This window comes from Lactuca virosa, chromosome 8, assembly GCF_052849685.1.
Source record: "Lactuca virosa cultivar CGN04683 chromosome 8, Lactuca_virosa_CGN04683_v6, whole genome shotgun sequence".
NCBI lineage: Eukaryota > Viridiplantae > Streptophyta > Magnoliopsida > Asterales > Asteraceae > Lactuca > Lactuca virosa.
The window spans coordinates 5,099,494-5,171,582 of record NC_136433.1 but is presented as its reverse complement, the minus strand read 5'-3'; the positions used below and the strand labels follow the sequence as shown (position 1 = coordinate 5,171,582).

Sequence of the window (72,089 nt, the reverse complement as noted above, 5' to 3'; positions counted from 1 at the left end):
GGGATGCCGTTATCCAATTGCAAAATATTTGAAGGTAGGTAAATGACGATTTACCAATTTCCATCACGAAAAACGGAAAAGAATTTTAGGTTTTAAGTGAATTGAAATTCCTAGATCCTTTGAGATTCATTGAAACTTTCAATGGCATGTTTAAATCTCGATTATGCCCTTCAAGTTTGTGACTGGGATGCCGAGGATAACAAACAAGGTGTGAATAACCATGCAAATTAGCTTGGTACACCAAATGTTACAACCACCTAATCAATATGTCGGTTAACCATACACGCTCCATTGATCTATGATTAACATCAAGCTACCCTTTTCCACACACTATCAGTCCAGATTAGTGTGTCGGTTAACCACACAGGCTCCACTAACGACTTAACAAGGTGCAAAGTGCAATTTCATGGGTTAGCACCATATTCACATTTTCCTAAGTAACTAAGATTTGGGAATTTATAATGTGTTTAGTTACTTTATATTTATCATTATACTTTTAATGAAGGGAGAATTAGAGTCCTATCCTACCCGTTCGGCTAACGACCCTTCACTAGTCAAGGAAGCGGTGGGTGAGAGTGGACACCCATTAAGCTGCCATTTTATAGGCAGTAACCTTATACCCCCTTATAGACCGGCTTTGTGAATGAAGCCTACTAACGGTAAGACTGACTTTGTTCTTATACATACATACATACATATATATATATATATATATATATATATATATATATATATATATATTAAACCTATAATATTATAATAGTATAAGGGTAGAATTTTAAACTTTAAAATTCTAGGGTTTGAAATTAAATGTTTCAAAAGTTAGACTTTGCATTTACAAATTCCAAAACTTGAGGGCAAGTTTTGAACTATTCAAAAACTTTTGGAATTCATAACATAGGAGTTTAATATAAGCTTTAATGAAAAGACGCTTGAAAATCCATAACTTGAGGACAAGTTATGGAGTTCATAAAATCATTTATGGAAAAAGACTCTTCAACACCATAACCTATGAGTTTAATGAATTCTTTAAAAAAACTTTTCATTTTCCATAACTTGAGGACAAATTATGGAGTACATTAAAGGCCATAAAGATCATCAAATAAACTAACAAGTATGTCAAATAATGTCCATGACCTAGATTAAACTCATATGAACAAGATAATTCATATCAAACAAATTTCATGTAATTAGCATAATCATATAAACTAATACAAAACATGAAACTTTGACAATTATCTTCTAAATTGGATAAGCATGATCATTACCACATCAAAAACAGGTTTATAAGTCCAAAAACAGTTTAGGGTAATGATCCTAGTCCAATTCCAGCCTTAAAAGTCGAAAAACTGCACTCTGGAGCACCAACTCGTCGAGTGCAAGAACAAACTCGGCGAGTTGGTAAGAATTGTGCTTGGACTCGGCGAGTCCCCCAGTGGACTCGGCGAGTCCACTGTCCAGAATAGCATAAAATCGATTTTTCAAGCTTAAACAACAAGTAGCATCAAGTATAATTGAAAACAAGCCTAGGCTCTGATACCAATGAAAGGTTTTGAGCATTCTAACACTCCTAAGGTGTGCATGCAACCCTAGAAACCTTGGATCTATGTTTTCTCTATTATACAAGCAAACTTTCATTTTTCCAAGGTTTCATCCTAACTAGCATATCATGAAGTATATGTAATACAAAAACTAGTAGAATGACATACCATTTCTTGTAGCTTGATTCCTTAAGCCTTTAAGAGCCTAGTGCCCCAAGTGTTGCACCTCAAATGAAACCACACAACACCACCAATAATGGAGGAACTTGAAAGGAGGTTATTTGCACTCATAAAATCGGCTTGCCCTCTTGTAAGCTTACTTAGGTCCGATATCATGACCTAGAGAGGTTCTTATATAGTGTGGCTTAATTAAGGTTACACCATGCAAACCCTAATGTGCATGACCTTCCATATTCCTCATGCTCCATGGGTTTAAACCTCCATGGATAATCCATGGGTCACCACATGGGTTTAGCCCAACACAAAGAACTATGGATCATAAGCCCACATTATAAGAATGAATGATTTACACAATCAATCCCCATATATTTAATTAGTCTCTTTTGATCACAAAATTAATTCCAAATTAATTCTTGATCAATACTAATTAAATAATATGATTTCATATTAATATATCAGAACTTATAATATATTAATAAACCATAAATAACCTCTTCTCAATTATCCATCCTTCAGATTGTTCCGGTGCCATGCAACCCAAATGGACCATGCTACTATCGGGTCAAGTACATACCAATTATAGTTATGGACTTAGACACTAATCCAACAGTAGTGGGTTGAGGCGGTCCTGATTTGTGCTGTAGGCCAAGATACCCAGTGCAGGCCGGCTGTAAGTCGTAGGCATGGAGGCTCGGGAAGAACGGTTGGGTTGAGGCGGTATGCCAACAAACCCTGGGTATTCCATCTTGATGGTTGATTGGACCCGTTGCATGTTGACATTCCAGTCCAAGGACTGATTGGGCATGTGTATTCCAATCGGGAGGTTGGGTCCTTATGCATGCTTGTATGTTTATCATATGGGGTATTTTGGGGGAAACTCACTAAGCTTTACGCGTACCCAGTTGTTTATTGTTTCAGGTATCATCAGTGGCGAGGCCTGTGAACATCAAGGCCAGGTGTCTCCATCCGAAGCGAGGCCTGTGAACATCAAGGGACGGTTGGGATCGCGCCACGTCATCGATCTAGCAACAGCTTCGCAATTTTTCCTTTCCGACTTCTAAAAATCATAACTTTCGCATACGAGCTCCGTTTTCGACGCCCTTTATATCCACGCGTAGACGGGAACGTACTCTACAACTTTCGTTTAGACTTCGTCGGCTAATTTTGACTTTATTTTAAATTTTATATTTTTAACCGGCCGGGACAGGATTGGTCCGTTAAAAATCCATAACTTCTTCATCTGACGTCCGTTTTCGTCTGTCTTTTTATCGTTACGCTACTATTAATGAGATCTTCGATTCTCGTTTAGGTTGTGTCGGCTAAAATCCGCTCGATCTAATATTCGAACTTCGGGCTGTACACTGCTAAGCCGAAACTTCGAAAAATCATAACTTCCTCCTACGAAGTCAGATTTGGGCGTTCTTTTTATGGACGCTCTCGGTTTAACGTATTCTACAACTTTTGTTTAGGTCGCTAAGGCTAAAATTCGCTCTATCGTAAATTCACTATTTACGCTTCCCGGTGCCGTGCCGATTCTGTCGCGAAACTTCGACGGGTCATAACTTCTTCGTTATAACCCGGATTTCGGCGTTCTTTATATGTACGGAACCCTTGAGACATATTCTACAACTTGGTTAAGATTATTTATTCTAAATAATCTTTTGTCGAAAAGTCGTTTTCGACCCCTATTATCTCCAGATTGACTAGCCCGGATCTACGGGCGTTACAATTATCTCCCCCTTAGGATGATTACGCCTCAGAATCATCAACGAAACAGGGCTCACATGATGACTCCATACGTTATCTCTTCATCCTAATTAATAACCGTAACTTTCATATTTCTTCGAACGAGTATCTAACTCTAAGACTTCCTGACTGCAGGCGGTGCCCGATCTTGGACTTGCTCCCTTTCTCACGTTATACTCCAAATTATGACCTTCAAGTCACAATCTCGATCCACACTGGACACGAACTGAAGATAAGTTTTTTATTACTACAATGGACCGATGTGTCATATTCTAATGACCTATCATCGTATGTTGCAACGCTTAGACTCAGGTCTCTTAGAGTCAAATTCTGGAACAGACTATACCTTCCTTCATGTTCTAATCTCATCTTAAAAGGTAGCAGTTATAGCTACAAACAACCGTCACGATACTTCTATTGATCGCTTTGATTAATTCTTCCAGCTTAAGTCAGGTGCTACATCGAACTTAGTTCTCGAAACCACGTAACATACTCGTCGTAGTCGGACTCAATTTGGTATGACCACTAGGGTCGGAATAACAATCATCTTCTTATTCATTATCGAAACGATGGTAACGACATACTTGAATAAAACGAAATGAATTACTAGCTCCTTGGTAACCTTGTGACTTTCCCTGATCCAAGCGTGAGTCCTGTGCTTCCGGTAGTATATGCATCTACTACCTTTCACACCTACTCATACTCGTCCCAAGTATTGTCTCGCAGTCCCCAAGTCACCATACAAGAAAATCACATAACAGTTTAACACACCAGATAACAAAACGAAGGCTTTATTATTTCTTGAAACTATTACATAGGTGTTCAAGTTCACCCTAGACTATGCCTCTAATAGGCTACATCATATGATTCTATCCCTTTGGTTACTTCTTAACTTGATCTTCGGGTATGATTTCCTCATCCTTGATTCCTCGCATGGTTTTCTGCTTCGTCAAGGATCATGTGAAATGCCCTTGGCCTTGGTGGCGTGTTTGGCCTTGCTGCCTCGTTTTTCTTTGGGCAATCTCTAGAAATATGCCCTTCTTTGTTACATCCGTAGCACATTTTCTTGTTGGACGTGCAGTTGTTGGCGTAATGTCCTGTCTTTCCACATTTGTAGCAAGTCATCTCCTCACTACACTTTCCGAAGTGTTTCTTCTTACACTTCTCGCACCACTTAGCTTCACCTTCTCCTCCAAATTTTGAGATTTTGCTTCCTTTGTTGGTCTTTGAAGATCCCTCATGCTTCCTTTTCTCGCCAACTTCGACCTTGTTGGCGGCTCTACTCTTGATCATCTCTTCTACAGACTTAGCAGCCTAGATAGCTGCCTCCAGAGTATGTGCCTGACGTACCGGCACCGCATACTCCCATGGGAGTCCCTTGGCATACTTGTCGATTTTCGTTAATTCATCCGGCACAAGACGCAAGGCAAACTCCATCTTTTCTGTGAAGTTGTTGGTACACTCATCAATTGACATGCTTCCCTTCTTCAGGGTCAGGAACTGGTTCTCTAGCTCGAGCAGGTTTTGGGCTGAGCAGTACTTGCGTTTGAATTGCACCAAAAACTTTGCCCATGTCAGTTGCAGGGGCTGATTGGGGCTCAAAGTCTTTCCCAGGGTGTTCCACCAACGAACCGCGCCTCCTCGGAACTGACGCACTGCAAATGTGGTTTGTAGCTTGCCTTTGCAACCACATGTCATGAAGGCTAATTCCATTTCCGAGATCCAATCCATAACTCCGATCGGATCTTCCTTCCCAGTGAAAGTAGATGGCTTGCAAGTTAGAAAATCTTTGTACTTGCATCCATTCCTCTCGACTCCATCATCTTGGTTGTTCCTTCTAATTATCGGTGGATCAGCTTGACCAACGGTCCTGCTGTAGTTTCCTTCCTCAGACTGCCTATCGTTCAATTCAGGCTCTTCAACAGACATCGTAGGTTCATCCCTCTCTTGTAGCAGTAACCACCTTGTTTCCTCCATTTGGCGATCCAACATCATCTGGATCATCGCTTGTACTCCGGCCATTGTGATTGGTTCGGAGCGGCTACCACCACGGGTATTTGCTCAACCACTGGTGGTTGATTCCTGTTCCCATTCGCATTCCCAACTCCACTGCGGGTTCTTGCCATCTTGATCTATAAACCGAATACGGTGAATTTAGATCCTTATTTAGGATAGACGTTTAAATCATCCTTATCTCTCCGAAATGTTTACATGCTAGTTCTAATATCGTAATCGTACGTTTAGAATCCTAAACACATAAGGTTTCCAGATCCGGTCGGCAACAGACCATAGATCTGAACAAATCACAGCGTATAAGGCATAAATCATTTAGCACATAAAGCATATTAGGCATTTTCCTAAATAAGCTAGTGCTTGTGTCTATTCAGGTGTATTACCTAAATTTATTCCTCACGATCATCACTTAGCATTCTAAGTTTAAGTCTAGAAATAAATCCATATTCCTAGTTCGCTTAAACTAATGCTCTGATACCAACTGTGACATCCCCATTTTCACGGCCAGAAAAGACCGATTTTGTTTATGCTTTATAAAAATCAGAGTACCTCTTTTAATAAAAATGTTGCGGAATTTGTTCCCAGAAAAACATGATAAATACGTTATCAAAGCATTTCTGAAGAAATGTATTTTTATTCATTCTAAAACATTGGGATGTCATCGTCAATACAGAAACATAAGCATAAACAGAACTTACATTCATTATCACTAGTGATTTATATCTCCTTAACCTCTCAGTGTAATGTAACTTCATATCGACACCTATGATTCAAATAAACTGAGTGGGTCAGGTTGGGAAACCTGGTGAGTACATAGGGTTTTCAGCCCACAATAATATAATAATTATGTTTAAACAATTAAACAATCAACCCAATTACCCATCCCCATTATCTTCTTTATTCTACCCCAAGAATCAACTATTCCTCGTTCATTTATTCCTAAGGATTATCCTAAGGAATCGGCATGAAATGCATCATTTCCAGAGTCTACTCAATTGGCACTACGTCGCATAGTCATCAGGTTTTAGGCACTAAGTCTCATACTCGCCATGGGTTTATACAACAGGCACTAAGTCGCATAGTCGCTAGGGTTTATACAACAGGCACTAAGTCGCATAGTCGCCTAGGTTTATACAACAGGCACTAAGTCGCATAGTCGCCAGGGTTTAGGCACTAAGTCTCATAGTCGCCAGGGTTTGTTTATCGACAGTATCCTTTCCGAGAATCCACTCGCAATACATGTCAATGGGTTTTTAGAGTACACCTGGTGAATACACAGTTCAAAATACCTACAGGTTGCGAGCCTGCTAGTGTCCACTGGACTGTCTAGAATAGTTCGTGGTTGTCATCCATACTCTGCTGAATGACGGGGCCAACACATGGGTAAAAGGCTTCTCTCATGGTTTACCTCTCACCCTAATCTCATGGTCTATATCACTTCTCATCATTATATTTTTGTCACACAGCAACTATTTCATCTACCCATGTTTTACCCAACACATTTTGTAGATATAAAATACATATACAGTTTAAATCATTTAAAACATGTATAAAAATCTTTCACCCAGCACAGACGGCAAGTATACAGACAATATGCACACATAGCATGTAATTTATATTAAATACTTCATATCTATGTGTAAGATGAAAGGAACTATGCACTCACCTGATTAGGTGGTGACTCGGTACTTGAACAGCACTTCGTTATCTCAAAACAATTTTTTCCTTGACCAAAACCTAGTATCAATACCACTAGAGTTTAGTTTTAACGTTAACCGCGACTAATTAATAGTCTAGCTATTATTATTAGTATATAAGCGTTAAATAACACTCAATATAACTCATAATAATGGCCCAAATAATTATTTTAAGGACCTAATAACATTACTATAATTATTTAAAAGCAATATTAAAAACTGCGTAGGCGTAGCTCACTTACAGCGGGTTTTCTTAAAAACCGGGCTTTGCTCAGAGCAGCGTTTCCGAACCGAAAGACCCTTTTTCTCAGGACTCCGGGAGCCTCGGGGCTTCCATTGGGTGCTAGGGGTTTTTCCTAGGGTTTAGGGGTGGTTTGGGGTCTTAGAGAGAGAAAGAAATTAGAGAGAGAATGAAGAAATGAGTGAGAAATCCGGAAAGGCTCGCATGGTATTTATAGGGCCGGAGCTGCTGGGAACGCGATGCTCTCCTCGGACCTGCAATGGGCGCTCCTCGGACGCATGGCGTTCAGTCAAGCTACGCGGGGCGTAGCTTTGGTTAAGGTGGACAGATGGCGAAGCCTCGGTGGTGCGACGTGGGGCTTCCGAGACCAAGCGAATCCGAACGCGGGGCGTTCCTTCTACGTGATGCGTAGCGAGGCCAGGTGTCTCCATCCGAAGCGAGGCATGTGAACATCAAGGGACGGTTGGGATCGCGCCACGTCATCGATCTAGCGACAGCTTCGCAATTTTTCCTTTCCAACTTCTAAAAATCATAACTTTCGCATACGAGCTCCGTTTTCGACGCTCTTTATATCCACGCGTAGACGGGAACGTACTCTACAACTTTCGTTTAGACTTCGTCGACTAATTTTAACTTTATTTTAAATTTTATATTTTTAACAGGCCGGGACAGGATTGGTCCGTTAAAAATCCATAACTTCTTCATCTGACGTCCGTTTTCGTCTGTCTTTTTATCGTTACGCTACTATTAATGAGATCTTCGATTCTCGTTTAGGTTGTGTCGGCTAAAATCCGCTCGATCTAATATTCGAACTTCGGGCTGTACACTGCTAAGCCGAAACTTCGAAAAATCATAACTTCCTCCTACGAAGTCAGATTTGGGCGTTCTTTTTATGGACGCTCTCGGTTTAACGTATTCTACGACTTTCGATTAGGTCGCTAAGGCTAAAAGTCGCTCTATCGTAAATTCACTATTTACGCTTCCCGGTGCCGTGCCGGTTCCGTCGCGAAACTTCGACGGGTCATAACTTCTTCGTTATAACCCGGATTTCGGCGTTCTTTATATGTACGGAACCCTTGAGACATATTCTACAACTTGGTTAAGATTATTTATTCTAAATAATCTTTTGTCGAAAAGTCGTTTTCGACCCCTATTATCTCCAGATTGACTAGCCCGGATCTATGGGCGTTACAATTATCTCCCCCTTAGGATGATTACGTCCCGGAATCATCAGCGAAACAGGGCTCACATGATGACTCCATACGTTATCTCTTCATCCTAAGTAATAACCGTAACTTTCATATTTCTTCGAACGAGTATCTAACTCTAAGACTTCCTGACTGCAGGCGGTTCCCGATCTTGGACTTGCTCCCTATCTCACGTTATACTCCAAATTATGACCTTCAAGTCACAATCTCGATCCACACTGGACACGAACTTAAGATAAGTTTTTTTATTACTACAATGGACCGATGTGTCATATTCTAATGACCTATCATCGTATGTTGCAACACTTAGACTCAGGTCTCTTAGAGTCAAATTCCGGAACAGACTATACCTTCCTTCATGTTCTAATCTCATCTTAAAAGGTAGCATTTCTAGCTACAAACAACCGTCGCGATACTTCTATTGATCGCTTTGATTAATTCTTCCAGCTTAAGTCAGGTGCTACATCGAACTTAGTTCTCGAAACCACGTAACATACTCGTCGTAGTCGGACTCAATTTGGTATGACCACTAGGGTCGGAATAACAATCATCTTCTTATTCATTATCGAAACGATGGTAACGACATACTTGAATAAAACGAAATGAATTACTAGCTCCTTGGTAACCTTGTGACTTTCCCTGATCCAAGCGTGAGTCCTGTGCTTCCGGTAGTATATGCATCTACTACCTTTCACACCTACTCATACTCGTCCCAAGTATTGTCTCGCAGTCCCCAAGTCACCATACAAGAAAATCACATAACAGTTTAACACACCAGATAACAAAACGAAGGCTTTATTATTTCTTGAAACTATTACATAGGTGTTCAAGTTCACCCTAGACTATGCCTCTAATAGGCTACATCATATGATTCTATCCCTTTGGTTACTTCTTAACTTGATCTTCGGGTATGATTTCCTCATCCTTGATTCCTCGCATGGTTTTCTGCTTCGTCAAGGATCATGTGAAATGCCCTTGGCCTTGGTGGCGTGTTTGGCCTTGCTGCCTCGTTTTTCTTTGGGCAATCTCTAGAAATATGCCCTTCTTTGTTACATCCGTAGCACACCTTCTTGTTGGACGTGCAGTTGTTGGCGTAATGTCCTGTCTTTCCACATTTGTAGCAAGTCATCTCCTCACTACACTTTCCGAAGTGTTTCTTCTTACACTTCTCGCACCACTTAGCTTCACCTTCTCCTCCAAATTTTGAGATTTTGCTTCCTTTGTTGGTCTTTGAAGATCCCTCATGCTTCATTTTCTCGCCAACTTCGACCTTGTTGGCGGCTCTACTCTTGATCATCTCTTCTACAGACTTAGCAGCCTAGATAGCTGCCTCCAGAGTATGTGCCTGACGTACCGGCACCGCATACTCCCATGGGAGTCCCTTGGCATACTTGTCGATTTTCGTTAATTCATCTGGCACAAGACGCAAGGCAAACTCCATCTTTTCTGTGAAGTTGCTGGGAACACGCTGCGCTCCTCGGACCTGCGATGGGCGCTCCTTGGACGCATGGCGTTCAGTCAAGCTACGCGGGGCGTAGCTTTGGATAAGGTGGACAGATGGCGAAGCCTCTGTGGTGCGACGTGGGGCTTCCGAGACCAAGCGAATCCGAACGCGGGGCGTTCCTTCTACGCGCTGCGTAGAGAGGCCAGGTGTCTCCATCCGAAGCGAGGCATGTGAACATCAAGGGACGGTTGGGATCGCGCCACGTCATCGATCTAGCAACAGCTTCGCAATTTTTCCTTTCCGACTTCTAAAAATCATAACTTTCGTATACAAGCTCCGTTTTTGACACTCTTTATATCCGCGCGTAGACGGGAACGTACTCTACAACTTTCATTTAGACTCCGTCGGCTAATTTTGACTTTATTTTAAATTTTATATTTTTAACAGATCGGGACAGGATTGGTCCGGTAAAAATCCATAACTTCTTCATCCGACGTCCGTTTTCGTCTGTATTTTTATCGTTACACTACTATTAACGAGATCTTCGATTCTCGTTTAGGTTGTGTCGGCTAAAAACCGCTCGATCTAATATTCGAACTTCGGGTTGTACACTGCTAAGCCGAAACTTCGAAAAATCATAACTTCCTCCTACGAAGTCAGATTTGGGCGTTCTTTTTATGGACGCTCTCGGTTTAACGTATTCTACGACTTTCATTTAGGTCGCTAAGGCTAAAAGTCGCTCTATCGTAAATTCACTATTTACGCTTCCCGGTGTCGTGCCGGTTCCGTCGCGAAACTTCGACGGGTCATAACTTCTTCGTTATAACCCGGATTTCGGCGTTCTTTATATGTACGGAACCCTTGAGACATATTCTACAACTTGGTTAAGATTATTTATTCTAAATAATCTTTTGTCGAAAAGTCGTTTTCGACCCCTATTATCTCCAGATTGACTAGCCCGGATCTACGGGCGTTACATAACACACTAAATATACATTTAAAACCAAACCTGTAACTCAAATCCAAAACCAAAATAAAACCTAAAAATGATGATGAATCCTAAAACAAAACCAGATTCAGGTGAAACCCCTACCCTTTCGTATGGTGTTCTAGTTTTTGCATTTGAAACCACATGAATCAAAATGTTTGAATCCTAATTGATGATGAATCCTAGAAATGGACTAATGGACTGTGGTCTGGAAGACAAAGATCAAAGTTCTTTGAAAATGAAGAAGATCGATGATGAGATATCAATGTTTGAAACCCAAAAATCCAGTCTAGAGACCGACAATATTGGTGATAAACCGAATCGATTTTTGTTCTATGTGAGAGAATGGGAAATCCAGTGGGTTCGAACTAAATAAAGGAAGTTGATGTTCACCGGAAGACGATGTCTGCAAACGAAGCTGGTTTGATGGCATTTATTGTCGGAGGTGGTGATGTAAGTACCATCAGTGAGATGAGATATGAGGGGGAGAGAAAGAGTGGTTAGTTTTCGCCATCAACATGCACTATCCCTGCTTTCACATCCCTCGATCTCCAAAAAAACCCAATTGATCTTCAGAAACCCTAGAACCCATCTTCACTGTTGCCATAGTTTTTTCCCATAAACACGAACAAAAAAAGGAGGTGCAGATACCTTAGTTCCTGTCGCCAACCGCCATGGTTGTGCTTTCTACAATTTCCGACATACAAGAAGGAGAAACTGAGGTGTGAAAACTCTAGATCCCTTACCAGGTTGTGCGTTCGTTTGAGAAGGACAGGAAAATGAGGGAGGTGGAGGGTGGGCTTTGAGGGGAGGGGATGAGGAAGTGGACCCACATATATAATTAATATTTTGTTCATATTTAATTAATACTTTTTTAAATATCTAATAATTTAAACAAGAGTAAAAGAAATCAGTAAGGGTAAATCAGTCTTTTTAGAACGGATACGGACCAAGCGTGCAATAAAAATATAAAGTAGGGACGGTCCGAGTTAAAAAAAGTTGTTAGGGAACAAACACGCAAATTACCCTAAACCACTGGGACCACCGTGTAATTTACCCATTTTAATATTCTAAAAATTCGATTTTAATATTACAGTATAACATTCTATTAGAATATTCCATGTATATTTTGAAAAAAAGGGTAACAATTTTAATTTTCTTATTTTTTTGGATAATATAAACGACGAAAATAATATTTAAAAAAATTCAAAAAGTTTCATTTATTTTGCATTTTAAAAATATTTTTTTATTTCAAAAATGAATGATTAGGATTGCGTACTCATGTCTCACAAAATATTATGGTCTTATATGAACCTAACTATATATATATATATATATATATATATATATATATATATATATATATATATATATATATATATAGAAAAGTTCAATAGAGAATCATTATTAATCAAGGAACGAATGAACCAATCCAAAGCGTCGAAATTTAAAGCGATCAACGACAAAATCTTTTTTATATGAATTAACTCGTATAGTACACTGATCTTACAACTAATTTTTGAATAAATAATAAACTTGTTGGATTTTTGTATTGCGGTGATATTTAGTGTTGTGGTAAATTATGAATAACTTATCATTGAAGTCGACACTTTATAACGATCAAAATGTGTAACTATTTTTTGAAATCACACAATATTTATGATATCAGATTTAATGAAAAATTACTTATGATTTATTAAATTCTTGTATAATCAAACGTATGTGGAACTTCATATTTCAACTTGCATGTTGTAACGCCCGCAGATCCGGGCTAGTTAATTTAGAGACAACGAACATCAAAAATGAGTTTTTGATGGAAGATTATTTAGAAGGAATAGTCTTAATAAAAGTTGTAGCATATGTTACAAGGATTCCGTACATATAAAGAACGCCGAAATCCGAGTTATAACGAAGAAGTTATGGCCCGTCGAAGTTTTACGGCAAAACCGGCACGACACGGCGCGACATAAATAGTGAATTTACGATAGAAGACTTTTTGGCCTTAGTGATCTAAACAAAAGTCGTAGTATATGTTAAACCAAGAGCGTGCATAAAAAGAACGCCCAAATCTGACTTCGTATGAGGAAGTTATAGTTTTTCTAAGATTTGGCATAGCAGTGCACAGCCCGGAATTCGAATTTTAGATCGAGCGGTTTTTGGCCAACGCGACCTATATGAGAATTGAAGATCTCATTAATAGGAACTCAACGACAAAAAGACAGACGAAAACGGGGTCCGTATGTAAAAGTTATGAATTTTACGCGGACATTTAACAATGTAATCACCTCCTACTGTTAAATTTAAGATCGGTCGAGAATTAGCCGACGGAGTAAAAAGGAAAGTTGTAGATTTTATTTTTATCTACGCGTGGATATAAATAATGTAAAATACGGAGCTCGTATGCGAAAGTTATGGACGGAGCTTAGTCTCTACTTTTCGAGCGCGACGAATTCGATACAGTTTTGTAAATCCGAGATAGAATGAGAATTAGCCAACGGGCTCTAAATGAAAGTTGTAGTACTCGTAAATACCAATGCATGGATATAAATAACTTCGGAAACGGAGCTCGTATGCGAAAGATATGGACGAAGCTTAGTCGCTACTCTTCGTGCGCGATAAATACGATACAGTTTTTGTAAATCTGAGATAGAAGGAGAATTAGCCGACGAGGTCTAAATGAAAGTTGTAGTGCTCGTAAATACCAACTCGTGGATATAAAGAACGTAGAAAATGGAGCTTGTACGCGGAAGATACGGACGAAACTTAGGGGCTACTTTACTATAAAACTCCTATAAATAAGAGATGAACTCTTCATAATTTTTTCACACCATAAGTCTTTCTTTCTCTCTCTAACTTCTCTCTAGTCTCCCTAAACCCCTCCCAAGTCTATGGAACCTCCTTAGCACGAGAAGGAAGCCCCGGAGCGCCCGACGGCTTCGAGAAGAAAAGCTTTCGGCTCGGAAACGCTGCTCCAGCGAAGCGCGATTTTTTAATAAAAACCCGTTGTAAGTGAGCTACACCTACACTATTTTTAATATAGCTTTTAATTAATTATAGTAATGTTATTAGGACATTAGAATAATTATTTGGGCTATTATTATGGGTTATATAAGTGTCGTCGTAATATCTTTTTAACCACTCGCGGTACGGGGAATCTGGTTTGGAGGGCCGCTTGGGTTGCTGGATTCAGAAGTGTTATATGCCGAAATGATCCTGCCCTCCGGTGTTTCATGTTTGGCCCCTGTTTGTACATAGTGGTTGAGAAATATTGTTTCGTGTTTATATAATAGTAATAATAGCAAGACTATCAATTAGTCTCGGTGAATATTAGACTAAACCCTAGTGGTAATGATACTAGGTTTCGTCGAGGGAAATTGTTTTAAGACAACGAAGTGTTGTCCGAGTACCGAGTCACCACCGTATCAGGTGAGTGCATAGTTACTTTCATCTTACACATAGATATGAAGTATTTTATATAAATTACGTGCTATGTGTGCATATTATATGTATACTTGCTATCTATGCTGGAGGAACGATTTTATACAAGTTTTATATGATTTAAATTGTATATGTATTTATATCTACATAATATGTTGGGTAAAACATGGGTAGATGAAATATGAGTTGGATGATGAGTTGAGAGGTGATATAGACCATGAGGTAAGGGTGAGAGGTGGACGATGTGAGAAGCCTTTTTCCCAAATGATGTCCCCGTCATCTAGCAGAGTATGGATGCCAACCACGGACTATTCTAGACAGTCCAGTGGAACACTAGCAGGCTCGCAACCTGTAGGTGGTTTGAACGATGTGTTCACCCGATGTACTCTAAACCATGGTGATCATGCAAACTTGGTGCCTAAACCTTGGCGATCATGCAGACTTGGTGCCAAAACCCTGGCGACTATGCGGACTTAGTGCCTGTTGTATAAACCCTGGCGACTATGCAGACTTAGTGCCTAAACCCTGGAGACTATACGGACTTAGTGCCTGTTGTATAAACCTTGGAGACTATGCAGACTTAGTGCCTAAACCCCCGGTGACGATGGACTTCGTGCCGATTCCTTAGGATGATCCTTAGGAATGAATGAACGAAGAATAGTTTATTCTTAGGGTAGATCCTTAAGAGTAAAGAAGATAATGGGGATGGGTAATTGGGTTGATTGTTTGATGTTTAAACATAATAATTATATTATTGTGGGTTAAAAACCCTATGTACTCACCAGGTTTCCCAACCTGACCCACTCCAGCTTATTTCTATCATAGATGTCGATATGAAGTTACATTACACTGAGAGATTTAAAAGAGATGTAGATCACTAGTGTAAATGAATGTAAGTTCTGTTTATGCTTATGTTTCTGTATTGACGATGACATCCCAAATGTTTTAAAAATGAATAAAAATACATTTCTTTGGAAATGCTTTGATAACGTATTTATCATGTTTTACTGAGAACAAATTTCGCAACATTTTATTAAAAGAAGTACTCTGATTTTTATAAAGCATAAACAAAATCGGTCTTTTCTGGCCGTGAAAATGGGGATGTCACACATGTAACACCCATATCCTCATGTATGAATTATAATATTTAATTTTGCCATTTTTGCAAATTGGTTGCCATACGTTGGGCATATGATAGCCTCCTACGTTGGGCGTAGGTAAAAGAGTCCATGCAAGGGTTTAATGTTCTACGTTGGGCATAGAGATGTCTACGATGGGCATAGAGCGTAGCATCTAAACCCTAATTGAGGGGTTGTGAGCCCTATTTAAAGGCTCTAACTCCTTGAGGGCCTCCCCATGCTCAACCTCCACCCTAATATTCAGTGGCCTTGAAACCCTAGCCATCTTGTGAGAGTTTTGAAGCCTTAGTGTGTTTTTGTGTGCATTCTTGAAGAAGGAGTCCAATGGAGAAGCATTTGTGAGCTTCAAGCTTTGTAGATCCAGACTTTGCACTTCATCATCCACCTCCAGGAGGTATACAGCTTGCTTCTTGATGTTCCTTTATCATAGATCTAGTTAGCTCATGAGTTTTTATGCTTTTTGTTCCACGACCTTGGACTTAATGAGTATGAGCTACTCCATACCTTATAAGTATCATTTCCAGTCGTTTATGAGCTTGTAGTGTCATGAAAATGGGAGTTTGGTCACTCCCATCCATCCATGCATGAGCTCTTGAGCATTAGAGTGTTTTATGGACTTATGGTTTGGTCTTGTGCTCTTTTAGCCATGCAAATGTATAAATTCAGAGACTTTATCCCTTAGGACGTTCATTAGGTCAAGATCTGAGAATTGGATGGTTAGTCCTTGAGTATTAACAAGTTAATATGAAGTTAGTAAATTAGCGTATTTACGTTGGGTGTAGCTTGATAATTCCCCGTTTTCCATAAGAGGCTCTACGTTGGGCGTAGAGCATGGTGTTACACTAGGTGTAGCACCAGAATGTCAACTTTTGGTGTCAAATGGATATTAGGTCAAGTGGAGTGGGTTATAATCTTGGAAGGGTAAAATGGTCTTTTACCCTAAGTAGAGCAATTATGAACCAAGACCCTCGAGTGCGGATTATTACCTTAATTTATGTTTAGGGTCTTATTGTGTATATGATTAGTGTGGGGAGTTCTAGTATCGACAACTCGAGTGTGAGATTTGTCTGTCTTCAGATTGAGGTGAGTCTTCTCGCTATACTGTGTAGGATGATAGTTGTCTTTGTGACTCTTGCATGTGTATGTTGGGATGAGCCAATTTATTTGTATGTTGGGCTGGTCCCATTTATTATATTTTGGGTTGGTCCTATTTATATGTATTTTGGGATGGGCCCATTTGCATGATTGGGTTGGGCCCATTTATATATATATATATATATATATATATATATATATATATATATATATATATATATGTTGGGATGAGCCCATTTACATGATTGGGTTGGGCCTATTTGTATGTATGTTGGGTTGGGCCCATTTTCATGTTTTGGATGAGCCCATTTGTGTGGTATATGGTATTTTGGGGAACTCACTAAACTTTGTGCTTACACTTTTGTGGTTTAACATTTTTAGGTACTTCTATTCTAAAGGGAAGGGCCTGACTTAACTGCACAACATTCCCTCGATGATTTTCCGTATTGATGGCTTTTGTAATACTATGATATTTGAGATACATTTATATTATGTTTGATTTTGGAGCAAATGATGTATGAATTTGATGGCTCGAAAAAATATATATCAGTATTTTGGGATGTTACATTGCATCCCACGCTATGTTACAAAAGAATTTGTTTATGTACAATAGGTATGAGATAATTACAAAATGATTATGTTCAATTATACGTAAGAGTGCAGTTATGGTTTGTATAAACGAATATCTAAAAAATGAATTCTTACATGTTTTTACGACCCTACATACGTATACATGTATTTATAACAATATAAATAAAAATTGATTTTTAAATAAAAAATATGTCATGTCTGATATATGTTGAGGTAAAATATGTAGATAAAAACGAGACAGTTTCAATAATATATTTGAATCTATATTGAATTACCGCGAGTATTACGTAATAATTATTATGATTGAAAATCAAATTGAGCAAGTTTAAATTTTATAAAATTAAAAACAATGATAAATTAAATTAAATCTATATTATTCACACGATACTAAAAACATCCATAATGTATATAAGAAGTTGTAAAATAAATTACGTATAAATATAATCCACTACATAATGATAGAAAGCTCGAAGAAAGCATCCAAGTTTATTGATGGCCAGGAGGTTTTCCGCAAATAGCATTTAAGAGCTTTTACTTTTAGTTTTTTACAAAACGTTTTATTTAAACAAAACATTTCGTTCGTCAGTATGAACTTTTAGCTTTTAGGTTAAATAAAACGCTCTAAATCTAAAAGTCATTTAATGTAGTATTTAAACAAAAAAAAACTTTTGAGCTTTTAGAATCAATTTCTATAAATACTCTCAAATATATATATATATATATATATATATATATATATATATATATATATATATATATATATATATAGATATATATATATATATATATATATATATATATATATATATATATATATAGAGAGAGAGAGAGAGAGAGAAAGAGAGGAGGGTTCAATTGAGAAAAAAAAAGGTTGAAAATTGGGGAATCATTCTCAGCCACTCATTTATTTTTTTCGCAAAAGCCTCCGTCGTACCAGCTGAAATGAGAAATGAATAGACATGTGTTTTCCAACAAAACATATTTCCTTAAACTATGCAATCATTACCTTAATATATACAAAAGCATAGTTTTTTTCATTTTTTTAATTTTTAAGAAACTATTTTTATCGAAAAATGATTTTAAATATACCAAAATTCATGATTTTTTATTCTCTACAAATAGACATCCATATTGATATAGTTTTAAGATAAAATAAATTTTTTTTTAATATTTTCAGCTATCGTTATTCATAAGTAAATAAAAATGCATCAGGTTTTATTACAGTACATTCGTTATTCACTTATGAATAAAAAGTATGATTAATTTTTTTTTACAATTTAAGTATCATTCATATATGAATATAACATAATAAACATAGTATATTCATATTTAAATATTAGACGATGCATTTACTTGTGAATATTAACATAGTATATTCACTTGTGAATATTAGATAGTATATTCACTTATGAATATTAAATGATATTTTCATATGTGAATATTACATAGTATTACATTGTATATCACATGTGAATATTACATAGTATATTCACTTGTGAATATTAGATGATATATTCACTTATGAATATTACACATTATATTCACATATGAATATTACAAGGTATATTCACTTCTGAATATATTTACTTATGAATATTAGAAGGTATTTTCACAAATATATATAATTTTTATATGTTATTCACATATGAATAACATACAGACTTGCATATTTGTTTTGTGTTTTTAATAATTATATACTGATTTAGGTGAGAAAAAATATTCATATGTGAATATAACGTGATAATTTAGTTTATGCATTTCATCAAACAGTTGGATTGCATACAAGTTAACTATTTTAAAAATGTTAAAAACATGATACTTCCAATTCAAGTTATCAATTCCAAATCATCATATACTTCCGATTTCGACTTCAGATGCGACATCCTATGTCTGATCGATTTCTCATTTTGATTTTGATTTCCGAAAATCCGATTGGGAACCTGTGAGTACCGATTCCGAGTCCTTCAATGTCGACTGTGACTGTGAGTCCAGAACTCCGATTCCAATTTCATGAACAACAAAGAAATTCTGATTCCAACTGAGTTTGTTTGCGAATCAGGGAAATTCCAGTTCCAAATCCGTTCATAACTTTAACAAATGCTTGCAAGTTACGAACATTCGGAGTATTCAACAAAGAAATCGATGAAATTTATGAATTTGAGTTGCGAATCTGTCTTGAACGGCGAACCTCCAGCCACGAATATTGATGATTGATTAACACTGGATGACATTGATGATGGTTTAGTTGAAGAAATCTGGATGATTGTTGAAGGTTAGAGGAGAAATTTTGATGATGAACGAACTGTTATCGAATTCTCTATAGTTACGTATTTGAGATTGAAGGTTATTAACATATTTACAAGTTTGCCACCGTGTCTTTTTATGTTTAGATGAAATGAGTGGCTGAGAATGATTCCCCTATTCTCAACTTTTTTTATTTTCTCAATTGAACTTACCTATATATATATATATATATATATATATATATATATATATATATATATATATATATATATATATATATATATATATATATATATATATATATATATATATATGGTCCGTTCCGGTGATTACTCTTTATTGGTGAGACCTCGTGAGAACACTTTTAAAAAATTGAAAATAAATAAATAAAATCAAGCATAATACTATATTGGAGAGAAAAAAATTAAAAAACCAATTTGGATCATTAAAATTAAATCATGGATCATAAAAAGTGAATCATGGATTATAAAAATGATCCATAATTCAATTTTAATGATCCAAAACTTTTTTCCAATTTTTTTTCTCTCCAATATAGTATTATGCTTGATTTTATTATTTGTATTTTATTTTTATTTTTTAAGGTGTACTTACGAATCCTCACCGAAAAAAAATCTTCACATGATCATCTCTCTCTCTCTCTCTCTCTATATATATATATATATATATATATATATATATATATATATTAAATGGTATAACAATTTGTCATATTTTTGTAATTTTACATATTTTAAAAAGTTTATATATATATATATATATATATATATATATATATATATATATATATATATTAAATGGTATAACAATTTGTCATATTTTTGTAATTTTACATATTTTAAAAAGTTATATATATATATATATATATATATATATATATATATATATATATATATATATATATATATATATATATTAAATGGTATAACAATTTGTCATATTTTTGTAATTTTACATAAGCTTCTAATTATTTTATCAAATGGTATAACAAATAAAAAACAAAGTTAACTTGTAAGAAGCACGGTGTACTTGTAAGAAGCATGAACGGGTCCACTATAATTTGATAACTTAATGGAGAAGTGTTTCATGCGAGCGAACATGGCTAAAGCCTACATGGCATGAAACTGTCCGTGGTGAATGGTGAAGGTTCCGTTTGTATCAAAATGAGTTCACATTGTGGTAAATACACCGACATGTATGTGCCTTGGTCATGAGAGAGGGTTAATTTATAATATTAAAATGAGTATAATACTGGACGAAAGTTTGTAGGTAATACAATTTTATATATATATATATATATATATATATATATATATATATATATATTAGTATAGATTTTATTAAAAATAATTATTTTATTGATATTAATTTTGAAATATAACATTGTATCGTTTTTAATTATACGATAATATAGATATTTATTAAAAACATATAATGTTAATCTTGTCTACCCATAGATTACACGTTAAAAAAATTGAATATAATTTTAGATTTATTTTTATTTTTACTTATTAATATGATTGATTAATTTTGATCGACCTATATTAGAAGGGAGTTGATATTTCCACTTATCAATTTGATGTTTCCACTTAAAATAAAAATGTTTTTACATTTTTACCCTTAATTGAAATTTCTAAAAATACGAAGAGATTTGAATGGGTGTTTATATCACTTACCATACACATTTAAACATACACATTTGAGTGTGTTTTTTTTTCGCTCTTTTTATCACTTACCAAATTAATTTGTTTCTATTTTTTCTCCTTATTTATCCCTTACAAAATTAGTTAGTTTATTTATTTATTTATCAAACAAACCCACGTAAGTGATAACTTTTATTCAATCAATCCATTTAAACATTTTCAAAACTTAACAAAGATTAATTTGTTTCATTATTCATCTATCAAGACCGCTAACTAACTGATATATATCATAATAATATGTACTAAAAATTAATTTGTTTCAAATCAATGCATATCATAATAAAATGTTCAAACTAATATATAACAAATCATAATAAAATGTTGCCCAACGAAAATAATTAAATCATAATAATATTAAAAAAAAAGGTTGACGATAAAAAAACATTCATCCTACACAAATTAAATATCATCACTTATAAAAGTTCGATATGTATTTAAATAAAATAAATTACTCTTAGACACTTTATTATTCATTTGTAAGACACAACTGAATGAATGATTGTGCATTTGTCATGATTTCATAAGTTCTAATCTTGAAGGGTATTGTGTGGTGGATTTTTTTATTTTTTTATTTTATAGGTATACCCTTTGGTTGATGTATCATTGGCTCAAGGAAGGTATTATGTGGTTAATAGTTTAGTAATCCTTCATCTACCAGTGTCCATATGCTGTCAATAGTAGAGTATGGTGAATGTTTTTTTTTTTAATACTCAATTCTTTTTAAAATTATTATGATTAGAAAATTTTGTTAGACAACATTTTAGTAGGTAACATATTATTGTGATTTTATATATACTAATTTAAACATTTTATCGTGATATGCATTGGTATGGAACAAATAAATATTTGTTATATATTATTGTGATATTTCTAGATAAATAAGAAAACGGATTAAGATTTATCAGATTTTATAATTAAATGATAAATAAGAAAAACAAAGTCAAGTTTCAAAATATAAATTAGTGGGCTAGTTTGATTAATAAATAAAAACACGAATTAGTTTTTTTAGGTGATATATAATGGAGAAAAAGGAAACATTGTGTTTTCATGGATAAGAAACGGCAAACCCATTTATATCTTTTTATGTTTTTTTTTTTAATTTTAAGTAAGGGCAAAGATGTCGAAGCAAAAAAATTTAAGTGAAAGAATCAAATAAACATGTGGAAATATCACTTCCCATATTAGAACCACACGTTCTCAATGATATCCACTCATAGGTTGGTTGTGCTTGTGCGTTAATAAAACTAAATATCATATTTAGTTTAGTATTATTCCATCGTTATGGTTATCTATTTTAAAAATAACTTATATTTACCTCAAAATTGATAGAAGTTCAAAAATTCATATTTGTTAGAAAAAATAATTTTCGAATATGTATTTTGTCTATAAAATAAAATCAGAAAAATCAGAAAAGAAGTTCCAACATGTGAATTTTTCATTTAGGTTTTTTGTAAAAATTATGGTTATTTTATAATTTTCATTGGCCAAAAATAATCATTGTATAAAACGTTTTCATTTCTCTACAATTTATTACCAATACTGTGAATAAATAGTTGAAAGAAAAAACCGGAAAGAAAATTTTTACGACGTGTCAAGTAAGCTGTGCTGCTGGATTAAAAACTGTTAACTGGAAATGACTTATTTAGCCTCATTGTTGTTTTATGCGAAGTTGGCGGGTTTTTGGATTCATGCCTGATTTAGTACGGACAACGTGCCTTGAATACCGCGCCCACCGTACACGTATAAGCCTATAAGATTTCCGCGTCCAACACTTGTACTTCTGAAAATTGTCAATTTCACCCCTCACTGTTTTAGAAATTAATATTTTGGGCAACTTTTCAAAATTATGTATCCATTTCACGTCCCTCCATTATTGTAACCCATGTGTCATTATATTTCTCATTACATTCAACAATAAATATTATTTTCTTATTTTTAGTTTATGATTTGGACAAGTGTAATTGGACAAAATAGGTTTTTTTTTTTATCAAATTTATAAATTGTAAATGGCTAAAATAATTAATAAAGTTTTGTGAAAAATAATTATGAATAGTAAACTTGATTTTGATATTTCATGGTAAACGTTTTTTTTTTTTTTACGGCAAATCTAACATACTCCTAAACTACATCTTAAATCCACTTATGTCCACGACGGGACTTGAACCCTCAACCTCAAGGAGGGAAGGCAACACCGGATACCGTTGGGCTAGAAGCCCTTTGGTATGGTAAACATATCTAATTCATAAAAAAGCTTTTTAATTCCAAAAAGTTTATCGACAGTCATTGGGCATTTGGGCTCGAGTCCAATGGTAAGTGGGTCATATCAACAATTTTGGTATGGATACCACACGTAATTTATAGATACTAACAAATGTTCGTATAATTTTTCATAACGATTTTTCAGCATGTTGTTGCTAATAGACAATCATTCATCTTATTGCATAGATGGTTCTTTATCCAACTTCATTGCTGAAAATGTGCACTCCACGACGAATGTAGCAAAAGGCAAAATCAATGCTAATTTGAGTAGAAGATATATACTTGTTTGTGTCGATTATCATCTTTGCCAATATGTTTCCAAATCCATAAATGTGTGTCCATCTAAATTTTTGACCAATAAACAAGGTCTCAACTCGGGTCCAAAGTAAAGAGAAAAAGTAGGGTAGAAGCTTGTTTTCTTATATTTTGTTCCCATAACTATCAAATGTCAAAAACATGGGTCTTCCCATTATTTTTACGCAATGGGATCACAAATCACAACAATATACTTTTGTATCACTAAAGTACAACCATCACCAAGACTAGAAATCTATATTTCTTCAGCATTACATTGTTCATGCCTCAAGCTTTGCCACAAATCTCATACTCTTGAACCCATAAACTGCTGTACAAACCAAAAAAAAAAACAATACAATTTTAAAGGACTTAACAAGAATATATGACTCTATTATATATTGATGTTTCTTTTTAATTTAATGCCAAAACAACGACCTATTACCAAAAGTAGGAAAATGAGGTTTTCCTCATCAAGTCATATAACTTTTTATAAATTTATGATGTTAGGTGAGTAGTACAACACCATATGCGATGTGGTACTATTCATTAACACCCGAATTTGGTGTTAAAGTAAATTCCTTTGTACAAATCGGTCCTTCAAGTTTGAATATTTGCATTTTTAGTTTATGATTTATCCAGACAAGAAACACAAGGAGGGAGTTAATGGTAAATTCACCTTGACTCCTGGTGGGGTGTTTCCGGGTTTAGCTGTGGTGGTGCTCCCAAAAAGGGTAATACCATTACCAGAAGAATTGAACTTGTTCTTCTTTTCTGCAGGTTTTAGGATTTGGAAAGAGCACATTAAAGTCTCATCAACACTCATCATAGCCCCTGCATTGTCAAATTCCCCACAATAATTTGGTGCAGAAAACACAGTTACAAGTTGTCTGTTAGCAAAAAACTCGTACCCATCTTCCACCACCTGAAAAAACCAATCTAAATTACACCACAAATATCTCTTGAAAAGCTACATTACATAAAATAAAAGGTTTAAATGCCTATTTATGTAACAACAATGTTTCAAACTTTTAACCAATTTATGCAAACAATGTTTAACCTTTTCACCAATTTATGTAACAATTGTTTCGGATATACCAATTTATTCAGTAACTTTTACCAAACTTTGATACAATTGAACGATGTTCCAACTTTTACCAATTTATGCAACAACTTTTTTAACTTTTACCAATTTCTGCAACCATTTTCACCTTTTTATCAATTTATATAACAATCTTTCAATCTTTTACCCATTTATGCAACAATGCGTCACCTTTTTACCAGTTTATGCAACAGCATTTCACCTTTACCAACGTACGCAACATTGTTCCAACTTTTTACCAACTTATACAACAATATTTCACCTTTATACCAATTTATGCAACAACGTTTCACCACAATTTTTTGCATAAAAAGAACATGATTAGCCCTTAACCCTAAACAAGAATATAATTATAAATACTCATCATACCTGGTGAGCACGACAAACAAGATCAAGATCATGTTTCTCTAAAAACTCGGTGACAATATCAGCACCAAAAGTATACGAAACTCCACGATCATTCATACCCCAACCCTTAACATCAACACAAGGATCCGACCACAAAAGATCACATAACAAACCACTATCAGGTATATCAGTAGGCCTTCTTAAGTTTCTTATTTGATCCAGATTATTTAAGTCAGGTGAAAGGCCACCATGCATACACAAGATCTTTTCATCAATCAGAGCAGCCACAGGCAAGCAATTGAAGCAATCTGAAAAGGTCTTCCATAATTTCACATTGAATCTTCTTTTGCATTCATCATAGAATCCGTATATACGGTTTATTGAAGCACATTCATGGTTACCACGTAAGAGGAAGAAATTATTTGGGTATTTTATTTTGTACGCGAGGAGAAGGCATATTGTTTCTAGGCTTTGTTTGCCTCGGTCAACGTAATCACCAAGGAACAAGTAATTGGCTTCAGGAGGTAATCCGCCATACTCAAAAAGACGTAGAAGATCTGAATATTGACCATGGACATCACCTAATAACCATTGAAGAAGTAAAAGAATCTAAAATCAGAGACTTCGTATTTTACACCCATCAAGAACTTGTAAGAGTTGACCAGATTCGGAATTAGTCCAGCTCTAACATCAATCAGAAAGCAACACAAATTTAACATTTTTTGTTGTTGTTGTTGTACAATCGATAGAGCAGTAGTTCTAATCGATTGTTTATGGGCATCTAAAATACAAAAATGAACTTCAAAAACTCATTTGATTGTGTAATCAAATGGATAAATAGATGACAAAATAATGTAATTGACCACCAGAAAACAAAACCTTAGAACTCACACGATGTTAACAAAAGGATTTGAAGTAAATCGGGAATCCCATAAAAATAAAATAGGAAATCGATCAAATACAGAAACCTAAAAGGGAAAATGAAACAGATTATAATAATAATAATAATAAAAGAACAACAAGAAGAAGAAGAAATACCACAAATCTTTATGGGCGCTTCGATTTCCAGCAAATTAGGCTGTTGCAAGAAAATCTCTTTGGAAGCAACACAAAGTTGCTTGATTTCTGGCTCAGTGAGTTGCACCTGTTTACCAGGTTTGCCTCTAACTTGAAGCAGCCTCTGAATTATATCATCGAGAACAGCCTGCTCCATATGGATAATCAGAGAAGGGAAGATGGGTTTTGGATGGAAGATTGAAAGAGAATCTTAAAGACCTAACGGGAGAGTAACAAGAGAGCAAAAGAGGAAATTATGGTTAGTACAAACACAGAAGGTCAATGAGCGGGGGGTTGGAGCGACCTGGAAGGGTGTGGACGTAGTAGACGTTGTGGTTGTGGCCCCAATCTCGCTTTGAATGGCGTGTCTTATGTGTGTGCGCACGGTGACTTTGCGTGGCAATATGTGTATAATAAATTAACTAGCTTATTATTTTTATTTTTTTTAACCGGCAAATAATTTTATAAAAGAAAAAGCATCAACTCCTAGCAAGGTGCTAGGAAGGAGAGAGTACAAGACATGAAAGAAAGTAAATTACATAATGGTAAAAGGACTAACACACCAATCTATCCAACTAATGTTGCATCGGTCTCTCCTATGCTTAATCTATGTAAACACAATGGATTTCACCGAATCTGCTAGTTTGGGTGGCGATGTTCTTAATTTTTTAAAGATCCAATCGCACCTAGCTTTCCAAATACTCCATGCAGTCCCATAACATATGCTAGTTAGGGTTTTTCTTTTCTTTGAACATGTACCCCATTGTGCTACATATTTCACCATTTCCTCAGCATTCTGAAATTGGAGATGAGGAATGTTGCACCAATGACATACATATTCCCATACCTTTGATGCCATTGGGCACCGAAATAACACGTGTGTTGTATCCTCCTCTTCCAACTCGCAGTAGGGACATAAGACGGACATGAACTGGATTCCCCTTCTAGTTAGCGCACGTGCCGTTGGGAGTCGATCGAGCTTTGCCCTCCATATGAAACAGTTGACCTTCAGCGGGACTTCATGAGTCCACTTTATTGATACTTCCCCTGGCATCATGTTTCTCCGGTCGATATGTGTTCTAAGAGCATTAACGTGGAATACTCCATCACTCGACAGATTACACACCCATCTGTCACTTTGAGCCACTGACTGGAACGTATTGACTCCATTAGTGAGCATCTGAATCTCACGAAGCTGCTCCATAGTTGTTGGTGTTTCTTTCCAATTCCAGTTACATCGCCCGTCCTGTAACCGATCACTAATCTTGCAATGTTTGTGACGTTCCAGTTTGTACATCTCAGGGAAGGATGTTTTTAATGTATTGTCTCCAGTCCACCGATCAAGCCAGAACATAGTATCATCACCGGACCCAATCTTCTTCGATATTACGTCATTTAGATCAATTCCAATTTTTTTCCAGTTCTCCTCTTACTCCAGCGATATTGCTCCATACTCCGGGTAGGTTTTTTTGGAAATACGGTCTGCCGGTTTATTGTACAAATTGTGTATTCCTTTTATGACCTTACTCCATAGATTCGAGCCATCCGTTTTCAATCTCCATAGCCATTTCACAATTAGTGATAAATTGAGTGCCTTCAATGAACCCAGACCAAGGCCATCTGCTTCTCTAGGCGCTGTCACCTTTTCCCACGATACCCAATTGATTTTTTTTCTATCGATCGATCCCCCCCATAAGAATCTCCTTCTTATTCTTTCAAGCTTCTTAATGACACCTGCAGGGGCAACAAATAATGAAAAATAAAAGGTGGGGAGGCTGCCAAGGACAGCCTTTGTTAGCGTTAATCTTCCCCAAGGGAAAGAGTCTTCGACTTCCATACGTTCAGCCTTGTTTGGAATTTTTCAATAACGGGAGTCCAGTGGCGTTTTAATTTCATATTTGCCTCCACAGGGACACCAAGATAGGAAAACGGCAGTCGGGAGGGTTCACATCCAAGTGGCTCTGCCAAAGATATTACTTCTTGATGTTCAACACCGATTCCGAGTACTCTCGACTTTTTGAAATTTACTTTTAAGCCTGATGCTACATGAAAGCATTGAAGTATTCTTGCGAGATTTTTTATGTTTTCCTCACTCCATTCCCCCACGAAGAGTGCGTCATCTGCATAAAACAGATGAGAGACATACGAATCATTGTTTGGGATTTTTTTTCCTTTAAAGATGCCTTTATCGCAAGCCTCCTTCATCGCGATGTTCAGCCCCTCCATCGCGATTATGAACAAAAATGGAGACAAGGGATCACCTTGTCTTATTCCCCGCCTCATTCCAAACTCACTTGTTGGAGACCCATTCACAAGGACTGATAACGTCGAGGATCTTAAGCAATTTTTTATCCAGCCCCTCCATCGTTCCCCAAAGCCCAGCTGCATTTGAATATGATCTAGATACTCCCAGTTCACCGTGGCGAAGGCTTTGTTGAAGTCTACTTTAAAGAGTAGCATCTTGTCCTTTGTCTTCTTGACCCAAGAGCACATTTCATTGATTATTAGAGGCCCATCCAAGATATTTCTCCCCTCGATGAAGGCTGATTTAACTTCGCCTATGCATTCCCCAATGACTTTTTTTAATCTGATGGACATCGCCTTTGCAATTACCTTGTACATACAACCAATAAGACTTATTGGTCGGTAATCACTAATAGTAAGCGGGTCTTTTATCTTGGGGATAAGAGTGATAAAGGATGCATTACAACCTCTACCGATGTTCCCAGAGTTTTCAAAGTGGAAACTACAGTTCTCAAAATAAAAAAATAGTAATACTTCAAAAGTATAATAATTAATCAATGATTTTCAAATAGTTATTAATTTACAAAGTTAGATAATTTTTCTGGTGACTTTATAATGATTGATTCAAATTAATATGTAAAATGGTTTTAGCACTAAACATTACAAAGAAATAAGTCATTACAAACGATGAGATCAAATAGTTTGAAATGATAAAAAGTTATATTAAAACAAAAAAAAGAACTATCTGAGATGTATCATTCATTATCCAATAACAACATTTTAATCTATGCATTCTTTGGCTTCTCACTATCAGCATCAATCCACTAAATTTTTTGCTGCTGATCTCCAACTCATCGCCATCAGCAACAACTTCCCAATCCTGTAAAAAGAATACATTGTAATGTCATACTAAAAACACTACTTAATAATAACAAAAAAAAATTAATATACCTACACATTGACTCTGATCAAGGGACAACACAACATTTAATAAATAAAGTTAATAAATTTTTAAATAATCAATAAAAAAAAGCATAAACCATTTCTGATAAGACATAATTTATCATGCATTCTTCACATAGAAGCAAACCCACAAATGTGTAAAAAATGCATAAACCATTTCTGATAAAACATAATTTAGCACTCCATTATTAGTTTTCCCTGTTTTTATTCAAATTCCACATTATTGCGCATTTATTATGAACCTACATGTTTTCTGTCTTGTTTTGATACACAAATGTATGAATTTAAGTCATGATTTCACAACTTCAAATTGATTTCCATTTAATATTTCTATAGGAATCAATGCATGAAAATTAAGACAAACATGGAGATAAAAACACAATGTGAAAATTAAGTCTTACCATGTTCTTCAAATTTCAGTTGTTAACAAAAGTGCAAGGTCTGCCATCCAAACCTTTAATATCACCACCAAAGTTTGATTAAAATTCTGTACATTTATAATATATAAAATGCATATCAATTTACTTTTTGCTACAGTTAGTTATTAGTAAGTTAGGTGTGAAAAAGTAATCACATCCATCTAAATCTATCTTCAAGAGAAATTTTATAAAACAACAAAATATATGCAGAAAGATTCAGAAAAAAAGTCATCTAAAATCGTTCATTCTTCTTCCTGATGATCCAAACACATAGTAATATGAAATATAACATGCTAACTTTTTACAGGCCATAACCTTATCTCCACTTCCACTTTATCTTCAAAGTTACATCTTCATTGATGATATTTGAACTCTAAAAAGAGATGAAATACAATAGTAGGATTTTCAATTCCTTGAACACGCTTTGCGTGCCAAATAAACTTAAAATAAATATTAACACAAAGGTCTTGAGTCTAGCTTGATAGTCCTGTTAAACATAGAACCCAAGAAAGAGTGCATCTTAGGATCTAGACTCCTTTGGGAGAATTTTGTGTATCAATCCTATGTTGGATTTATTGTAATGTTCGTAGCTTCTTGTTAGGTGCTTTATATATAAAGTCTTATTTAAAAAAAGTATTATTCTCTAAATAGCTCTGAAGATCAAAGCATCATGTGATACCTCATACCACACACTATATGCAATAAGGTAGTTTTTAATAATCATATTTTTAAACATTTATATTCAACTTAACTTTAAGATATGTATTAGAGAAACTATCATGTCCTGGATAAGGTATGTCCACGATAATATACCCATTAATCTAAGCTCTAATGAATCTGTAGAAAAAATCTTGAAGTTCTACATCTATGTTATTAACATTCCTAGTCCCTCAATCCATTGTACTCTATGAATAAAGAACTTCAGAACACACCGTTAAGGTCAAAGCTTTTTTATAGCAAGAACATATTAGCATTACATTAGCCTGAAGGAAAAAAGAAAAATGCAATTTTTTTACTATAATTAATTATGAAGTTAGAGTGAGAAGTTTATGCTGGAAGTGACTAAAACGTGCCTTTAATATAGTAATCTATCCGGAAAGTTGAATTTTATAGTACATGGCATTTGGTCGAACAGTTAGTGGGCAGGAATTATGCACCGTTACAAATAGAGATACATTACCTTCAACCCCATTTATTTGTTGCTTTTGTTTTGTCTTTTTCAATAGCTGTAAGATGGTTGAAACGTAGTAAAACATAAAATAAATCTTGTCTAATACGGCTACCGGAAAACAAATCATAATCTAACACAAAAAACTTAAAATAGGATGGTTTTTCTCAAAATACCCTTGGGACTAATATCTAGGCGATTAACACCTAAAATCACCTGTAAGCATAAGATAAAATAATAAATCAAACAAAACCATCAAAGCTATCTATCTTTGAAGTATAACTCCTTGCCATTTGATTTTACTAAGAAAATGTCATTTTTTGAAGACTATCTGATATAGTTATGACTTCATTCTAAGCTTATTCTCATGATAGAAAGGCTATCAGGAGACCATGATAGAAATGCTGTCAGGGATAGGGGTGTAAACGAGCCGAGCCGAGCCCGAGCCTAACCAAGCTCGAGCTCGGATTGTTTAATTTTGAAGAAGCTCGAGCTCGATTCGAGCCTTAAAATGAAGCTCGAGCTCGGCTCGTGAACAATTTAGTGAGCTCGCAAGCCTAAACGAGCTTAAACGAGCCTATATATATAAATATATATATAAATATATATATATATATATATATATATATATATATATATATATATATATATATATATATATATATAGACACACACACACACACACACACATATATATATATATATATATAGGCTCGTTTAGGCTCATTTAGGCTCGCGAGCCCACTAACTGAAGCTCGGCTCGAGCTCGTTTAATAAACGGGCCTCATATTTAGGCTCGAGCTCGGCTCGGGCTCGTTTAATTCGATCTCGAGTCGAGCTTTTAACGAGTCGATCCCAGTAGCTCGCGAGTAGCTCGGCTCACTTACACCCCTAGTCAGGGAGAAGCAAAACAACATATTGGATTTCAAAAAATTTAATCAATATTAGTTATCGTATACAGTTCAAGCTAAAAGAATGCAAAGAAAATATGAACAATGATTTACTGTATACCTTCTTTGTGCATCAATTTCAGGAACCCTAAATTCGCAATCATACAAACGGATCGAATCATATTGCTTTGCAAATCGTGTAATAATGGGCCGATTCTATTGAGATTATTAGGGTTTTGACATTTAGAAATGGAAATATAGAGGAAGGAGCCGCTATAGTTTATTTTGGGCGAGATTTATGAGATGTTATGAGAAGAGAAAATATGTCTAATTCAAATCAATAGAGGATTACTTAGCTGATTTATTGGGATAACAACAACGTTTTTAAATTTGAATTGCTGATTTTTTGGGATGACAACATTAGAGGAATAATAAGTAAATGAGCGGGAAGACAAAAATGGGATGAACAAAAAGTGGACACGTGACAAATATGAAGTCTAAAAAAATGACAAGTGACATCTATATGAGTCTTTTAATAGGATTAGAGATTTAACATTTAGAAATGGAAATATAGAGGAAGGAGCTGCGATAGTTTATTTTGGGCGAGATTTATGAGATGTTATGAGAAGAGAAAACCTGTCTAATTCAAATCAATAAATGATTACTTAGCTGATTTATTGGGATAACAACAATGTTTTTTAATTTGAACTCCTGATTTTTTGGGATGACACCATTAGATGAATAATAAGTAAATGAGCGAGAAGACAAAAATGGGATGAACAAAAAGTGGACAAGTGGCAAATATGAAGTCTAAAAAAATTACAAGTGGCATCTATAGGAGTCTTTTATTAGTATTAGATTAATATGTTTAGTATGTGACATAAATTTATAAGGGCTAATGGCCAAAACATCTAAAGTCTAAAAGTTATTAATTAAAATGGCAACATTTGACCACATGTCTTATTTTCTTGGATTTAATATAATGATCATATGATTTATACAAAACTAGATGGTTAGTTTATATGATTTGTCATATTATTCGGTACAACTATTACATGGTTTCAAAAACTAACATGGACAATCATTTTGGCCAAAGTCGTCTCATTTTAGAGGTTAGTAAACCAAAGTGACCCTCGTATAAGGGGCAAATTCGTCATTCGACATTGCCATGTCATCTATTCATATGGTGGTTCGTCATTTTGTCTTCATTACATGTCCCTCAAAGTTCTTTCATTAAGTTACTCTCTTGCAATAAAATGATTTTTAAAGCTGAGGACTTGGTGATACGTTGAATACAAGCTAGAATCAAACAATGTAGTTGACATTGTGGTACGTTAGGGCAAACAGTGTGACCGGAGACCCTAAGAAGGCGTACAGTAAGCACAAACTTGAATTACACTCATTTTTGCTAAGTGTTGCTTCCCGATTATGTTTTTTTTTCACAAAATCCAATTTTTATTTTATTTTACAGGGAATTTATCTAATATCTTTATACTAAAGGTTCATCATGTAGAGTTTTTCACCAAGTATAAAGAACGTCATTACATGGATGGCAAAGTAGATTATGTGGACTGCATGGACATAAATGTATTTTTCAGTCCATAAACTTAATGCAATTATCTAGGAATTAGGGTACATTAATGGTGATAATGTCTCATTTTCGAATTCTTGAAGTTGATCTGGACTATGCTCTATTACCTTTAGGATGAGACCAATATGTTTTGAAGTTATGGAAATATGTGGGTAATAACAAAGAAATTCCCATGTATAGCGAGCACGGTCAAACTAGGGTACATACGTATCTCATGTCCCTCTTATCTAAGGTCATAACAAAGGAGATAGGTGGGGGTGTTTCCATGAGTTAAACATCAGTAAAACTGATAGCTTCTTTTTATTACTTCTTTTCCTAGTTTATTTTAGTTCATTCCATCTCATTTTAGTTAATATTCATGCATATTTTCTCTTTTTGTTATTTTTCACCTTTATCGGGTACTTTCTAGTCTTTTGAGCTTAATTGCAGAATTTATCGAAGACTATTCAACATGGAGCAATGGAGGGAATACAATACCTTTAGAACTTGCATTTTGCTTGTGGACTTGAAGTGGTGCGTTGGGCTTGTTGTCAACATAATCAAAGGAGCAAGTTGGGCTTAATTTTAGATGAAGAATGATGATGATGTGAAGAGAATTTTGAGCTATAGAAGATCAAGGAAGCAATGGCCCATCTTGGGAGAGTCAAGAAGACACAATTGGGATATCAAGAACCTTTACATGTGGGTTGCACCAAGAAATAAAGGAGCAAAACTAGAAGGCCAACCAAATGGGCCAAATGACCCAGAATCCACGCGGTCCGCGTGGATTTACAAATGGTCTGCGTGGATCGCACTGTGAAGAATCCAGATTTTAGACTTTTTGACTCTATTTTGGGAAGGTTGGTGGAATGCTTTTAGGGGACTTTTGGATCCGATTTTTGACCACTTTTACTGGAGTTTTGAAGGAAGAAGGAAGAGGAAGACATGAAGAACAACACTTTTGCTCTCTAGAAGATTGGAAGATTTAGAAGGTTGGAGCAATTTTTCTTCCAACTTGCATCTTGAAAAATGTTTGGTATCACTAATCTACTTTGCATTTCTTTCATTTTGGTCATGCTTGGCTAGACTCATATTTGGTTGACTTGGATGTAACTGCTTGAATGTTTTGGTTATTTTGAAGAACTCCATGAACTTGTGTTGAATATCTATCATTATATTTTCTATGAAAACTTCCTTCATGTTTATATATCTCTAGTCATGAATATTGATATGTGAATGTTATTTTTGTTGGTTAAATTCTTGGCTAAGTAATGGGTCTTCAATTTAACAAGCAACAATTAGTTTAAATGTTTGTTTTCATTTCATTTAGACTAAGAAAATATTTTCTCCATAGTGGTAATGAAAGCAATAGATTACTCTTTGGATTTGGTGACTCTTAAAACCTAATGCTAATTGATTTTCACAAAATTACATGCTTCATTAGTTTTGTGACTTTGATTTAGGAAATGTGCTATGAGCTTCTCTAGTTATTTTAATACAAAAGAAGAGTTGAGGCAAGTTATGCTTATAAATTGCTATAGCCAAGTTAGATTATAAACAAAAGTATTGCACCTTGGTATTCTCATGATTATTTAACCAAATGTTCAAGTAATGATGTAACATCCGGATTCCCAGGTATGTCATTTTAAGTATTTATTTTTGAGGATCATTGACCTACTCGACGAGTTGGCGCTATAACTCGTCGAGTAGAGTCGGGATGGCCACGTTGGTTTAATGATCTACTCGACGGATCCGGATGTAGACTCGCTGAGTAGGTGCTGTGAGTTGAAACCCTAAATCCCTGGGTTTGGGGCCTATATAAGGATAAGTATAGCCTCATTTGCGACTCTCCATCTGTCTCCTTTCACCAAGAGAAACCCTAATCGCCCCCTTGAGCTATAGAGAGAGTTTTGAGCCATTGTTTGAGATCTTGGTGCATTTTGGTAGAGAGAAAAAGGATTCCCAAGCAAGGATTGTGAAGAAGTTGCTAGATCTGCTGCTTAGTCATCTAGGAGCTTCTATTCAAGGTATAAAGTTCGTACCTTTCTCTCTTGTATGGATAGATCTCATGGTTTTAGAGTTAGGGCTCCATTTCCATCTTATTTTGGGGACCTTGAAGGTTTTGAGCACCTTCATTGAAATAAACATCAGATCTGGACCTAGTGAGGTCCCTAGAGTCGAAAGTCCCCTGCTTTATTCAGCCATGACAACCCCTTAAATGAGAGACTTCTTCTCAAGCTTGTTCTTGGCATTTTTAGCCCTTAGTGCTATGCATGAACGTAAAGCTCGAGGCTTTACGTGATATTCAGGCCTTGGGAGCTTAGATCTAGGGTGTGAGAGAGTTTTCTGCCTTGAAATCTTCTGAATACAAGTTGAAACCGAACGGACTCGCCGAGTTGATGAGCCGACTCGACGAGCCGGTTAGGGTTTTGTCCCGATGAACTGAGTCAGACGGTGACCCGTCGAGTTAGGGGTTAGCTCGTCGAGTTGGAGCTTGTCGGGGTTGCCATGAATCGACTGGACTCGACGAGTCTCCCGAGTGCACTCGACGAGTCTGGTCAAAGTTGGACTGTTGACTGGAGTTGACTTCTGTTGACTTTAGGGCCTGGTTAAAATGAGTGAAAGAGGTCAGGGAAGGGTAGAATGGTCTTCTACCCACTTTTCAGAGATAAGAGTAGAATATTAATTAGAAATATTAATTGTAATAGGCGGAGGCTAGACCGAGGATTTCGGGCACGAGACTTTTACTAGCTATCTTACGAGGTGAGTCTTCTCACTATACATTACCTAGAGTGGTATTTATGTGCAGACCGGAGAGTCTTATGTGTTATGTGTTTACTTGAGATTATGTGCATTGTGATTTATGTATGCTATGTGCTAACCAGACCGGACCGGAGGGTCCAACGATTTAGACCGGACCAGAGGGTCCAACGAGCTAGACCGGACCGGAGGGTCCAACGAGCTACGGGAGTGGAGGGTCCCGCTGAGACACATTGACCAGAGGGTCTTACCGAGTTATAGCCTCGAGTGGCTTATGTGCTGAATGTGGTATTTTGGGGAACTCACTAAGCATTTATGCTTACCGTGTTATGTGATATGTGTTTCAGGTACTACCGAGGATCGCAGGAAGGCGCCGGCATGATTTGTACACACTGGCAGAGGATTATGTTTTTGAGATTCTGGGATATGTTTTATTGTGATGACATTTGATACATATGAGATTTTAGAATATTATATGAGTTTTATTGTGTTTGAAAAATGAAAAATTGTTTTAAAATTTACGTCGTTACAAGTTGGTATCAGAGCCTTGGTTTGAGGGATTCGGATACACCTTCGGGCATATCTAGACTCAAACTGAGGATTTGAGAAAAGTTTTCAAAAAGAAACAATTTTTCTAAAAAGAGTAAAAGATTTCCAGAGCGAGCGGAAATGAGCAGTGTGTACAATCAGCCAGCTCCCGAACAGTGATTTCCCAAAATACCCTTACGTTACATGTTATGATATTATGTGATGTGTTATGCATGCTAGAGTAGGCTAGATAATTCATATGTTAGGACTAGAGTGGCCTGATTTGTGATGCCTTAGCCTAGGAGTTTCTGCTGCTGTGAGTGGTTTTGAGTGCACTTAGGTAGCAAAGAGTAGCTTATGAGAAGTCTGCTGGAGAGTAGGCTGGGTTCAGAGTGGTATAGAGTACTTGCGAGTTGGGATCCTAGGAGGAGGACTTTGGGTGGATACGGATACGATGTGGAAGGTACTATTGGGCCCGTACTACTGAAAGCATCGGATCAGTATGCATTCCAAGTAAGAATCCTCAGGGTGCTAAGGAACAAGTAGGATCGGTTGGTCGAGTGTGAGTAATCTTGGTCGAGTCTCTGATTATTTTATGTTGTGTTTCAGAGGCATCATGGTGGTTACGCGCCACAACCCAGGAGGCAGTGGTACCAGTGTTACCAGTGATGAGAAGATTCGTAGGTTGATTCACGACGAGGTGGCCGCAGCCATTCGAACTGAGATTCCTGAGATGTTTGGGTCTATCAAGACCACGTTGATTGAGACATTTGATGAGCGGTATGCCGCTCTTACCGAGGCTGCTGTTGCTGCAGCCACCGCAGCCGTCGCCGCTGCCAGGCCACAGGGGGATGACTTGTTGCTGTACTGAGAATTCAACAACACGAAGCCACCAGAGTTTGATGGGACTCAGGACCTAATAGCCACGATGAGGTGGATCTCTGAAATTGAGGGGTGCTTCTACACATGTTCTTGTCCGGAGCATCTGAGGGTACGGTTCGCACTGAACCGGCTTCGCTTGGGAGTGAAGGACTGGTGGAAGTTTGTGACAACTGACTTTACTACTGCAGAGCTTACTGCGATGACTTGGGAGAGGTTCACCGCTATGTTTCAAGACGAGTACGTTCCCCCGGTGGAGAGGGAACGGTTGGCCCAGGAGTTCTTGTCCCTCAAGCAGGGGACTGAGTCTGCGACTGTGATCACACGGATGTTTCATGAGAGGACATTGTTTTTCCCTAAGCACGTGTCTTCTGAGCAGGCACGTATGAGCCGATATTTGAGCATTCTGAGGAGAGACATTCGGGAGTTCGTGGCGAACTCGACATACCGAACATTTGCTGAGCTCCAGGCAAATGCTCGGAAGAGGGAGATTGAGCTAGAGACTCAGGCAAGGGAGTAGGCGGAGTCTCAGAGGAGGGATAGGCGGCCGACACAGTCCCAGTCGGCGGCCAAGCGGGCAAAGCCCGCTGATTCGAGATCGGGAGGTCAGAAGGGCCGCACTTGTGGGAAGTGCGGCAAGAGCCATGATGGGGTGTGCAGAGCAGGTGTGTGTTACAAGTGCGGGAAGGAGGGGCATATCGCGAGGGATTGCCCCAAGGGATTTTCGGTTTACTTCCATTGCAACCAGACTGGCCATAGGAAGGTCGAGTGCCCGTAGCTGCTTCAGGGATCAGCGCAGGGATCTGCGCCTTCTTCTACTCGAGCGACAGAGAGTCGGCCCGTGAAGGCCGAGGCACCGAAAGCTCGCGGTAGAGCCTTCCAGTTGACAGCGGAGGAGGTCCGCGCAGCACCTGATGTTGTGGCTGGTATGTGATCTTTTGCTTATTCTTTTGTTTAAATATGGTGCTTATTTGTGATATGTTTAGGTACTTTTCTTGTGAGTTCTGTACCTGCTTTGGTGTTGTTTGACTCGGGTGCGAGTCGATCCTTCGTATCGCTAGCATTTAGTCGTCACATCAGTATCCGACGTGAGGCGTTGAGTCGACCTTTGAGAATCTCCATAGCTGATGAGCATGCGGTTTTGCGACTGATATGATCCGGGGATGTGTGCTTGAGATTTTTGGAGTCAATTTTCCGATAGATTTGGTACCTATCGCGATGAGGGATGTCTGTGTCATCGTGGGCATGGACTGGTTGAGTCGATTCGGGGCTATGATCGACTGTGAGCGTCAATTAGTGACCATCCGGAACCCTAGTAGGGGAGTACTTACGGTATTCGGCGAGGGTACCCGATCTGGGTCAGCATTTCGTTCGGCTGCTCGAGCAAGGCAGAGTTTGCAACAGGGTTGCATGGGTCTTCTGGCATATGTGTCAGATACGCAGGATGTTACGGAGAGACCGAGTACTGTCGCTGAGGTTCCGGTGGTTAGCGAGTTTCCGGACGTTTTCCCCGAGGAGTTACCGGGTGTGCCTCCCGAGAGGCAGGTGGAGTTTCGTATTGATTTACTTCCGGGGGCGGCACCTATCGCCAAGGCGCCCTATCGCCTTGCGCCGCCAGAGATGTAGGAGTTATTCTCGCAGCTCCAGGAGCTGTTGGGAAAGGGATTTATCTGGCCGAGTAGTTCGCCTTGGGGAACACCAATCCTTTTTGTCAAGAAAAATGATGGCTCGCACCGGATGTGCATTGATTACCGGGAGTTGAACAAGCTGACGGTCAAGAACCGTTATCCACTCCCGAAGATCGACGATCTGTTCGATCAGTTGCAGGGTGCATCTTGGTTTTCCAAGATCGATTTGAGGTCTGGTTATCACCAGATGAGGGTTGGTGAGGAGGATATTCAGAAGACAGCATTTAGAACTCGTTATGGGCATTACGAGTTCGTGGTGATGCCTTTCGGGCTCACCAATGCACCAGCAGCGTTCATGGATGTCATGAATCGGGTATGCAGGCCTATGTTGGATCGTTCGGTGATCGTGTTCATCGACGATATTTTGGTGTATTCGAGGTCTAGATAGCAGCATGAGGAGCATTTGAGAGAAGTCCTCGGAGTATTGAGATCGGAGAGGCTTTATGCCAAATTCTCCAAGTGTGATTTCTGGTTGCGAGAGGTCCAGTTCTTGGGGCACCTCGTTAATCAGAATGGGATTTTGGTCGACCCGGCCAAGATTGAGGCGGTTATGAGTTGGGAGGTGCCGAGATCCCCCACCGAGATCAGGAGCTTTCTGGGGTTGGCCGGCTACTACCGGAGGTTTATCAGAGATTTCTCCAAGATTGTTGTTCCTCTCACCAAGTTGACCCGGAAGGGCGTTGCTTTTGTTTGGGGTCCCGAGCAGCAAACCTCGTTTGAGACTCTTCGCCAGAGATTGTGCGAAGCTCCAGTGTTAGCTCTTCCTGAGGGAATGGAGGACTTTGTGGTTTACTGCGATGCATCCATATCGGGGTTAGGTACAGTGCTTATGCAGAGAGGGCACGTGATAGCATATGCATCGAGGCAGCTGAAGCCTCATGAGATGAGGTATCCCACCCATGATTTAGAGTTGGGGGCAGTAGTATTCGCCCTCAAGATCTGGCGCCATTATTTGTATGGGGTTCGGTGTACCATATACACGGACCACAAGAGCTTGAAGTATCTGATGGATCAGCCCAACCTGAATATGCGCCAGAGGAGGTGGTTAGACGTGGTAAAAAATTATGACTGTGAAATTCTGTATCACCCGGGCAAGGCTAACGTGGTAGCCGATGCCCTGAGTCGCAAGGCGGAGAGTGCCCCGATTCGGGACATATGCATGAGGATGACAGTGATGACTCCGGTATTGGATGTCATTCGAGAGGCCCAGGCTGAGGCCGTGAGACCGGAGAACCGCAAGAGGGAGTGGGTGATTGGGCAAGTATCCGAGTTTGTGACGGATAGCCGAGGACTTATGACCTTTCGAGGTCGGATTTGGATACCTTATACGGGCGGAGCTCGTAGCACTCTGATGGAGGAAGCGCATAGGTCAAGATTTTCAATCCATCCCGGGGCCACTAAGATTTATTTGGATCTGAAGAAAGATTATTGGTGGCCCTGTACGAAAAGGGATGTTGCTTGGGTGGTCGAGAGGTGCTTGACCTGTCGCCGGGTCAAGGCGGAGCACCAACGTCCGCATGGTCCATTGCAGCCTTTGGAGATTCCCCAGTGGAAGTGGGAGCATATCTCGATGGAATTTATCACCAAATTACCGAGAACGGCGCGTGAAGTTGACGCGATCTGGGTGATTGTGGATCGGTTGACGAAGAGTGCTTATTTCCTTGCTATTAGTGAGAGCTCTTCTGCTGAGAGGCTGGCAGAGATTTATGTGCGTGAGGTGGTAGCTCGGCATGGAGTACCGACATCCATAGTGTCGGATCGGGATGTGCGTTTTACTTCCAGATTCTGGAAGAAGTTCCATGAGGAGTTGGGAACGCGATTGCATTTTAGTACCGCCTACCACCCATAGACAGACGGACAGAGAGAGCGAACGATTCAAACGCTCGAGGACATGATCCGAGCATGTGTTATGGACTTCGGCGGGAGTTGGGACATATACCTACCCTTGACTGAGTTTTCTTACAACAACAACCATCACTCGAGCATTGGTATGCCTCCCTTTGAGCTCCTATATGGGAGGAGGTGTCGCACTCCCATCTGTTGGGGTGAGGTGGGGCAGAGAGTTATGGGCAGCACTGAGATAGTGCTGAAGACGACCAAGCAGGTTCAGCAGGTCAGACAGAGGTTACTGATGGCACAGAGTCGTCAGAAGAGTTACGCGGATAGACGACGATCTGAGCTTGAGTTTCAGGTCGGAGATTTTGTGTTCCTGAAAGTTTCCCCCTGGAAAGGGGTGATCCGGTTCAGGAAGCGGGGCAAGTTGGGGCCTCGATATATCGGTCCGTTCAGAGTGACCGCCAGAGTGGGTAAGGTAGCATACCAGTTGGAGCTACCTGCGGAGTTGAGTCAGATCCATAACACCTTCCACGTGTCCCAGTTGCGGAAGTGTGTGGCTGATGAGACGACAGTGGTACCATTAGAGGACATTCAGGTGGATACAAGCCTAAATTACATAGAGAGGCCGATCGCGATCTTGGATCGAAAGGTGAAAGTTCTGAGGAACAAGGAAGTGTTGGATTAGTGTCTAAGCCCGTAACCATATTTGGTAAATACTTGACCCGATTGTGCATGGTCCTTTTGGGTTGCCTTCACCAAAGCAACTTGACTGGAGAAATTAAATAGAGAGAGAAGTTATTATGATTTATTAATATGTTATAAGAATAATATATTAAAGGAGAAATCATATTTGTTTAATTAATATTGGTCAATAATTAATTAAGAATTAATTTTGTGATCAAGTGTAATTAATTAAACTAGAGGGGCTGAATTATAATTATGTAATAGTTGCAAAATAGGGCAATGGTTATCCTTGTTAAAGGATGGACGAATTCAAGGATAAGGATATCCTTAAAATCGTCCAAGGTCCAAGAGATAAGGGTTTTCAAGGCTTATCTTGTGGTTGCTTGGTGGGCAAGTAACTAGATAAGGATAAGGACTGAAACTCTAATCCCAACCCTATATAAAGACCCCTAAGGCCTTAGGAATTCGGGTACATGCTTCTAAGAAGTCCCAAGGACGATTTCTACCTCTCCCCTTCTCTCTCTATAGCCTCTCCAATTGCTTGTGGTGTTTGTGAGCCATTAGAGGCACTACACTTGTGGTGCTTGCTTTCAAGACTTAGGGTTTGAAGATTTAAGTTGTTATTGCAATATAACAACAAGAGGTATGTGATCTAACCTTATATATGAATTTCGAAAATAGCATGCTACATTAGGGTTTTATTCATGTGTTCATAATGTTGTCTATCTAATAGTGAAAACATAGATCCAATTCTAGGGTTGCATGCACACATAGGATTGTATGTCTAAAACCCATCAGTGGTATCAGAGCCTTTGGTTAACTTGTTTTCAATTAGTATTATTCAATTGTATGAACTTGACAAATTAGGGTTTATAGCCAATAAACCCCAGGAGGCCTTAGATTTCGAGATTAGGGTTTCCTAACCCTAATTTGCGAAAATCTTGAAAGGGTTTTGAATCCTTTCCTTTTAATCCAAGATTTCGAAATCTAGGGTTTGCAAACCCTTAGATTTCGAGATTTGCCTCCTTCCCCAAGATAAGATCCTAAATTTTAGGGATTAGGATAATCCCATATCTTGTAATTATCTTTTAATGGTTAAATATGTTAAATCAAAGATTTGGAATTATCCCATCCCCTTATTTTCGAAATTTAGAGGGATTAAAGGGATTAGGATAAATTAATTGTTTAAATGGTAATTATCCTTATGATTTAGATAATCCCTTATGATTTGATAATTAAATTAATAGTTTAATTTAAGATAATTATTAAATCAATTGTTTTAATATTTAAAATTTTAATTTAAATGGTATTAAATTCGAAAATTTTAAATTGAAGATTAAAATCTTAGTATTTTGAAATGTCTAAAATACACCCTATACTATTATATTATTACAAGCTTAATAAATATATATGTATAATTAAAAGGCTAGTCTTACCGTTAGTAGGCCTCATTCACGAAGCCGGTCTATAAGGTGGGTATAAGGTTGCTGCCTATAAAATGGCGCTTAATGGGTGTACACTCACACCCACCGCTTGCTTGACTGGTGGAGGGTCGTTAGCCGAACGGGTAGGATAGGGCAATCCACTCTTCATTAATAAGTATAATAAAGTAACTAAACGTTTTTTTTTACAAATTCCCAATCCTAGTTACTTTAGGCAAAAGTGAAATTGATGCAATCCCATGAAATTACACTTTGCACCCTTGCTAAAGAAGTTAGTGGAGCGTGTGTGGTTTACCGGCACACTAATTGGTTCTAAGCAAAGGTGGCAAAGGGTGATTCATTGTTTATCATAGTTCGATGGAGCGTGTTTGGTTTACCGGCACATCGAATAGGTGATTGTAACAATGAAGGCACCATGTAGATTTGCATGGTTATTCACACCCACTTTGTGATCCTCGGCATCCCAGTCACAAACGAGAGGGGCATATCGAGATTCAAACATGCCATTGAAAAGTTCAATGTATCTCCAAGAAAATCTAGGAATTCTCAATACATTTAAAACTTAAGCATATGTTTTTCATGGTGAAGAATTAGTGAATCGTCATTCACTTACCTCCAAATTATTTGCGTGTTGGATTACGGCATCCCTTTTCTAATATGTAAATAATGTTGTTGGGTCCTAGCCCTAATTTTTCATTTTGGGTGTTTAATTAGGGATTCAATTCTAATCAAACTTTGTCCTTTTCTAATTGTAGATGTCTAACGCAAACAACGCTGCTGCTAACTCATTCACGCTAATGAGTCTTTGTCCAAAAGTGACTTTCGATGGATCGAACTTTAGCGAATGGATAAGATACATTCGCACCATCGCGCGTTACGAGGACAAAGAGTATGTCCTCGACGAGAAGCTCGAGAAGATCAATCCAGAAATCGCTACTCCCGAAGAAATGGCTGTCTTTGAGACCCACGAACGTGATGCAACGAAAGTCCATTGCATCATGATAGCCACAATGAACTCCGAATTCCAAAAGTCCTATGAGGACATGTATCCTTATGAGATGCATATAGACTTGATGGAGAGATATCACCAAAGCGCGAGGCAAGAGCGCTATGAGATCATAACGAATATGATCACTGCTAAAATGGGAAGTGGAGAGTCTCTTACCGTGCACTTGCAAAAGATGCAAAGATATGTTGATCGTCTTCGCAAGTTAAATGTTAACTTTGGGGAGGATTTGGCTATCGACATTATTCTTCACTCCTTGCCCTCGTGTTACAACCAATTTAGGATGACCTACCACATGAACAAGGAAGAGGTCACCCTAAGTAAGCTCCAAGGTCTCCTTAGGGTTGCTGAGAGCAACCTCAAGGACAAGTCTGTTGCACCCACTCCCAATCCACCCGCTGCTCCTGTTTTGGCCATTGGGCAAGGAAGAGGAAAGAAGAGGAAGGCTTCGTCTAAGAACCATCGCAAGGTTAAGTCCCGAGATGGTGCCTCTTCTAGTGGGACCAAAGTTGATCCTGCTAAACCCTGTCCTAACCCAAAGGAGGCAGAGTGCCACCATTGCCACAAAATAGGGCATTGGAAGAGAAGCTGCCCAGAATACCTGCAAGCTATCAAGGAAGGAAAGATCAAGCCATCTTTTGCAGGTATATACACAATTAAATCTAATGATTCATCTCATGCTATTTCTTGGGTTCTTGATACAGGGTGTGGTTACCACATTTGTTCTGATTTGCAGGGACTAAGAAGAAATAGGGATGTGGAGCATGGAAGAATAAATCTAATCATGGGGAACAGAAGATCGTCCCCTGTGACCAAGATTGGAGTGTATTCTCTAGTGCTTAGGAATGGTTTATGTTTAGATTTGAATAATTGTTGCTATTCGCCAGAAATGGCAAGAAACATCATTTCATTTCATGGTTTGTTTAGACAAGGATTTAGATTTTCTTTTAATAATGAGAATGGTTCTATTTGTGCTTATCTAAATGGTGTCTTATATTTTGAAGCAATGCCATGTAATGGAATTTATGAAACTGTTATGATTGTAGATAACCTAGGAAATGATGTTTTATGCATGGATTCGTCCAATAGTATGGATAAAGCATGTTTGTGGCATTGTCGTCTTGGACATGTCAACAAGAAGCGCATAGCCCGACTCCAAAAGGATGGAGTGTTGGAGTCATTCGACCTTAGGGAAGATGACACGTGTGAGTCTTGTTTACTTGGAAAGATGACCAAGTCACCCTTCACTGGTTCCTGTGCAAGGGGTGAGGGTTTGTTGGATCTCATACATACCGATGTATGTGGACCCTTTAGATCCACCACAAAGGATGCGAACCGCTTCTATGTGACTTTCACCGATGATTATAGTAGATATGGGTATATTTACTTAATCAAGCAAAAGTCAGAAACGTTTGAAAAGTTCAAAGAATTCAAACATGAAGTGGAGAATCAATTGAGCAGGAAAATCAAGATGCTTCGATCCGATCGAGGAGGAGAGTACCTAAGTCTTGAATTCCACGATTATCTTAAAGAATGCGGAATCGTTTCGCAATTGACGCCACCTAGGACACCGCAGTTGAATGGTGTGGCAGAAAGGCGTAATCGAACCTTGTTGGACATGGTTCGTTCTATGATGAGTCATGCTTCACTACCTATCTCTTTCTGGGGGTATGCCTTAGAGACTGCCGCCCATATCCTTAACCTAGTCCCTACGAAGAAGGTTGCCAAAACACCTCACGAGATGTGGACAGGGAAAGCTCCCTCGTTGGCACATATCAAGGTTTGGGGTTGCGAGGCTTTCGTAAGACGAGATACTCACGACAAGCTCGAACCTCGTAGTGAGCGATGTATTTTCATCGGCTACCCGCAGAAATCCTTTGGATATCTCTTCTATAGACCAAGTGACAATGTTGTCTTCGTTGCAAGGAGAGGGGTTTTCCGAGAGCGAGAACTCATAAGCCAAGGAGACAGTGGGAGGCAAATCGAGCTTGAAGAGATTCAAGAGTCGAGTGATGAAGGAACCTCTACCGCTGGCACTCAACCCGAGGAGGAAACTCCGGTTGAACCAATTGACAAGTCCTTACCTCTAAGACGTTCCGAAAGAGTTAGAGTTCAACCCCAGTTATATGGGTTTCATATTACTACCGAAGGGGATACGTATATTAGTGATGGTACACTAATAAATCTAGATGAACCTAAAAGCTATAAGGAAGCCATGGCAGGCCCGGAGTCTGCGAAATGGAAGGAGGCAATGGACAGCGAGATTCAATCCATGTATGATAACCAAGTTTGGAATTTGGTTGATAATGTGCCCGGACGTAAGACCGTTGGGTGCAAATGGATCTTCAAGAAGAAGACCGACGTGGATGGAAATGTACACACATATAAGGCGCGATTGGTTGCGAAGGGCTTTACTCAAACTCCCGGAGTTGACTATGATGAGACCTTCTCACCAGTTGCGAAAATAAAGTCTATTAGGGTGATGCTAGCTATTGCTGCATTTCATGATTATGAAATATGGCAGATGGATGTCAAGACCGCTTTTCTTAATGGAAAGTTGGCTGAGGATGTTTACATGGCTCAGCCAGAGGGTTTTGTCGATACGAAGCATCCGAATAGAGTGTGCAAGCTTGAGAAGTCCGTTTATGGGCTTAAGCAAGCGTCTCGCAGATGGAATCTTTGTTTCGATGAGAAAGTCAAAGAGTTTGGATTTGTACGAAGCGAAGATGAATCATGTGTATATGTCAAAGCCAGTGGGAGTATAGTTAGCTTCCTCGTTCTGTATGTCGATGACATACTACTCATAGGAAACGACGTCCCGACACTGCAGGATGTTAAGTCCTGGCTCGGGAAATGCTTCGCTATGAAGGACCTCGGAGAGGCTTCCTATATTTTGGGAATAAGGATAGTGAGAGATCGAAGTAAGAGACTAATAGGACTTAGTCAGAATACTTACTTGGATAAGGTACTAAAACGTTTTAGTATGGAGAATTCGAAGAAGGGAGAATTACCGATACAAAGTAATGCCAAGTTGAGTAAGACTCAAAGTCCGAGCACAGAAGCTGAGATAGCAGAAATGAGCCGAGTTCCATACGCTTCCGCAGTTGGCTCAATCATGTATGCTATGACTTGTACTCGCCCTGATGTGGCCTTTGCTTTGAGCATGGTCAGTAGATATCAAGGGAACCCTGGCAGAGCCCATTGGATTGCGGTCAAGAATATACTTAAGTACCTTCGGAGGACGAAGGAATGGTTTTTAGTCCTCGGAGGGAGTGATGACTTGAAGGTGCGAGGGTATAGTGACGCCAGTTTTCAGACCGACAGGGACAACTACCGTTCGCAGTCGGGCTGGGTCTTTACCCTGAATGGAGGAGCAATTACTTGGAAAAGTTCCAAGCAGGAAACAGTAGCTGATTCAACGTGCGAATCAGAGTACATTGCAGCAAGCGAAGCGTCAAAGGAGGCAATATGGTTGAAGAACTTCATCGGTGATCTTGGAGTTGTACCTGCCATACAGGAGCCTATGGAAATTTTCTGTGATAATGAAGGAGCGGTTGCCTTAACCAAGGAACCGAGGGATCATGGTAGATCTCGACATATCGACAGAAAGTATCACTTTATTAGACATCGAGTAGAAGAAGGACATCTCGTGGTTAAGAGGATATCATCAGAAGATAACCCAGCAGATCCGCTTACGAAAGGGACTGAGTAGGGTTAAGCACTTGCAGCACGCTAGGAGCATTGGGCTGAAGGATGATACTAGTTTAGATTAGATAGTTTTAGAAACATGTAATAGATAAATGTAATTGACGTTTGATGATTAAATAAAGGAGTATTATTTATGAGTAAAGTTACTGTCTTATGTTAATTGTTTAACTATTGTTTCACTTTGCATGTTTTGACTTCCGGAATAATTGAGTTATTAAGAATAATTAAATTATTCGAATGATCCACAATCGTTCATATGTTGGAAGTAGATATGAAAGAAGATTGTCATGAATTGGTATGTAGATTGTCTAAATGGTATTAGACATAGCAAAGGTTTGCTACAACGTTCATGAGTGCTTATGAACAAGTTTTGAGCATTGGAATAAACCCGCGCTTGCTGGAATCACTTTACGGAACGTGACAAAAGTGATCGCAAGACGATAATATCATATGGTCTTAAAACCTAGATATATGGTTTATTATTTACTAATTGGTTGTGCATTGATAATGCGAAACCGCATCAGTAAATTGATGTTATAAAACGCATTGTTGTGTATAGCTGATTAGTGGATAAGTAAATGCATATAAGTCGAAGTTTATCTGTTACTTTTATCCTAAGAGGGTAAAAGCGATATCACGGCCGCTCGATGATTTGATTTGACTTATGTGCCGGGCCCGGTCAGGACTGAATTGATGTGTTCAATTAATTTCTATGTCAAATGAATCTGAGATCGAGAAACCAACTGCTGGACAATTAGTTCCGTAAAAATTGTCCGCACAATATCAAAACAGAGGACTGTACGATCCCTTATCTAAAGGACAGGTTACTGATGAGATCAGAGTTCAGCAGCGTCTTTGAGAGCTACGATTGCTAATCGAGTTGTACGTTACATTTGTGGTTACTAGACTTATCCAAGTGGGAGACTGTTGGATTAGTGTCTAAGCCCGTAACCATATTTGGTAAATACTTGACCCGATTGTGCATGGTCCTTTTGGGTTGCCTTCACCAAAGCAACTTGACTGGAGAAATTAAATAGAGAGAGAGGTTATTATGATTTATTAATATGTTATAAGAATAATATATTAAAGGAGAAATCATATTTGTTTAATTAATATTGGTCAATAATTAATTAAGAATTAATTTTGTGATCAAGTGTAATTAATTAAACTAGAGGGGCTGAATTGTAATTATGTAATAGTTGCAAAATAGGGCAATGGTTATCCTTGTTAAAGGATGGACGAATTCAAGGATAAGGATATCCTTAAAATCGTCCAAGGTCCAAGAGATAAGGGTTTTCAAGGCTTATCTTGTGGTTGCTTGGTGGGCAAGTAACTAGATAAGGATAAGGACTGAAACTCTAATCCCAACCCTATATAAAGACCCCTAAGGCCTTAGGAATTCAGGTACATGCTTCTAAGAAGTCCCAAGGACGATTTCTACCTCTCCCCTTCTCTCTCTATAGCCTCTCCAATTGCTTGTGGTGTTTGTGAGCCATTAGAGGCACTACACTTGTGGTGCTTGCTTTCAAGACTTAGGGTTTGAAGATTTAAGTTGTTATTGCAATATAACAACAAGAGGTATGTGATCTAACCTTATATATGAATTTCGAAAATAGCATGCTACATTAGGGTTTTATTCATGTGTTCATAATGTTGTCTATCTAATAGTGAAAACATAGATCCAATTCTAGGGTTGCATGCACACATAGGATTGTATGTCTAAAACCCATCAGGAAGTGCCCTTGGTTCAGGTCCAGTGGCAGCATCGGAGAGGGTCCGATTTGACTTGGGAGCCAGAGTCAGAGATGCGGGAGCAGCATCCAGAGTTGTTTGCGGAGCACGACTTCGAGGGCGAAGTCTGATTCTAGTGGGGGAGAATTGTAATATCCGGATTCACAGGTATGTCATTTTAAGTATTTATTTTTGAGGATCATTGACCTACTCGACGAGTTGGCGCTATAACTCGCCGAGTAGAGTCGGGATGGCCACGTGGGTTTAATGATCTACTCGACGAGTCCGGATGTAGACTCGCCGAGTAGGCGCTGTGAGTTGAAACCCTAAATCCCCGGGGTTTGGGGCCTATATAAGGATAAGTATAGCCTCATTTGCGACTCTCCATCTGTCTCCTTTCACCAAGAGAAACCCTAATCGCCCCCTTGAGCTATAGAGAGAGTTTTGAGCCATTGTTTGAGATCTTGGTGCATTTTGGTAGAGAGAAAAAGGATTCCCAAGCAAGGATTGTGAAGAAGTTGCTAGATCTGCTGCTTAGTCATCTAGGAGCTTCTATTCAAGGTATAAAGTTCGTACCTTTCTCTCTTGTATGGATAGATCTCATGGTTTTAGAGTTAGGGCTCCATTTCCATCTTATTTTGGGGACCTTGAAGGTTTTGAGCACCTTCATTGAAATAAACATCAGATCTGGACCTAGTGAGGTCCTTAGAGTCGAAAGTCCCCTGCTTTATTCAGCCATGACAACCCCTTGAATGAGAGACTTCTTCTCAAGCTTGTTCTTGGCATTTTTAGCCCTTAGTGCTATGCATGAACGTAAAGCTCGAGGCTTTACGTGATATTCAGGCCTTGGGAGCTTAGATCTAGGGTGTGAGAGAGTTTTCTGCCTTGAAATCTTCTGAATACAAGTTGATACCGAACGGACTCGCCGAGTTGATGAGCCGACTCGACGAGCCGGTTAGGGTTTTGTCCCGATGAACTGAGTCAAACGGTGACCCGTCGAGTTAGGGGTTAGCTCGTCGAGTTGGAGCTTTCCGGGGTTGCCATGAATCGACTGGACTCGACGAGTCTCCCGAGTGCACTCGACGAGTCTGTTCAAAGTTGGACCGTTGACTGGAGTTGACTTCTGTTGACTTTAGGGCTTGGTCAAAATGAGTGAAAGAGGTCAGGGAAGGGTAGAATGGTCTTCTACCCACTTTTCAGAGATAAGATTAGAATATTAATTAGAAATATTAATTGTGAAAGTACCTAAAACATAAACTGAAAACTGTAAGTACCTGAAACATAAACTGAAAACTGTAAGCAAAAAGCTTAGTGAGTTCCCCAAGATACCACATAACATACATAATAAACACATAATGGGTCCAGCCCGTCATCGGGCCCCACTCGGTATACAATATGTCAGCCATCAGACCCCGCCCGGTATACATATAAGGCATATAAACATATAAACATATAACACATGCAATAATCACAAAAATACATAACATATATAATGGTCATTGGGCTTGGCCCGGTAAGCATACGAGTCCATAACACATGCAAGAGTCACGCAGACATCTAGCATCCTAACATAATAAACAAGGGTCGTCATTGGTGCCTTAGACCTACTAAACCCAGTAAGGAAACTCACCTCGCACTGCTGAATCTCACAGAAAAGTTTCTGGCTGCTGAACCGCTAAAATCTTCGCGCTATCAGTCACAAAATAACTTCCAATTAATAATTGGATCCTGAACCACACTAAGATTCCACACTAGGATAAAAGACCTTTTTACCCTTTCTCTAACTTGGTCCAATTCAATTGACCAAAGGCCCAATTATGACATAATTTTCCAAATTGGGCCCAAACCCCTTCATGGGACTTCAATCAACAGTCCAAAAAATATCATTAGCCCAAAACCAAATCCCAAGGCCCAACATGGTACAAAATCTATGGTCCAAATTCCAACAACAAGTTCTCACGTTGTGACCAGATCATGGTCACGTCGTGAGGACTAACTCGAATCAGTCCCGACTCAGCGAGTCAACTCAACTTATCAAAAAAGATTCATGTCCCCGTCACGTCGCGACCCAACGTTGAGTCACGTTGTGATCTAATCCGGACAAAATAGACGAGGTGGCCAACTTCCTCACGACGTGATGGTCCTAAACCTCACGTCGTGAGATCTGAACAGACTAGCTTAAAGCCATAAGCTCTTAATTTTTACAGCCATGACTTGGGACTTTCCGGGGGGTCTTCCTTTACCCAAAAGAAGATAAAAATCGAGGCTTTTCAGTCATGCATGTCTAATGCATGACTCAGACTCTTACTAGACCAAAAGTGGAGAAAATGAGATCTAACTCAAACTTGGAGTCCCAAACTACACCAAAACCCATATCCAACGACTATATTGAAGAGAATGAGTCAATGATCCATAAAGTTGCCAACTTTATGGACCTCATGCAAGAAATCTCACTCAAAGATGCAAATAGGTGCTTATAACTTAGATCTAGCATGAAATAGGTAGAAAGGTCCAAGCTTGATGACTTACAATGGTCCAAAAGCTCCAAGAGAATGCAAGGGTGGAAGCCCAAATGCCAAAGGTTACTTAACCATGGTCTTCTTTCACTTCAAGTAGCTAAACACCACCAAGGAAAGCTTCAAAGATCTCAAAAATGCTCAAAAGCTCCAAGAGAGTCGAGATTAGGGTTTTCCAGAGGCTTAGAGGGTGAGAGAGGTTGAGGATGGATAACCCTAGCCTCTCGTTCACTTAAATACCCAAAAATTAGGGTTTTGGGTCATTAAGTCGAGCTCACATCATGAGTCTTTATGCCTCACGTCGTGAGTTTTCAGAAACGCGGGTTAACAGGTCAATGGTCCATCACGACGTGATCCCCAAGATCTCACGCCGTGAGGACCCTCATAATGCAAAATAAAATAATAAATTTAGTACCTTAAGGTTCCGGATGCTACAAAATAACTTTATCCTATTTCTAAATTATTCTTTTTTTTATTATTGTAATATGTAAAAATATTAAGGGAATAATAATTTTCATTAGTCACTACAAATCGATTACAAACATAATTAATTGCGATAAAAATAAATATACGGTTACATAGGGATTAAAACGACCATCAATGGGTCTGGTATTTCCCATTCAAATGGAAGGGGAACATGATGCACATTTTGCGTCTGGTATGTAGTTCGAAACACATCAGTTGGTTTATATACTTGAACCATGTCGTCTAAATATGTGATGTTTGAATAACGTGATGCCGCAATAGTATGACCGCACACTATACCCAGACTGCACCATTTCCCACATGAACATGTGTGGCGGTTCAGGTCTACAACAAAAGTTGTTTTAAAAATCAAAAACTTGAAAAATGTTGGATGGGAACGGAGACGAAATCTCGGGCGGGATCTTTGTTGCTTGCCACCGAACATACTTTTACGTCATCTTGTAAAGCACCATCTCTGCATACGAGGTGAGTACACTAGTCAACCTCTCGAAAAATTAAATATTATCATTTATTGTTATTTTATAAGTAAAAAAATTCAATATTTTAAGGTATTTTACCTCCCATGAGATTGTGTTCAACAAAAGTCCGTTGTATGTAGTCGCAAATTGCCTCACCAAGCATTATCATCGGTACATTGTGTTAATTAACCGATAACATCGGGAAGAATTATGGAATATCAATGTTGTGTACACTCCAACGGATGTAAGGGAAATATGCTCTTGTCCATTTAACGTGACCGATGTTGGCAACCACCTCACGTGCATCATGAGTTAGCCGACGAAATGTTTGTTGAAAATCAGACGTTTTATATGATTTGCATGCATGGAAGAAAAAAATGGTCTGATTGTCTGTTTCTGCCAACTCTTGTTCGCAAATACATGACCACACTTTTACAACAATACCCATGAAAAGAATCCGGAAATACCTGACCTATGCAATAACTAATGACATCGTCTATATTGGTTATAAGCGATACTTTCTTACCTTTTCTGAGAGTTTCCCTCAACCTCATCAGGAACCAAGTACAAGAGTCAACATTATTTATCATGCCAATACCAAATGGTATAGGCAGAGTCTGGTTGTTTCTGTCGATAACAACCGTTACGAACATTGTCTTTAGGTAGTCATCTATTAGACAGACACTACCTACTATAAAGATGACATACAACAAGCAACATATAAATACATGGAGTTGTATTTTTTTTTGGGGGGGGGGGGGTGGTTAAACAAAACAATTAGTTGTAGAAACATTATAAATTTTAAAGAAACAATTATAATATGATAATTTTTTACCACACATTCAATAGCCATAAAACAAAGTTGGAAATGATCCATCACATTGGTTTTGATGCTGGTGTAACTATGATGGTTGGTCCGCCGAAGGTTGTCTAAGTAAACATACAAGTTGGTAAAGTTTTCTTCGTGGTTACTGTTTGAGAAACTCATCTTGAAGCAGTCATAATATTAATTACGAGTGATCCGAAGTAAGTGACTAACTACATGTGATACCATTTATATATAAGGAACAATTTTTTTAGGTGTCAGGAATGTGTGTTCGTGATTTCATAATGTCACATCTATGTACGATGTTGACTATCGTACTCCATAATTGACTTTTTCAGTCCAAAATGTATGGAGACATTCCAGAATAGAACCTCCGAAATAATTATTGCTATTCCAAAATACTATATTCCAAAGATTATTGTAATTGAAACGTCCCAAAAATAATGACATAAAATTTTCGTTTTTAGATTAATAAATCGTTAATACATATCACTTCCACAAAACCAAGTTAATTGAGATTTATCAAAACATCATTAAATTAGAGTAATTCACGGAATGCGAAAACATGTGGTGTGTGCCCTGCAATCATCCCAAGCTCTTCCATTTGAACCGAAGTACCTGAAACATAAATTGTAAACCGTAAGCACAAAGCTTAGTGAGTTCCCCAAGATACCACATACTATACATACATAGAACATCACGAGCCCCGCCCACACTCACATAACGGGCCCCGCCTAATGAGATACGGGCCTCGCCCACACTTGCATAACGGTCCCCGCCCAAATGAGATACGGGCCCCACCCACACTCGCATAACATATACACATAGCAGATAATGATATAGCATACAAACACATGCGAAAATCACAAAGATAATAGCATACCATACAATCATCAGGCCCCGCCCACATATAAGTCATATACATATAGCCAGATACTAGCATACAGAATCACCATCGGGCCCTGCCCAGTAAGCATACAAGCACATACATGCAAGAGTCACACATACATCTAGCACCCTACATAACAAAACATGGGCCGCCATTGGTGCCTTCAACCCGCTAAACACAGTGAGGAAACTCACCTCGCACTGCTGAATCCCGCGGATAAATCTCTGGCTGCTGGCTAACCGATCCCTAAACTATCAAAACAACACCCAATCAACATTTGGGTCCCAATCCATATGCACAAATCCGTTACTAGGGTAAATGACCAATTTACCCCTCACATCTTTTGGACCAAGACTAAGGCCCAAACTCACAACCTGAAAGGCCCAAACGCCAAATAACCAACCAAGGCCTAAATATGGCCAAATTTTCCAAATTGGGCCCAAACCCCATATATGGGTGTAACACTCGGTTTCAGATTTGCCTTGTTGCTTGGGGCTGCGGCCCAATCATCAGTTGTCATGGAGTTTAGGGCTTCGGGAAAGGAAGGATTTAGCCCATTTCGGATCTAGTTGCCATGGTTTAAGTTATCCATGTATTCGATTGTGTCTTCGGAAGCCAAGGGTATGACTGTAAAGTGATATCTCAGTCTTTTATGAATTTTGGACTTTAGTTCGGTTGGTTTTCAAGATAAATGAAGTGGATAAAAGTGTAGCACTTCTCGTCACCTTTCCGCGGATATAAATAACGTCAAAATCGGAGTTATAACGAAGAAGTTATGGCCATTTGAAGTTAGAAGGGTTTGGGCTGAACCGAGTACGCAGGGCGTACGAGATATGTACGTATGGCGTACTTGGGTGTTATGGACGCGGGTGCATATGGGAACGCCCTGCGTTCCCCAAGGGAACTTGTTGCGTTCTTCTAGGCAGACTAAACCCTAATTTTCGGGTCTTGAACCCTATTTAAACACCTTAACTCACCTCCAACCCTCATTTCCTTCAGCCTCCATCCTATCTAACCCTAAGAACTAAACCCTAAGCCTCTTGCATGCATTTTGAGATTACCTTGAGCATTTTGGTGTTATTTGGGTGACTTTTAAGAAGAAGGTGTTTAGAGAAGAAGCGAGGGATTGAAGAGACCTTGTAGATCCAGAGGTTTTACATCATTTCCAGTCTATTGAAGGTATAAATTTCTCATCTTGGTGCTTCTACATCATAGATATAGGTTCTCATGGATATTGTCCCTTTTTGGTCCCATAGTTGAGATCTTGTACTTGTGATCATTGTTGAGGCTTTTAGTTTCTCCTCTTGGCGTTTTTGAGGGTGTAGATTCATAAAGTTTGCATCTTTAGAATTGTGTGAGCCCATGCATGAGATTAAGCCCTATTATGAGAGTGGAATGCTATATTGTGAAGTTGGAACCTTTTGGGGCATGCAAAGTCACCAAGTCAGTGACTTTATGGTCCTACATGCTCTTTAGGACTCAAATCCATGTTTTGGTCGAGTGGCTTTAAGCATTAAGTGCTTAATAAGCCTTTTTGGAGTCAGCATGCCAACGCGTCGCGTAGGGTCGATGAACGCCCTGCGTTCCGATTTGGGTCCGCGATCTGAGTCGGTGGTGAACGCCCAACACTCCACTAGGGAACGTCGTGCGTTCGGGGCATCAGTGGGACTTTAGACCTTTTGCCTTGGACTTGGTTTTGGGGTTTGGGATTTCTGTTTTGGGCCATTTTCTTGGACTTTGCTACTATGTGCATTAGTGGATCATCATTTTGGGCTTTATTGGACTATATCTTATTTTGGGTTTAGAGTAAGGCCCATTAGAGGGGTTGGGCCCAATTTAGAAAATTGGGCCATTAGTGGGCTTTTATGAATTTTGAAGTTTTGGGCTTGATTGGTTTTGGACTTGGGCCTTAGTTATGAGGCTTGTTGGGCCAGGAGTAAAATAGTCATTTTACCCCAAGTATGGATTATGGATCATGGTTTAGAACCCAATTGCTAATGGGTGATATTTTGGTATTTATAGCTCGAGGAGTTGCCAAGACAATAACTAAGGATTTCTTGCAGTGGACTTCAGCAGTGTGAGGTGAGTTACCTTCCCTGTATGAGTGGGTCGAAGGCACCAATGCCGGCCCACTAGTAGTTGTTTAGAGTAGATATGATTGTCTTTGTGATAATTGTCTGGTATGTCACTATCTGTTATGTGTTTTATGTGCTTATATGCTAGGATATTATGTGGTAGTGGTAGGGGTGAAATAGACCCAGTTTCCGGTTGAAATAGACCGAAGGGGAGGCCAGCACCCAAATATGCTCGACAGTTACCGGTTGAAATAGACCGAAGGGGAGGCCAGCACCCAGATATGCTCGGCAGTTACCAGTTGAAAGAGACCGAAAGGGTAGGCCAGCACCCAAATATGCTAGGCAGTATGTGTATTGTGTGGTATTTGGTATGATGGGGGAACTCACTAAGCTTCGTGCTTACGGTTTACAGTTTTGGTTCAGGTACTTCTTCTACGAAAGGAAAGGAGCCGACATGATCGTAGCGTATCACACTATGATTTTCCACATATGAGATCTTTGGGAGTTGTACTATGATAATATTTTTTATGACAAGTTTTGGTTAATTGATATACTGGTTTTGATATGGATTGACACTATTGATGTTTCAGACTACTGGTTTTTATAATTACTTATTTAAAAATGAAATTTTTGGTTATGAATTTTGGGATGTTACAATGGGCCTTATCCTAAAGCCCAACCAGTTTTCCTAGTCCAAACACTTGTACTCAGATGGCCCATTAAGAACTCAAACACCCAAGCCCAAAAAGGAAGCCCAACACGAAGCCCAAAAGCTAAAACACTCCTTACTGAGTATGCGGGGTGTACCCAGCTGTACGCCAAGCGTACATGCAATTTGGCTTGTACACTGCGCGTACAGACTTGTATGCCCAACGTACGCATCCATTAAGCCAATTTCGACATTAAGCTCTTAATACTTAAGTCTAGAAGTCCAAATCACAGATCTGATTCCATACAAGTGTCTAGAACCATAAAGTCACCGACTTGGTGACTTTGCATGCCCCAAAAGAACTCAACATCATGATATAGCATAAAACTAACATGAAAAGGACCCAAACTCATGCATGGATGGATTTAGGCTCTAAAGGTGCCAACTTTATGGACCTTGAACCTCAGAAATACCAAGAGGAGCAACTTAAAGCTCCTGGAGTGACATCAAACCACTAGATCACATCCATGGGGCCAAAAAGGAACCAAAACTCATACAATATAGATCTAAGACACCAATGATCAAGGTCATAGCTTTATACCTCAAACAAGCTGGAAATGAAGCACATAAACCAGATCCATAAGCTCTTCCTTGATCCACAACCTTGCACAAAACTCCATTTTCTTGGAAATGACCCAAAAACACTAAGATGCACAATAATGAGCTCAAAAACACCACCATGGAGGCTTAGAGACGATTTCTAGGGTTTAGAGGGGTGGAGGCTGAAGATATTAGGATTAGGTTATGAGATAATGAGCTTAAATAGGGTCCAAGACTCTAAAATAAGGTTTGGGTCTGATTGGAGTACGCCCAACGTACATATGGTACGCCCATCGTACTCCGGAGAGCACCCGCGACCATCCTGGTCAGTACACCCCGCGTACTGCCCTCTAACTTCACTAGTACGCCCCGCGTACCCAGCCAAACCCTAAAACCACGAAACTTCCGAAGGCCATAACTTCTTCGTTATAAGTCCGTTTCCGACGATCCTTATATCCACGGAAAGGTAACGAGAAACTCTATGCTTCTATCAACTCATACTATCCTTACAATGTCCCGAACTAACATACAATTTCCATAAAAGCCCAAACGAACATATTACCAAAATACCCCTTTGGCCCCAAAGCACAAACCAAATACTCGGATAACTCAAATTACATCAACCACCCCCAAAAGAGTCCAAACCTCAATACCTCAAGGGTTCTAAGCTTACTAATACCCAAATCCTTAATCACCACTCAAAAAAGAAAATAATTCCAAATAGGACGCTACAATAATTTTTCAAAAAAAATTCTAAGTTGGTTATTATTATTAAAATAATCGTGAACACCCTAACGATGAAAACTAATTAGTTAACCCTTTGGGTACCGGACGAAGTATGTGGATTTTTTTCGACGAAGAGAGAAATCATCTGGAAAAGAGTCGAATATCAACCACCACCAAACCACTCTTCTCTCCCTCGCCGTCGCTGTGGAAAAGAGTCGAATATATTGGGAACAATTCGTCAGTGATCAGTTAGCCATGTCTAGTAACCTATTCCAAGGGCTTCCTCCCCCTTCGGCACGGCCGCCACCGCCTCCTCCCCCGCCAGAGCAAGCGGCACCACCGCCGTTGGATCCTGCCACCGACAAAGTTTCTCCAACTCCACCAGCCCCTGCTCTCAAGAGCGCCCTTAAACGTTCCAATCCTCCCGACTCCGGACCTCAAGGTATAGTACGAATTTCTTTAGAACATTTTTAGGGTTCGAAACGTTGATGCTATAAACGATTTTTTAAATTAAGTAGATATTAATTTATTTTGTTCGAAACGTTGATGCTAATGTATAAATTCGTTGATTTGCTGGTTATGGTTTTTCAGCTCCTGCCCCAAAGAAAAGCTTGAGGTTTAAAACGATCGCCGACACTTCTGAAACCCAAGTCATAGATGCCATGAAGAAGATATGTTCACATATAAACAATGCTTCGAAATTCAACAAGGCATCAAAGCTTGCAATTCAGCTGATCCAGGCTGGAAGTGTTAAGCCTAGTAATAGTGACTACTTCTTTTCCATACTTGAAGCAGCAATGTCTTCACCAACAACCTGTAATGATCCACGGGTGAGGGCAGATTATCATGCTTTGTTCTTCGCTGCAGAAGACTTGAAAGAAGTAAGGAGTTTAAGTCCTTCCGATCTTTTCATGTTTATATGATTGTGAATTAGGACAATTGCAAGCCTAAATATATATTCATTTTGATTTGTAGATCTTTACTCAGAAGCAGCAGAAGCATTTGAGTCTATGGACTATAAGAGCGGTTATGGCAAATGATCTCTTCACTGATGATAGTTTTGTGGTATGCTCTTTTTGAATTCTTAATCAAAACTTCATATTTTTTACTGTTTCATGGTGTTGTTTCTTTAGTTTTCAAAGGCTTGTGGAAGGATCAAAGAAGCTATCTCAAATCTTCCTGTAGCAACAAAAGACAATGACATAGAAGAAGCTGCAGCCTTGAAAGATGATTCAGAAATGGTGGAATCAGATTGTCAGAAAGAACAACATTCTTCCTCAAATCCTATTCCTGAATCAAGCATTAAGGAAGAGTCTGATCCCTTTGGATTGGACGCTTTGATTCCAAATGCATCAAAAAAAGATGAAAAAGTGAAAGCAAAATTGGATGCTGAAGCAACAGCATCTAAAATAAGAAAGGATGAAGATGAAGAAGCAAAGAGATTCTTGAAATTAGAAAGAGCAGCATTGATTCTTTGTTTAGAGATTGCAGCAAAGCGTTATAAAATCCCATGGTTAGACTTTTTTCTTAAATATGGTTTAGATCTTTTCACTTTTGCTTTTGAGGTCAAACATACATCCCATTACAAGGGTAACTTTCTTTTGTTAAAACAATAAAAAGAATTGCTAAATTTATAAAATGGTGAAAGTATGTTGTGCTTTTATATTTTTAGATATTATTATTTGGTTTTGGAGATGGAAATTAATGTCTGTGTTCATACTTATGTTGTTTGTTGTTGACAGGTGCCAAACAGTGATAGACATAACTGTGAAACACGCATTTGACAATGTAAGCCATTTTACATCAAAACAAAGGAATGCAATTGAGAAACTATGGGCTTCCATAAGAGAGCAACAAACTCGAAGGAAACAAGGGAAATCTGTATCTGGGAAACTTGATGTGAATGGTTTTGAGTGGCTTCAACAAAAGTACTCAACCGAAAAAATAAGCATACGCCATTCCGTTGGTGGCAATACTCGACGTGCTGAACAATGGCTTGGCTGATTCCATTCCATGGAATTTGTATTCCTATTCCGGTTCTTGTATCAAATACATCATCACAAGTACACCCCAATATTGGTATTGAATTAGTGGTTTTGGTTTTTCTGTCCAAATTCACTTTTTTGCCCACCTCTATCACTTGTTTAGATGCTTGGTTCATTTGGAATATGGTTTTATTTCCAAACCAAAAAAAACATACTACGATGCTCCAACAATCTCTGTTACAGATTTTTATCATATGGAAAATTAGAAATCTCTAAAAAAACACCATACATTTTCAGCATCTGAAAAATTACAAGACCCTGATAAAAGTCCGTACATTTTCTTACTTGGATTATGTCTAGAGTCTCCGGAAAGCACTAGAGATTCTCATATTTAGACTAAAACTGAAACACCTCTTGTATGTGTAGTTTGAAGTAATCATTTAAAATAGTTAGATAAAATTATGTAGATAACGTCCCAAAACATGAAGTAGTTTAACAGTTTTAAATGTTAAATGTAAAAAGTAAAAACAGATTAACAATTCAATCAAGATGCAAAGGTAAACTGCTAATTACTATTTCAAACATAATAATAATGTCTTCTAAAAGTACTTAAGCTCTTCAATCTCCAAAGCCGTGCCAAAATAATAGGGTTAGGCTTGGGGAGTCTAATGAGCATCAACGGGAAGTATATAGATAAGTATATAGATGTTCATAAAACTTATACACCATGTAAAAACCCCATAAAACCATTAAAAACTCATTAACTTAAACGTAACTTCAATATAGAGAAAAACAATATTGCAACAACAAAGTACAATACTGATGTTGTAATCATCAAAATTTGAATAAACATCAACAATATTGCAACAATAAAGTACAATACTGATGTTATAATCATCAAAATTTGAATAAACATCATAATGCATAAATGCAATGAATAATATGAAACTAAGCCCAACTCCAAGTCAACTAATCTCACAACACAAAAGCCCCTTGTCTCCAAGGGATTTCCCAAAGTAAGCCCTATGAAAAAGATGGTAACTAGAACTATAAACAAGGTAATGTCAGTCACAACTCACGGACATGCATCACTGGTTGAAAAGAGATGAGAATTCCATCTCTCAATGCATGAGGACAATATGAGTGTACAACTCGTCCTAAAATGGATGCACGTGTTCATTGATCAAAATTCAATTCAAAACAAGAAAGTTTGTCCCCATTTCAAAACGCTTTGTAAAATGTTTCATGAATGCAACTTTTATATATATATATATATATATATATATATATATATATATATATATATATATATATATATATATATATATATATATATATATATATATATATATAGGGTGAGGTTCAATAGAGAACCATAATTAACCAAGGAACCAACCGTGAGCGTCGGAAATCATAACGATCAACGGCCAAGGAAATAGATGTACACTTTTACATTGGACGCACACACACCGGATTATACCAAAAAATCCACCCTTTACAAAAAAACCCACAACTTTTTTTCGTTTAAAATTTTTTTTAGGCTATGTTTTTTTATAAAAAAAACCGAATATACTGTTGTTCACGATTTTACGTCATCTTTCCATAGAGATCCATGATGATATATAAAAAACGAACGTTTTTTTTTTCGAAAAAAACTCACTTCATTTTCTTTGATGAAAAAAGTTAAAGTCTATTTTTTATAGAAAAAATTTAATAAATATATCAAAACTCATATTTTTTGTACTTTTTAAACATAGATTCATATTCAGGTTAAAAAAAAAAACGATATTTCAGTTCAGATTCACATTGTGAACATGTTCAGATTAATATTGTAAACCTGTTCAGATTCACATTATGAACCTCCTCAGATTCACAGTGTGCATAATAATAAGTCAGATTCACAGTGTGAATCTGAACTGATTGGAGCTTTTTCACATTGTGAATGTTAAAATTTGAAATATTTACAGTTTAGATTCACAGTGTGAATCTACACTGATCGAAGTTTTTTTATTTTTTTTATTTTTTTTTATTTTTTGTGAACCTTCTCAGATTCACAGTGGGCATAATAGTAATTCAGATTCACAATGTGAATCTGAACTGTTCGAGATTTTTCATATTGTGAATGTTAAAAATTAAAATATTTACAGTTTAGATTCACAGTGTAAATGTACACTGTTCGATTTTTTTTTAATTGGTATTATGTTTATTAATAGAGTACAAAAAATTAATATTTTTGGTATAATTAGTTTTTTTTTGATAAAAATAAACTTAAATATTGAATAAACTAAGAAAATTAAGTGAGTTTTTTTCGAAAAAAAAAGTTCGTTTTTTATATATCATTATGAATCTCTATGGAAAGAGGACGAAAAATCGTGTACAACGATATATTCGGTTTTTTTTTTCGATAAAAAACTTGGCCTAAAAAAATTTTAAATGAAAAAAAGGAAGTGAGTTTTATTATAATCCGGTACATGTGCGTCCATTATAAAATTTTACAACCCTTCCTTTTGCCGTTGATCGCTTTAAATTCCGACGCTTTGGATTGGTTCATTGGTTCCTTGATTAATATTAGTTCTCTATTGAACTTTTTTTTTTCTCTCTCTCTCTCTCTCTCTCTCTCTCTCTCTCTATATATATATATATATATATATATATATATATATATATATATATATATATATATAGGTTATGCACATAATAGATTTACATCATTGAAAAGTTCAAAGTACGATACTATAGTAGGAACATGCACTTATAGGTAATGGACTCACTTTTATAGATAATCTACTCTCCAACTTTGCTAGTTGAATGAAACGCCAACATCGCCAAAATGAACATTATTGCGCTCGATGTTAACACTAAACAACTCCCAATTATCAAATTAAGGTTACTAAGCTTAATTTACTTATTTTAACTCTTACGCGTTCCATACATGGCACTACGGAAGCAACCAAAGGGCCACCTAATGCCCCAAATCCAAGTAAAGTCTTATGGATTTTCTTGGGATAGTACACACTGGGAATGACGAAGAAGAAATGGTGAAACTTCAAGGAGTACTGTCCACCGAATTTGAACTAAAGGACCTTGGAAATTTGAAGTATTTCCTAGGAATCGAAGTGGCAGGATCAAAACAGGGATTATCCATGAGCCAAAGGACCTTGGAAATTTCAAGGAGTACTGTCCACCGAATTTGAACTAAAGGACCTTGGAAATTTGAAGTATTTCCTAGGAATCGAAGTGACAGGATCAACACAGGGAATATCCATGAGCCAAAGGAAGTATGTCTTGGATCTATTAGCAGAATCAAGAATGTTAAATTGTAGGCTTGTAGATACTCCAATCGAAACAAACCATCACCTAGAAAGTGTCCCGAATCAGACCCCTGCAAATAGAGATCGGTACCAAAAGCTGGCAGGTAGACTTATCTATTTATCTCACACAAGACCATATATAGCCTACATTGTGAGTGTGGTGAGTAGATTCATGCATGCTCCAAGTGAAAGACATATGAATGTTGTATATCGAATTCTTAGATATCTCAAGTCATCACTAGGTAAAGGTTTGTTTTTTTGGGAAGAATCAAGACCACCAAGTAAATGGTTTTACTGATGGCCAGAGATCGATCAGATGGAAAGTCCACGTCTGGATATTTTACATTTGTTGGGGGTAACTTAGTCACATGGAGAAGTAAGAAGCAAAAGGTCGTCTCACGATCAAGTGCTGAGGCGGAGTTCAGAGGAATGGTTCATGGTGTGTGTGAACTCTTATGGATAAAATGAATCTTAAGAGATTTAGGGATCTCTTTAATGTCACCAATGAAGTTACACCATGACAACGAATCTGCTGTGAAGATTGCAAACAACCCGATACAACATGACAAAAACTAAACATGTTGAAATTGATCGACATTTCATCAAAGATCACTTAGAAAGGAAGACTGTAGAAATCCCTCATGTTAACACCAAGGAACAACTTGCATATATGCTAACGAAGGCCGTATGTGGGCGAGTGTTTCATAGCTCTCTTGACATGTTGGGAATGATAGACATACATTCTCCACCTTGAGGGGGAGTGTTATCGAGAGCTATATGACATTATCATTTAAGTGGTTGTTGTATTATCCTTATTCAGTCCCGTCAATATAGGCTGTAATTAGGGAAGTTTGTCTCATCATTCTTGTATATATTGTCATCCTCATTCAATGAAAATCATAGAAAAATCCCAGGAAGTTTATTCCCCCATACGTATTCTTGTTTCCACAATTTGTTCAATTAAAGCTTGTACATCACTAATATTTCTTTACCACTTTGCAAGTCGTTGCCATATGATTTATCAACGGGGTGTTTCTTGTAGGGTTATATAACATAACACATCTTTTGCATCAGACCATTTTTTTTCAACGATGTTTATCTCACACAAATTCAAATTACACTAAACGGATTTAGTATATATGCATGAGTTTGTTAGGATGCCATTATGAAGAAAGAGTTTGGAATCAAGAATACTTAAAAAAAAAGTCGAGAATAGCAAACGTTTTTAACGGTATGTTGAAACCTATGCTACCAACACTTATTTACACTAAGTTGACCCATATGTTAGGAGCCTAACGGTTGAAGAGCGGAATTCCACACATGAGGTCAATGGTTCAATCAATGGCACGCCTAAAAATCGCTAGTATACCGCGACTGATCCCATCCCATGTGAGTTTTGGGACGGGTTGATGTGGTTCATAAGATGGTATAGTTTACCATTTTTATTTATACCAAATATAGCTAGCAGGGTAAAATGATTATTTTGGGGCTTTTATCTGTTAGAACTAAGTATTCGTCTCTATGAAGAAAATCTTATTCTTATGGGTTTTAAGGCCCAAAAAAATCCAGATAAAAATCCAGTTTTCTATTTTTGAAGGACCACATACAATCTTACAGATATAATTTATATCCAATAATATTTCGGATTTTCAAAAAAAAAAACGATCCGTTTTATTCACTTCTATCGGGGCAATTGCAAAATCATTATTTGCTATGAAATGACCTCCTGTTTAAGGTTTTTTTTTTTTTTTACATTAAAGTTTCTTTCAAAAATCACTCCCAACAATAAAAAGGACCTTTTTATTTATTATTGTTTTTATAATACTTTTTGCGATAATATAAACGATTTCGAAGTATATGCAATATTTTAAACTGTATATTAGATTTTTTTTTGGGACAATACCAAAATGATGAAATTCCTACCAAACACTAATTTCGCATGGCAATTGCCCCAAATTATTGATTATTTGTGAAAAAAAGAGCTATTCTCTTGAAAGCATTTTGTCATCATCTCACGATTTTATTGAAATAAATACTAACCACCACTAATTAGTGTCAATGGTTTTACGTCTATGCGACTAGGTCATGAGGGTTGACTTCAATCTTTTACATGTGCCGATAAGCATAAGTACGTACTACAACGTATGGACCTGATCAATCCTCACCACTTACCGGACATTAATTGTCACATCTCTTCCATAATTACCAGCTACGCATCCACTAAAAAAAGAAAATTGAACGCTGCCTTTACTCTTTAGCATCCATAGACCAAAGATGTCCCTAGTTCACGAAAGGCCTTGCCGGCAATTCACCTTGGATGAAATACAGAAAGCCACCGACAACTTCAGTGAGTCTAAAATCGTCGGAAAAGGAGGTTTCGGAACTGTGTACAAGGGCGCTGTTGGTGATGGATCGACGACGACTCTTGTGGCAGTGAAACGATTGACCCCAGAATCAAAACAAGGCATTGGAGAGTTCGAAACGGAGATCCAGATGCTTTCCAAGTGCAGGCACTCCAATCTTGTCAACCTCGTGGGCTATTGTAACGAGCATCAAGAGATGATCTTGGTGTACGAATATATGTCTCAAGGAAATCTTGCTGATCATCTGTACATGAATCGTGGTTCTTCATTGACGTGGGAGCAACGTGTCAAGATATGTATTGGGGCTGCGCGTGGGCTAGATTACCTCCACACCGGCACCGGAGTCTCGGATAGGATTATTCATCTTGATGTGAAGAGTGCCAACATTTTGTTGGACGATAATTGGGCTGCAAAAATTGCAGACTTAGGATTATCAAAGGTAGGACCTGCAAACCAACCGCAGTCTGAAGTGAATACAGCTAATATTCGGGGTACGTGGGGATATGTAGATCCTCAATTCCTTAAGACACACAAATACTCAAGAAAAGCAGATGTCTACTCCTTTGGGGTGGTGCTACTGGAAGTTTTAAGCGGGACATCTGCCTGGCGTGATAAGATCATCCCCAGTCCTGATTTGACTGATCGAGCCGATTGGATCCTACAACACATGAGAAGTCAAACCCTTAATCAAATCGTTGATTCAAGGGTAGTAAGCCAAATTCAGCCGAAATGTCTACAACGTTTTGCCTACACCGCAAGTAAATCTTTGCAAAATGATCCTAAGAAACGACCTTCAATGTCTGAAGTGGTAGCTCTGCTCGAGTCTGCATTGGCTTTCCAAAGTTCTTCTTCAATGGTTCAGGGTGATATTTTTCAGTTCGAGTCTGAAGAAGAAATCTCTTCCATAACAGAATATCTAGGTAACATCATACGTACATTTCCTTTCCTACCTAGTTGACTTTTTCATTAGTAATTAAATTATTTCTCTATTAGGCATATATATTCGCTTTCATGGCATATCTACTCATCATCGTGTTTCTATGGTTTTGGGAAGTCAAATCATGTTTAATATTATCATAATTTAATTTCAAGTTGTAAATCTAAATTACATAAAATGACTAAAGAGTTGAAAATCAATCGATTAGCTAGGTATTTGAAAACATGAAAACTATTGCCTCTTTTAATTTGTCATAAAAAAACTTGGTTTTAATTTGTTGCTACCATGGATCAAATCAGGTAAGGCGCGCAGCATATTTGGTGAACCAATCGGGAACAAAACACTGGCGCAAATGCGCCTTAATCCAACTCGGGAAAACAAGGCACGAATAGGTTACAAGATGATGAACGAGGGTAACAAATATGATAACGCCCTGCGTTTTGTGAAAGACCTCAAGGCACAGTGGGGCAATGGGATTACGTGCCTTTGCATGCTTTACAATGCAACAGGAGAAACTCTAACATACGCAGCAAGTCGCAATTGGTTTGGTGATATTGGACCATCACCATACCCAACTTTCATTCTGAATGGACAATGGGGTGCGTATTTGCACACAAAAACCCCAAGAGTGCCTAGCGGATCTCAGGCTGCTGTAGTGTATCGTGGCAAATACTCAGACAATGCTTCATGCGACCGAATGATTACTTGGTCCATCCCTTGGCAAAGATTCACCCAAGACAACGCGGTATGTATATGTCTTCTGTTTAAGCAGATGAAATCGTATTAATTAATTGAATATATGTACTTGACAGGCTTATTGTGAGATCAATGAGGTTGGACACTTTGATCATGGTGCTGTTTGGGATGAGATTTATGACAAATCACCATCAGCAGGCCGAGAAAGCAGCTATACATGGAATGATTGCTATACAAGGGTCACGGTTGAGAGTGACACTTCCCCTATATATAAAGCTATTCTCACGCGTGTTGATGCACTTGTTTCATCTGCCTAGATTCAGTTAGTTTATAGATGCAACAAATGTGGGGATCTTTAATTCGCTTGTGAATTTTCCTGTGTGTGCCTCTCTTCCATTCATCGAAAATTGAATGTGCTACTGAACTTTGGCATTCTTACTTGAGCAAAATCTCGAAGGCCGACATTGCGGCTTTGAGTTATCTTTGTCACGTTTGCTTTTGTATTCCTACTAAGATTACCAAGTCGATCTATCGTATGCAAGTGAGTTGTGGTCACCCGTTGAAGGTTGCTTCAAGAACTATATGGTAAAGCATATTCATTAAGTCTTAAATTTTAGAAGGTACATATAATAAACACTTTGTATAGTTATATTGTGCATTAAAGAGAAATGGATGATAACCCACACCTCCCACGATCAGCAACCATCCACTCCCCCACCTCCCGCAATCGATAACCACCCTCTCCCTCCGTCTCCCACTTTCATTATTTATGGTTACCATAACTTTTATTTGTGGTTTCAACTTCCTTTATACGTACTATTATCAAACCCATTCCTCCCCCTTCCCTACCTGACACGACCAGTAACCAACCCTCCCTCACCTATATATATGATCGGTGACCACCCCTCACCCCACTTCCCACGATCCATAATCACCTACTTCCCTACTTCCCACTTTCGGTAAACCACCCTCTCCCCACCTCCCACTTTTTTTAACCACTAAACTGTAAAACCTACATAACATTGTTGTGGTGGACTGTAAATTGGTGTACGTTTTAGGTTGGGGCTCTCATTGTTTTTTTAATGTTTGTAAGACTATTGAAAGCTTCATTTGAGGGCTAAAGAGGATATCAAGTAATTCAACAACATTCCTATGTTCTTCTTCATCATCTTCTACTCCTTATCTTCTTTTTACATCCAACCCTCATAAGTTTCCTTCATCCTCGTAGTAAATGGCTACTTGACTTAAGCTCTAATTATACAATTTTGATGCACTTCTATCCAAATCCTCATTATATTATATAATATTGTGACATATATTTTCCACTATCCCTGCATTGGTTTAAGACTCGAAAAGGTAACATGATTTTTTCACTTTCAACTTCCTCTTGATTTCCTTGAATACGTACATACTTGATTGCATTCCTTCGAGAAAGAAAACCAATGTTGGCTTGAAATCTAATAGAGTAAATCTTCTTCCATTAAACTTGATTGCATTCCCTTGAAATATTTAATACTTGATTGTGGTTCCTTAAACTCATTTGAAGAAATATTTGGTGTCAAGTTTTCCTATTTAAAGTAGCAAGCGAATCTTCGATTTAAAGTCTAGAATTGGAGGTGGGATATGAACCTTCATATATGATCTCGTTTTAGTGATTTTATGCTACCCTATTGGTTAAGTTAAGAATTTTGTCGAACAATTGGCGAGCAATACAAAATCCTATCCCAAATAGCAAACAACTCTTTGAATAACACCATAAATACACCGCAAATGTGTTTCCACTGCCAAATGTAGCTCTATCGGTGGGATGTAGACGATCGTATGAAAGATGTTTGATTTAAAAAAAAGTTTATGGAGTATCAAAAAAATAATAATAATATAGTGACTTTCATGCTACGTCATCATGCGACATGGTCACCATTTTACGATTCAGTATAACAATCGGAAACCAAAAGGGTTCCGGTGAAATGGTCAACACCGAACAAAATTGAAAAATATAATGTCTTTCGTTACTTTTCCTTTAATTTATTCTAAATTGGTTGTAGGACATTTTACTAGTTTAAGTTTAGTACGCACATGACATTCTATATAAGGATTTGGGCCAAATAAAAAACACAACAAATATAGAAATGCACATTGGCGGTCCCCCAATCAGTCTCGGGTCGGTCTCAAGATGATTCGGTCTTTTTTCGAACCTGTCCTTTTTAGTCTCGGTGTTTTTACGTTCGGTTTGGTGGTCCTTGTGTGTGTTTTTTTCAATTTAATTTTTGGGTCTTTTTCGGTTCCACTTTAGTATTTTTGATTTGTTGGTTTCGGTTTCGAGTTTTTCCATTAACAAGTGTGATTAACACAAAAATGATATATCAAAAATTTAATAGAAATGATACACCAAAATTTAATAAAGAAAAAACTTCATAAAGGTCCCTGTGGTATCCTGAAATCTAAAGTTTAGTCCCTAAGTTTTAAAAACCTCATAGATAGTTCATATGGTTTCATAACTTTTAACAAACGGTCATTCATTGTTAAATGCTGATTTGTCTTATTTAAAATTACACACACAAACACACACATACTTCTTCTTCCCCTACATTTCACCTGCAACTAAAAGAATACACAGGCAAAAAAAGAAAGGCAGACCATATTCACAATCAGCCACCTCCAACCTCCTCCCCCATCGTCGACATCCGCCGCCCACTCGCCCCCACCTAAACCCACCGTACCCCTCTCTCTACTTTCTCTTATTCCAGAAAACAAATTTACATGCCCAAAGATCAAAACTACTTGAATCTCTTGCTATGGTCGACTCGATTCTCGAAATCCCAGACTTCACTCCTCATACAAAACCTTCCGGTGTTGCGAATCAGTTGTGTACGCCTTGGGTTCTCGATCCAGTTGCCGTCGGAGTTTTTAGCTTCCGGTTAAAGGCATGTCTTGAGCTAATTTAACTTAAACCCACTACGATTCGGGGAAACGGGTCCGAGATTATTACTCTTTCTATAACATCCCAATCGTCAGGTATCATTACTTTCCATTTAGATTTCACGTTTTAAGGTCTACTCGACGAGTTGACACTGTGACTCGTCGAGTAGCAGCGGGTCGGGACACGTCATTTAATGAGTGACTCGTCGAGTCGGCATGGGGGACTCGACGAATAGGAGCTGGCAGCGGAAACCCTAAGTTTCAGGGTTTGTGCACCCTATATATTGGACCATTAGCGCCTCCCACTGTCCTCTATCACTCCTTGAGAGCCAGAAACCCTAATTTCCGTGAGTGTGAGCTTGGATAGTGTTTTGGAGCTTTGAGAAGTAATTTTTATGAAGGAAACTTGTAGATCAAGAGGCTAGCATCAAGGATTCGTGTGGATCCAGAGTCTACTTCAGTTTGGGCACGCCTTGGAGGTAATAAGCTGTTACCTTGACCTCTTTTCTTATAGAATCATTCATATGTGGAGGCTAGGGTTTTCTTTAGTTATTCATGAAGGGATTTTGGTATGGGAGCTAGATTTGAAGTTGAAACTCCAGATCTGAACCTTTTTTGAGTCCTATGTCCATAAAGTTTCCAGCTCTTGCAAGGATGAGACTCTCCTAAGGTGTAAAGCTCCATTAGAAGCTTACATTGGTCATTTAGAGCCTTTAGGGCCTTGCATGCGTGTAAAGTTTGCAACTTTACGTGATAAACATGCCTTAGAAGCTTGGATCTGTAATATGGAAC

General features: G+C 38.1%; 4 protein-coding genes across 5 annotated transcripts; 2 read left to right on the top strand and 2 right to left on the bottom strand.

Annotated features, from left to right (window-relative positions):
• Positions 1-23,944: 23,944 nt before the first annotated feature.
• Positions 23,945-26,694, bottom strand: LOC145129584 (serine/threonine-protein phosphatase PP1 isozyme 3-like). Of its 2 annotated transcripts, none has more exons than XM_079064346.1 (4): positions 26,328-26,694; positions 25,311-25,870; positions 24,519-24,764; positions 23,945-24,170 (listed from the first exon to the last, which is right to left on the bottom strand). In XM_079064346.1, the coding sequence occupies exons 1-4, from the start codon at positions 26,500-26,502 to the stop codon at positions 24,147-24,149; spliced, it is 1,005 nt and encodes a 334-aa protein (XP_078920472.1). In that variant the 5' UTR covers positions 26,503-26,694; the 3' UTR covers positions 23,945-24,146. The 2 variants fall into 2 exon arrangements, with proteins under 2 accessions (XP_078920472.1, XP_078920473.1); XM_079064347.1 differs by having other exon boundaries at positions 23,945-24,167.
• A 258-nt stretch (positions 26,695-26,952) lies between these two features.
• LOC145130040 (uncharacterized) lies at positions 26,953-27,642 on the bottom strand. Its single transcript, XM_079064893.1, has one exon. It carries the CDS (start codon positions 27,640-27,642, stop codon positions 26,953-26,955), a length of 690 nt encoding a protein of 229 aa, XP_078921019.1.
• Positions 27,643-59,175: 31,533 nt separating this feature from the next.
• LOC145134867 (nucleolar/coiled-body phosphoprotein) lies at positions 59,176-61,200 on the top strand. Its single transcript, XM_079069677.1, has 5 exons — positions 59,176-59,528; positions 59,678-59,967; positions 60,062-60,151; positions 60,220-60,599; positions 60,829-61,200. Exons 1-5 carry the CDS (start codon positions 59,342-59,344, stop codon positions 61,088-61,090), a joined length of 1,209 nt encoding a protein of 402 aa, XP_078925803.1. The 5' UTR covers positions 59,176-59,341; the 3' UTR covers positions 61,091-61,200.
• A 5,338-nt stretch (positions 61,201-66,538) lies between these two features.
• Positions 66,539-68,867, top strand: LOC145132212 (putative serine/threonine-protein kinase PBL22). Its single transcript, XM_079066922.1, has 3 exons — positions 66,539-67,665; positions 67,982-68,427; positions 68,495-68,867. The coding sequence occupies exons 1-3, from the start codon at positions 66,657-66,659 to the stop codon at positions 68,693-68,695; spliced, it is 1,656 nt and encodes a 551-aa protein (XP_078923048.1). The 5' UTR covers positions 66,539-66,656; the 3' UTR covers positions 68,696-68,867.
• Positions 68,868-72,089: the final 3,222 nt, after the last annotated feature.

Excerpts from the sequence above, each read along its gene's own strand:
- LOC145130040 (XM_079064893.1), bottom strand. The coding sequence starts at position 27,642 with ATGTACAAACTGGAACGTCACAAACATTGCAAGATTAGTGATCGGTTA.
- LOC145134867 (XM_079069677.1), top strand. The coding sequence starts at position 59,342 with ATGTCTAGTAACCTATTCCAAGGGCTTCCTCCCCCTTCGGCACGGCCG. Across the intron at positions 59,968-60,061 it reads CTGCAGAAGACTTGAAAGAA|ATCTTTACTCAGAAGCAGCA; the intron begins GTAAGGAGTTTA and ends TTTGATTTGTAG. Across the intron at positions 60,600-60,828 it reads AAGCGTTATAAAATCCCATG|GTGCCAAACAGTGATAGACA; the intron begins GTTAGACTTTTT and ends TGTTGTTGACAG.
- LOC145129584 (XM_079064346.1), bottom strand. The coding sequence starts at position 26,502 with ATGGAGCAGGCTGTTCTCGATGATATAATTCAGAGGCTGCTTCAAGTT. Across the intron at positions 25,871-26,327 it reads AGCGCCCATAAAGATTTGTG|GTGATGTCCATGGTCAATAT; the intron begins GTATTTCTTCTT and ends AATGGTTATTAG. Across the intron at positions 24,171-24,518 it reads ACACCCCACCAGGAGTCAAG|CAGTTTATGGGTTCAAGAGT; the intron begins GTGAATTTACCA and ends TGGTTTGTACAG.
- LOC145132212 (XM_079066922.1), top strand. The coding sequence starts at position 66,657 with ATGTCCCTAGTTCACGAAAGGCCTTGCCGGCAATTCACCTTGGATGAA. Across the intron at positions 67,666-67,981 it reads TTCCATAACAGAATATCTAG|GTAAGGCGCGCAGCATATTT; the intron begins GTAACATCATAC and ends GGATCAAATCAG. Across the intron at positions 68,428-68,494 it reads GATTCACCCAAGACAACGCG|GCTTATTGTGAGATCAATGA; the intron begins GTATGTATATGT and ends TGTACTTGACAG.